The sequence below is a fragment of the Vipera berus genome (genome assembly GCF_964194415.1).
Source record: "Vipera berus genome assembly, chromosome: 1".
In the NCBI taxonomy this organism is placed as follows: Eukaryota; Metazoa; Chordata; class Lepidosauria; order Squamata; family Viperidae; genus Vipera; species Vipera berus.
The window spans coordinates 40351805-40412752 of record NC_138202.1 but is presented as its reverse complement, the minus strand read 5'-3'; the positions used below and the strand labels follow the sequence as shown (position 1 = coordinate 40412752).

Below are 60948 nucleotides of genomic sequence, written 5' to 3'. Positions count from 1 at the left end.
ATAGTAAAGGGAAAAAAGAATTACCCTATAAATAAGCATCTCTTGCAACACCAATCAAGACGACTAACTTCCGTCCCTTTCCAATGCGCATGCTCAGTCAATGCAGGAACCGTTATCATTAAACTTTAATTCATTCAACTTCAAACGCCCGAATCGCCTGGAGGACTACATTACCCACAAGGCATTGTAAAGCGGCGACAGTCAAGCGCCTTACCCCGAGTCCTCTTTCGTCACTTGACGCAGAGGGTGGGAACGCCGTTGCGTCAGCACGTCTACTGGCCTCTGCACCGCTGCCCCTCCTTCTCCTTCCCATCTCCAGAACGTTGCTGTGGTAGCGCCTCGGCGCCATGTTAGGAGGCCGGAGGGGAAGAGGAAGAATTAGAAGCGGCGGCAGCAACAACAGCAGCAACTAGCAGGCCTAGCGAGAGGTTCTTTACCCTCTCTGTGAGGGCCCCAGCCAGGCCCGTATCATGCTCACGGGGCCTATTTTTCAGGGGCGGAAAGAGTGACCGTTCCGGGGAAGAAGAGACGGCGTTTAACCATAGCCGGAGAGACGATGCCGTTGTAAGTTGAGGCCCGCCAAAGGAGGGAGAGGGGCTGTCTTGGGCAGACTCGTGAGGCCTCGCAGGAGCCTTGGGAGGCAACCTGAGTGAGCGCTTCCGGGCCGTGGCGAGTTCGCGGCCATTTGACCGGCCGGCCGGCTTTCTTCTCGTGTCCACATTTCAAGCCTCCCTTTTCTTTGCTCGCGAACTCACGCCGGCCTTTTCATTTCATCTTATTAGGCCGGACGGCATCTTCCTTCAGCCGAATCCATTTCCTCTTAACACAAGAGAGAGAGAGAGAATCGGGCCGGGAGTCTCATTTAATCTTGCCTTTTTTTTCCCCTTCTCCCTCTTGCGACTTAACCGCACAACTTTGCGAGTCGGGATGGCCGGCGTTTCTTAGTCGCCTCGGCCACAGAGCGGAGGCAGCGCCGTTGGAGACATTCGAGTGGCGGGTTGTTGCCCCTACTCACGTGGTGTCTGAAGCCGTTTCCTCTGTGGGGGACTGACTGGGAGGAGGGCGTCTGGGTACAAAGCTCTTGGGGTGGCTTCGGTCTTGGGGCGACCCGGACGTTCCGGGCACCCATGCTGCCTTCTTGGCTGGAATGGGCTGCTTGTTGTGACTCGGCGGGTGCTTGGCACCGTCTCCGCCGCTTATGAAAGTTGCTCGCGGATTGCAACCCATCCATTTTCCCCCCTAATGCAAGAAACATTCGGCAAGGGAGATTTTCATTTTATCTCTTAAGGAACGTTGGCTTACAGCAGGCGGTCTTCAAACTTGGCCCTTTTATGACTTGTGGACTTCAACTCCCAGAATTCCTCAGCCAGCTTTGCTGGCTGAGGAATTCTGGGAGTTGAAGTCCACAAGTCATAAAAGGGCCAAGTTTGAAGACCCCTGGCTTACAGCTTTCCATAATAACATAGATCCTTATTGAAGAATGGCAACTGATTCCTACCCCATCCTCTTTTCTCGCTTAACTTCTGTTTGTCATTGGCACAGTATGGCCTCAGAGACTACAGGCTTTCGGTAAATTTTGTAGTTTTGTTTTTCCCCCCATTGTGATGATTTGTAATATTTTGGTACGTTTAGGAATATTAAGATTTGAAAGCGCAACAACTTAAAACGACTGAAATTGATATGAGAATTTTATTGGGCTACTTTTTTAAAGTAGTTTCCAAGCAAGAATACTTTTGCTATCTTCTCTACTTGAAGTACATGCAGATGTATAATAAACTGTAATACTCATGTATGCTCGCAGAGCCTATGTTAAAATAGCATTAGGAAACAAATTGTTATGATTTTTTTAATGAGTATTTTGCAACAATTTAAATTGCAGTTGCAATGTAAATTCAGTACTTCAGACTGAATTTCAAAAAAGTGCATTGGAATGCCTTTGGTTGAGCACCCGCCATCTGTATGTATGCAGCTTCTTAAAACAGCTTTAAGTTGTTGCAGATAAGGTCTCCATGCATTCCAAAGCATCTTTTTGGGAGCAAATTCAGAAGACTGACTCTGAGTTAAGGAAAGTATCACAGTTATGACTAAAACTCTGTTAGGTTTACTGAAAAATAACTGAAATTAGCTGGTGTGTAAAGGTGGAAGAATTTGTCAATATCATTTCTCTTTATTACTGAGAATTCCAAAACCTTCTATTTTTCCAAGTATAAAAGAGGTTATAACAAATAATAATTTGTGTAATAAATATAGCGGAGCTTGTAATATAACATGTTCAACTATTCATTCACGGGCAATTAAAAAGGAAATGATTCTGAGCCATGGGTTATGGTTTACCATTTCTGTTTATTTTTATCATTGTCATCTTTGTATTGGCAGGCTGGATGATAATTCCTATATCTTTTTAATGTTTTGATAATTTTGTTTAGGCTAATGGGCCAGTCATGGTTCCATATGAAATTGGATAGCTGAAATCTTTCCCAGTGTCACTCAGGATAGCAGAGATGCTGCAGTTGGAGTAGCCCAATATCGGAGCTGCTTCTTTCCCATCTCTCTGCCTGGATGCCAGAAGAAGAAATTAATTGTAGTGAACTTCCATCTCTCTGGTTTGGGTTACGTGCAATACTCCCATTCATTCATATAGGATTTGTGGTTATTCTCTAGTAAATGGGAAATTTATCTCCTTAATAACTGGAGATATGGATGAATCTTTTGCTCAGGGCCTTTTTCTAATATATTTGCTTTCCATGTCACAGTTAAAGACAACACTTTACATTGGATCTGGGCATTTTGCAGTCTATGGGCTGTGTGTAGTCCCTGTCCATTTTACAGCATCAGTGTTGGGCAGGGTGGTGGCAGCTTTGGGGGTGGGGGGCAGCAGGGGCAGTCCTCCACAATAGTCTCAGTTTCTCATGTGGCTCCTTGGAAAAATTAATTGCCCAGCCCTGTTTTACATGAATCAAATTAGAAATTTTTAATAATTATAACTGCCATCTAATTCAGAAAACTAATCAGTATAAAAGTGGGATTTGATGATGGCTTAGTAGCTTGTAAATAGATGTGTCATTTTTATAACATAAAGAGTTGTGTTATTGTGATGACATCATAAGTATTGTAGACCAACTGAAAGGCAGAATTTGTATGATATCATTTTGGAAATCCTGAAGATGCCTTACTCTCTTTCTTCGGTAATAGATGGATTGTCACTAAAATTAATCATTAATGCAAGGTTGCGCTGTAGTTATTTTTAGTATGTGGTTTCTTAAATTCACATCTTCCTTTCCCCTTTGGATATGATATTACATGTATCATAGTGATAAGAGTGTTACCCAGTTTTTGGAAAAGAAGACAGCAAAAGATTGGAAGATTTCCCTTCTTTCTCTTCTCCAGAGAAATGTATTTCATTTCCTAAAATAATTGTTTAATTTTATTTATTTTAATAATTTCATTTTCAAAATTATTTGGGGCAAATATAGCCTTCAATGTAGAATGCACATTCCCCATGAATTGTGGCATTTTTAGAAATACCTATTTTAGGAAAAGAATGACAGCTATTATTATACATTTTTCTAAATATTAATGTTTATAACAGTAAGAATTATTGGAGAAAACTGTAGCAAGAAAAAAAGAAAAACTTAATTGGGGTTTTATTTTTCCTATTGAAGCATCTCTAAATTCAGGAGAATGGCTGTTTCTTAAACTGGAACCCTGCATTCAGTACTGAAAGTCTTCTTTCACTTACTGCAATTTTGTTATCCTACCTACTGTGGGAGAAAAAAAACTTGCCCCCAAATTTCAGCCTTGTCTTGCCTTGATATACAGATGCTGCAGAGAACTCCATAGTGCTTCATAACTTTTGGGTAGCGTTTTGACTTTATTTTTTTAAACTACAGATCTGTCTGTTCCAAAGTTGGGAATTCTGTTGTTGTTGTTAGCTGCGAAGTCAAGTCCGACCCATCGCGAACCTATGGACAACATTCCTCCAGGCCTTCCTGTCCTCTACCATCTTCTGGAGTCCATTTAAGCTCACGCCTACTGCTTCAGTGACTCCATCCAGCCACCTCGTTCTCTGTCGTCCCCTTCTTCTATTGCCCTCAATCTTTCCCAGCATTAGGCTCTTCTCCAGTGAGTCCTTCCTTCTCATTAGGTGGCCAAAGTATTTGAGTTTTAGCTTCAGGATCTGGCCTTCTAAAGAGCAGTCAGGGTTCATCTCTAGGACTGACCGGTTTGATCGCCTTGCAGTCCAAGGGACTCGCAGGAGTCTTCTCCAGCACCACAGTTCAAAGGCCTCAATTCTTTGGCGCTCAGCCTTTCTTATGGTCCAACTTTCACTGCCATACATTGCAACTGGGAAGACCATAGCCTTGACTATACACACTTTTGTTGACAGGATGATGTCTCTGCTTTTTAGTGTGTTGTCTAGATTTGCCATGGCTTTCCTCCCCAGGAACAAGCGTCTTTTAATTTCTTGGCTACAGTCCCCATCTGCAGTGATCTTGGAGCCCAGGAAAATAAAATCTGTCACTACCTCCATTTCTTCCCCATCTATTTGCCAGGAATTGAGAGGGCCGGATGCCATGATCTTGGTTTTCTTAATGTAAATTCTAGAATTCTAGAGTTCTTTATTATATCAAAAGCCATTGCCATACCAGGAAGTAACAAGCTGGCAGTTAAGGCCTTCTCTTTGTGAACTCTGGGTAATAGCCATAGCTACATAACATCCCCTTTATTTATTAGATTTATATTTTCCCTTAATTTTATACAGCTCCAGTCAGTGTATGCTTTTATTTTTTCCATCACAATAACCTTAAGTTGTGGGTTGGAATTAGAGAGATTACTCCGAGATCACCCATTTTTGCTTCCATGCTTAAGAGAGAACTCACAGTATCCAGAGTTTTGGTCCAGCATCTTAACTATATTGCAAACTGGCTCTTATGGGACTACAAAGAGTAGGGTAGCCTGTACAATAAAAAGGAAACTAGCAACAAAACATTTTAGTCTTCCACTGCCTATAGCTGTGGAAATGATAACCAATGTCCAGATTGCTTTGGTAGGTAATTAATAGTCCTTCTTTCCTGTTCCCTGTGCTCCCTCTGAAAGGAGGTAGGAGGCCCTGAAACAATTAAGCCAGTTGAGCCTTTTACATTTTGAAGAGGGAGGATCACCATTTTTCTCCAAAATAGTTTCTAAACAATGCCATATACAAGATAGATCCATTCTTCCACGGAGACAGGAAAAGCAAATTATTCCATCATTGACCACAGATCTGTAGTTCTTAGAAATGTTGATCCAAGGTTTCAGCTTAGCATGCATTAAGTTTCTTCCCTTAATTCTTCCCTTAGATCCTACCAAAAAGAAAAAGAAGCAGATCATAGGCATGTTTCCTTAAAAGAAGGCAGGAACACTAGTGTCATTAGTTGGGAAGTATTCAGACTCCTGTTCAAACTATAGCTCTAAAAAAGAACAAGGGCCAGCTAAAATTTAAAATTTTCACCCAAAATTTATAAACTGAAACAGAACACTGTTGATCCTGCATGGCAATACTGAGATCCATCATAGGACGCCTCCAGAAAGGAGATGAATTAGCATTCCCTCACTTGTAGAAGGCATACTTACATATCCCCATTCATCTGGCCTGAAAAAAATCCTGGGTTCAAAAAGAGCATGTTACTAGTATAAATATTCCTTTTGAACTAACTTTAGTCCCTATGAGTATTGATAAAGGTGGTCCTAGCCCATTGTGACTTGTTCAGATCCCAAGGCATATATATCTATATATATGAACAAACTGCTATTTCCTGTCTCTATCACAAAATAGAACTGTGCAGTTGATGGTCAGAACCCTCCAGGACTTGTACTTATTAGTCAGGAAGCAAAACATCCCAATGACCTTATTGTACAGACTGCAACATTTAGGTCCCAGCCTAAAGCAAAAAATGACCGTACAAAGGAAATCTAATTTATGGTAGTCCTTTAGTCACCTGGAGGATAATAATTGTATATAGATAGCACCTAGTTGACAAGGTTCAATCACAACCACTGCAGTGGATGCTATTACCCTTCTACAGCCCTACAGTAAGTTGTAGAGGTGTTTGCCAATCACATTAAAAAAAATATCTCCGATGGTGCTTCTTTACAGCAATGGCCCACAGCCTTTTGGGCAGTGGACTGGTTCCATGAAGAGAGATTTTTCTGCAAGCCAGAGGGGCACAATTTTGTGTGTTACCCGCATCTGGTGGATGTAGCTTCACTTGTTTGCATGGCCCGGTTTCTGACATGTCACAGACTGGTGCTGGTCCACAAAACCAGGGGATGGAGGTCTCTGTTCTACAGCATTATTGGAAAGTTAAACATTTATGGTCTTCTGCTAATCCAGCTTCAGTGTGGAGAGTCTTGCCTAAGTGGAGAATCTCAGAAAGTCTGGCTATCTAGTGAAGTAAAGTGTGAAGCACTGCTTTCTTAGAAATGAGAGCAGCTTGACTAGTGCTACAAAAATATAGTGTGTATTAAAAAACTAGAGTGCCATATTATTAGCATATATTAGGTTGACAAGGATTGTATATAAGGTTGAGAAAGAGGACATAGATTATATGCACTCCTTGAAGAAGCAGTTATATATGAGCTGAGCTAAATATGATCTCCTCTCCTTTCTGTTTGGGTATATCAGTGGAATTAACAACTGAGAGTAGAGTAGCCACAAAGGCCTAGATCAGTGGTGGCGAACCTATGGCACGTGTGCCAGAGGTGGCACTCAGAGCCCTCTTTGTGGACACACATGTCATGTCCCGGAGATGGCAACCGTCCCTCTTCAAACAGCTGCCCGAGGTCCCACGTGGCTGGATGCATCCCGGCACAGCTGGTTTCCCTCCCCCTCTGTCCCGTCCCTCCTGGCCTCGTATGCTCTTCTTTTCCTGGGCACGACCCACTGCATTGCCTCCTCAGCTGTCGGCTAGCTGTCCAGAGTGCGCAGATTGAGGAGCTGGCAAGCTGTGGCTGCTGACGGACACCGTCGGCCCCCATGCACTCGCTGGCCTCTGTGGGGGGGGGGGCTGATGGTGTCAGGCAGTAGCTGCCCTGGCCCCTACCTCACCTTGCCTTGCCTTGCCCTGCAGCAATTGGCATATCCACCCTGCCTCACCCTGCAGGACGAGCCTCTGGCCAACCACCCCACCTGGCAGAGACCCCCTGGATCTCCCCCAACCCTGCCTGGCCCCCACAGGCATCCCTCCCCACGAGCAATATCAAGATGACCACTCCCACTTTGGCCACACCCACCCAGTCTGCCATGACCACCACAGTCACGCCCACCCAGTGGGTCACGTCTCACCTGGCACCCGGCGATAAGTGGGTTTGGGGTTGCAGTTTGGGCACTCGGTCTCTAAAAGGTTCGCCATCACTGGCCTAGATTCAGGCAAATGAAGTCTGGATCAAAATCTGTATTACATGATTCAGAATGCAGAAATCACCCTAGTAGTAAAAAGACAAATGCAAGGTGAAATGCTTACCATATTTCCCTAGGAAAGGGGCAGGGGTAGATAATGTCCTCCCAACAGGGACCTAACCGTGTTTGCTGTGCCTCTTTCTGCTCTTGCTGATTCTCACTCTATTTTACCTAACGAAGGAACAGAACATAGAATTGGATGGCCCTCAAAATACTCAGGTCTGTCCATATAATTACTGTCCCAGTAGAATTTTATATTTGAGACCCTTGCTATTTAGAATTGTGTTTCTGAAGGTTAGGTTACTGAAAATTATCTCACAGATTCACTCTAGCAAATCAGACCTAGGAAGAAGAAAAAATGTTAACATCTACTTAAGCTCTGATAATACCCCAAGCTCTGACCTCGCTAGAGTTGGGACATTATAGCACCTTAAGAAAGAGTGTGGTTCTTAGTCCCAATCAGTAATTGCAGAGGCCCACTTTTTGGCTCAGTTTTGCATAATAAGAATTCAAGTTAGGAAGTCCCCTGTACCTATGGTACTGATGTTGCACTGGTTTCCCATCTGGTATTTAAACTACTCAAGGCATTAAGATACACTTTAAAGCTTTATGCACCATATCCTTCCTAATATCTGTCACTGGCCTTGGAGATTGGAACTTCTACTATGAGGAATGCATCACAGATATTTTAAATGGGTACCACTTTAATGCCAGAGATGAATTGTATAGTTCACCACAATCAAAAGTTTATTTTCTAGTCAAATGGAAGTTAGAGAAGGAATAGATAAGTTACATGTATGCTGGACCATAAAAAAAAACTAGATAGTTTATGTTCACAGACTATCTAGTATTCTTCTAATAAGTGTCCCAGAAACACATGGTCTCTTCAGCCATTAGGACAAGGTGGATCAAAGCTTCCACTTATACTAATCTATGGGGGATAGTTCTCATTATTGTAGTCACCTCGTTCACCTTCAGTATAAATATTCCATTGGGGGAACGTATGCAAAGTGGGCACGTAATCATCCATCACATCTTTATCAACATTATATCCCTTAGCTGAAGCATTTTGTATCAGGAGAGTACAAAACAAAGATGTATCTCTAAGAATTAAATATAAATATAACAATAACAATAATAATAATAATAAAGTTGGAAGGGACCTTGGACGTCATCTAGTCCAACCCCAGAAAACCCTATACCATTTCAGACAAATGGCTGTCCAGTCTCTTAAAAACCTCCAGCGTTGGAGCATTCACAGCTTCTGGAGGGAGGTTGTTCCACTGATTAATTGTTCTAACTGACAGGAAATTTCTCCTTAGTTCTGGGTTGCTTCTCTCTTTGGTTAGTTTCTATCTGTTGCTTCTTGTCCTGCCTTCAGGTGCTTTGTGGCAACCCCTGAGATATTGGAACACTGCTACCATGTCACCCCTCGTCCTTCTCTTCATTGAACTATAGGTAAAGGTTCCCGTGCACATGCGTGCTAGTCGTTTCCAGCTCTAGGGGCCAGTGCTCATCTCCGTTTCAAAGCCGAAGAGCCAGTGCTTGTCACTCTGTTACGCGGCATTCGGGATTCGACCCGCCAAACTGCCGACCTTCTGATCGACAAGCTTAGCGTCCTAACCCACTGAGCCACTGCATCCCTTCATTAAACTATAGACATACCGAATTTCAGCAACCGTTCCTTATATGTTTTAGCCTTCAGTCCCCTGATCATTTTTGTTGACTAGGGTACTCCCCAAAGAGCAATGTGCTATCAAGTCTTTTTCAACTCCTGCTGGCCACATTACTCCATGATGGTGTGTCTCTAATCAGTTCTTTCAGCTGTCCCAATGGTCATGGACACTGTTACAATACTCATTGCATTGTAATTGAATTCATCCATCTTGCAACTCGACGTTCTTCTCTCTTGCTTCACCTTTCTCAGCTTTCGAGCCTTCTCCTGAGAGCTAGGTCTTCACATAATAGAATAAATACGATAATTTCAGCCTCATCCTTTGTGCCTTGTATGAAAATTCTGGGTTGATTAGTTCAGTGAGCTATCAGTTTGTTTTTTTGACTGTTTTCATTTTTGCTCCAAAACCAAAATTCAAAGACATCAGGGTTGTTCCTTTTCTGCTTCTTTAAAGTCCAACTTTCACTTCCATAGAGTCATAGGGAATACAATGACTTGTATGATTCTGATTTTTTTTAGGGATAGACACAGCATTTGAATATTTTTCCCAAGGTCTTCGTAGCTACTGTACCAAGTGCTAGTCTGTGGCATATTTCTTGACTATTTGTTCTTTTACTGTTAATGGTTGCTCCTGAAAGGGCAAAAGCTATCACCACTTCAGTATCGTCATTGTCAATGCTAAGTCTGGTTGTTATACTTGTTATCATTAGTTTGCTTTTCTTTATGTTTAATTTTAGTCTCATTTTTTTACTGTGGTCTTTGACTTTTAGACTAAGGTTTTCAGATCCTTTGCATTTTTGGCTATCAGGAGTGTCATCAGCTTTGTTGTTGTTGTTGTTAGTTGCGAAGTCGTGTCCGACCCATCGCGATCCTATGGACAATGTTCCTCCAGGCCTTCCTCTCCTCTACCATTTTCTGGAGTCCATTTAAGCTCACGCCTACTGCTTCAGTGACTCCATCCAGCCACCTCATTCTCTGTCGTCCCCTTCTTCTATTGCCCTCAGGAAAATAAAATCTGTCACAACCTCCATTTCTTCCCCATCTATTTGCCAGGAATTGAGAGGGCCGGATGCCATGATCTTGGTTTTCTTAATGTTTAGTTTCAACCCAAGTTTTGCACTCTCCTTCTTCACTCGCAACAAGAGGCTCTTTATTTCCTCTTCACTTTCTGCCATTAGAGTGGTATCATCTGCATATCTTAGGTTGTTGATGTTTCTTCCGGCAATCTTAATTCCAACTTTTGATTCATCTAGCCCTGCCTTTCTCATGATGTGCTCTGCATATAAGTTAAATAGGCAAGGCGACAGTATACAGCCTTAGAACAGGTTATTGATGCTTCTTCCTCCAGTTTTAAAATCTTTTTCTTCCAATTCAGCTTACCTCAATATATATTCAGCAAAAAATGTTGAATAAATAAAGGGAGAATATGCAATCTTGTCGCCCTTCTTTGCAAACCTGGAGCCAGTGTTTTCCCCCATATTCTGTCCATACTGTAGTGTCTTGAGCTCTATGTAAGTTTCTCCTGAGGACAATGAAATGTTCAGAGATACCAATTTTTCTGAGCACTTGATGTGATTGATGCAATCAAACAATCAAAGGTGTTTCTATAATCCATGAAGCATCTACCAACTTTCTTATTATACTATCTACAATAATATGCTCTTAATTAATTAACCATCAGACCTATAAAAAAGAAGATAATGACTGGTTCTGCTTACAGATCAAGAGGGAAGAAAATACCCACTATTGGATGTCCTCTCTTTTTTATAGATGTAGAGTTAAAAGTTGTCAAAAGTTCAATTTAATTAAGTTTAGTTAGATTCCTTTCAACAGGTTAATAGTATTGTAAATCCAAGTATTTATTTGATTTTGAATGTGTATTCTCCATTATTTCTAAATATAAACAAATCATTTTTGTCTCAGATTTACATAACTAGTGGATAGCTGTTTAATTAGAAATTTATTCTAAATTTAACAGAAAGCTATTCTTTATAATGCACAAGTACTCTGAATTTCATTTAAAACATGAAATCTTACTTATGAAATGTGTTAGAGTGAGATGTACCACAGGTTGAACTTTTTCTTAATGTTTGTGCTTTTACATCAACAGCAACTTTTAGTTTGATATTCTAAAATAGTGTTTTTGGCATGAGCTGATTTGAGGGAGACTGACAAATAAAATAACATACAGGTAGTCTTGGTTACTACAGTACAAAATTTGGAACTGAGATTGCCATTGGTAACCAATGTTTTTGTAAAGAGTACTGTCACATAACTACATTGTTTAGCAATGATAAACCCAGCAGTCTGAGTTGCTGTTGTAACCTAAGACAGGGCTTTTCAACCAGTGGTACGGGTACCACCTGTAGTACATTGGTGCCTGGCAGGTGGTACACGGCCATCCTAGAAAAGTGGTAGTGGAGGAGGGGAATGAGCTGAACCGGTGGCAGGCACCGCACAAGCCTGAGCGAGAGATGGCTGGAGCTTCAGGGCTGTCAGGGCTCAGCGGAAGCGCCAGGCTCCAGCTGGAGTCGGCGTTGATCTTGGCGTTTCTGCTGAGCCCAGAAGAAGCGCCAATCAGCTGGAATGTTGCAGCATCTCCAGGGTCTTGTGATTTACATTCAGATGCTTGGCAACTGATTCATATTTATGACGGTCACAGTGTTCCAGGGTCATGACAAGTGACCCAAACCTGCTGCAACCACCCAGCAGACGGGGGGGGAATAAAAACCAAACACCTCCCCCCCACACACACACCACCCCCACTGCCAATCCTCAACAGAAATGCTCACAACAATGAAAACCTCGGACAGGAGGAAGAGTGCTGCTGGGTGGGCAGGCAGGTGTCTTGCTCGGCTGTGGCTTGGGGGGCATTTTTTTCCAGTGCCATTGTAACTTCAAACAGTCACTAAGCGAACTGTTGTAAGTCGAGAACTACCAATATAATAATAATAATAATAATAATAATAATAATAATAATAATAATAATAATAATAATAATAATAATAATAATAAGTAGTAGTAGTAGTAGTAGTAGTAGTAGTAGTAGGAAGGGACCTTGGAAGTCATCTAGTCCAACCCCCTGCTCAGGCAGGAAACCCTATACCATTGCAGGCAAATGGCTGGCCAGTCTCTTCTTAAAAACTTCCAGTGTTGGAGCATTCACCACTTCTGGAGGCAGGTTGTTCCACTGGTTAATTGTTCTGTCAGGAAGTTTTATTTATTAATTTTATTTTATTTTATTGAATTTGTATACCGTAGGACTCAGGGTGGTTTACAGGGCAGTTGGAACCATGAAATACAAAAATTAAAATCAAAATCAATTAAAACAATTAAATTCAAGCCCCAAAAGTAAATCTAAACCCCAATTAAATTAACAACCCAAACAGTCTGGACCAAACAGCTCAAAGAGCCAGGTTTTCAGGTCCCGGCGAAATGAGCGAAGGTCGGGGGCAGTCCTAAGTTCCGTGGGTAGTTGGTTCCATAGGGCAGGCGCACCCACAGAGAACGCCCTTCCCCTGGGAATAACCCGCCGGCATTCATTAACTGGTGGTACCCTGAGAAGGCCCTCCCTGTGGGGGCGCACAGGACGATGGGAAGATGATGCTGGCAGCAGGTGTTCCCTTAGATAGTCCGGACCCAAGCCATTTAGGGCTTTATAGGTCATTGCCAGCACCTTGAATCTCACCCGGAGGGCAACCGGAAGCCAATGCAGCTCGCGGAGAAGAGGTGTTACATGGGAGTATCGGGAAGCTCCCATCACAACTCGTGCGGCCGCATTCTGCACCAGTTGAAGCCTCCGAGTGGTCCTCAAGGGCAGCCCCATGTAGAGGGTATTGCAGTAGTCTAACCGGGAGGTCACAAGTGCATGAGTGACTGTGCGTAGGGCATCTCGGTCCAGATAGGGCCGCAACTGGCACACCAGGCGAATCTGGCCAAAAGCTCCCCTGGTCACGGCTCCTATATGATCTTCAAAACTGAGCCGTGAATTCAGGAGGACGCCCAAGTTGCGAGCCCTATCAACAGGGGATAACTAAGTTTCTCCTTAGTTCTAGGTTGCTTCTCTCCTTGATTAGTTTCCATCTGTTGCTTCTTGTCCTGCTTTCAGGTGCTTTGGAGAATAGCTTGAGTCCCTCTTCTTTGTGGCAGCCCCTGAGATATTGGAAGACTGCTATCATGTCACCCCTCACCCTTCTCTTTGTTAAACTATACATACCCAATTCCAGCAACCGTTCCCTATATGTTTTAGCCTCCAGTCCCCCAATCATCTTTGTTGCTCTTCTCTGTACCCTTTCTAGAGTCTCAACATCTTTTTTACATCGTGGTGACCAAAACTGGATGCAGTATTCCAGGTGTGGCCTTACCAAGGCATTGTAAAGTGGTATTAGTACTTCACGTGATCTTGATTCTATCCCTCTGTTAATGCAGCCTAGCACTGTGTTGGCTTTTTTGGCAGCTGCAGCTCACTGCTGGCTCATATTGAAGTGATTGTCTACTAGGACTCGGAGATCCCTCTCACAGTTAATACTATTACCTGTGCACTTCATCACTTTTTTTTCTTTTTTCCTTTTTTTGGTCAAGTTTTTGACATCTTGCTAGGTGACTGGTGGTACTCTTATGTTGCCATATCCTAAAAGTGGTATAATGGATGAAAAAGTTGAAAAGCCCTGACCTAAGATGTGTAGGTTGTTAAAAGTACCAGGGAAAGTACCAGTAAGGAGTGATTTAGGGAAGTGCTTGGGCAGGTTGCATTCAAGCATTGGAAAGCTGGGGAGTGGATTACAGGCAAACAAGTTGGGGGGGGGGATGACAGGAAGCCTTGGGGGACTTACCAGAGTGACGTGTGTCTTTCCCTGCCTGCTTTCCCATTTACTGCTTGTGGAAAGTTGGCAGGCAAGGTCACAAATGGCAATCGTGAGATTGCAGGATGCTGTAATTGTCATAAATGGGAACTAGTTGCCAAGCATCCATATCATGATCACATGATCCCGGAGGTGCTGCAAAGGCTAGAACTTTGAGGACTAGCCATATGTTCAGCACCATCACAATTTCAACCAGTCACTGAACAAGTGATCAGTAAGCAAGGATTACCTATGTAAAGCGGCTACAATTTTAAACTCCATGACACTCAGATCTCAGCTATATTAAATATCTCTATGGCAGGAATAATTTAGTAGGATACAACACAGTGTTTTATGCTTGACATATATTGGAAAGAATAAGTTGACTGGCAAATGAAACAAAATTTCTTAGCTAGTATATGCTTGTACTTTATTTTCCCTCCAAAACCATTTCATTAACAAGTATCAATTAGTAAGCACGTACAGTTTATGAGTATACCTGTAGGAGAGATTCTAACAGACAGATTCCAATGGCTTAAATTTCCAATATATGAATGATAAAATCCTAGATTTTAGATAGTGCCTTTCTGTTTCCCCAAAAATTTCTTGTGAGACTGTATGGAGTGTATGGAAGAGGAATCAGCCAAGGGATTGATTGATCTCATGGGTCACAGGTTGGAAACCATTGAAATAAAATACTCATCTCCAAATCTTTTTAAACTGGCTATGGACTTGTGTCAAAATATGGTACAGTATCCAGTGGACACAATCTGAATGGCGTGATGGTTAAGGTGATAAACTCACAGGATGTGATTGGCATGTTAATTAAATATACTTAAATATTCTGTGTAAACAGAAAGTCATATAAACTGTATCTTTCTGAAACTCCTCATTTAGCTGTTGTTTTAACTGCCTTAGAAATTAAGAATGTATGGATCATTCTGTATTTGGTCAATTTCAGTTTTGCATGCATTGTTTTGTACGGTTGGGTTTGGGTTTTTTTGTATATGTGCCATCCAGTCACTGTTGAGTCTTGGCATATGCTTGAACTAATCCTTTCCATTTCCTTGTCAAGATTTTTGGAAGTGGTGTGCCATTGTCTCCTTCCTTTTACTGAAAGTGAATGACTCACTGACGTCACCTAAGGCAGGACTAGAACGCATAGTCTCCTACTTCCTATCCTGGTGCCTTAACCACTAAACCAGAGGTCTTCAAACTCGGCCCTTTTATGACTCATGGACTTCAACTCCCAGAATTCCTCAGCCAGTGTGCCTGGCTGAGGAATTCTGGGAGTTGAAGTCCATGAGTCATAAAAGGGCCGAGTTTGAAGACCCCTGCACTAAACAGACTCTTGTGTATTGTGCTATTTTGCTAGAAAATGTCTGTAATATTTCATGAATTTTGTTTTTATTGCTTTGTTGTCTCTTGTTCTAATACATGGCTGTATGCAATTGCTAGGTTAAGAACTGCAATACAACACTCAGAGAATTCCAAAATTTGAAAAAAAAATCTGTTTGGAAATACTAAAATGCTGATCAACTATTGTGCAAATTCCACCATCTATATTGAGAACTAGGAAAAAAGAACTGTGGCCTAATGATTAGTTTCAGGCTTTTCACAAACCTTCGAAGGAAACATTAGAATGAAAGGAAAATATAAGTGGGTAGATAAGTTGTTAATCATACTGAAAATGTTTGATTCCCCAAAATGTTTTCAGTTCATTTTTCATTCTAAAGTCTCAACACACACACACACACACACACACGTTTTAGCTTCTAATCCTCTTATCATCTTTGTTGCATTTTTTCCTAAAGTCTCAACATCTTTATTTGTATCTTGGTGACCAAAACTGGATGCAGTATTCCGAGTGTGCTCTTAGCAAAGCATTATAAAGCAGTACTAACACTTCACATGACCTTGCTTCTATCCCTCTGATGATGCAGTCTAGGACAGTGCTGGCTTTTTTGGCAGCTGAAGCACACTGCTGGCTCATATTTAAGTGGTTGTCCCCTAGGACTTCTAGATCCCTCTCACAGTTATTGCCATTGAGCCAGATACCACCTACAGTATTCTATACTTGTGCATTTGACTTTTCTTGCCTAAGTGTAAAACTTTACTTTTCTTACTACTGAATTGCATTTTGTTGGATAGTGTTCAAGTCTTTCAAGGTCCTTCTGGATCTTGAATCTGTCTTCTAAAGCATTGGTTATTCCCACCAGCTTGTTGTCTGCAAATTTGATGAGATCCCCTTTTATCCCTTCATCTAAATTGTTTATAAAGATGTTGAAAATTTTTGGGGCTAAGTTTAAACCTTGAGATACCCCATTACATGCTTGCCTCCATGTAGACATACTTCCATTAAGGACTACATATTGAGTGTGATTTGTTGGTTTATTTTAGTTTTATGTTAATAATGTTTCTTAAGAACAAGCAAGGATTGATGATGAACATAAAGGATATACTAGGTGAAATAAGTTACTATAGGGGTGGTTTCATCTGTAATAGTATGTTTATTTTGTCATTAACTGTTTACAAATTTCTAGCTTTCTTCATTTTATTTGTTTCTCTTGAGCATAGTAATTACTTCTTGTTAAAATGTCATTTTAATTTTGCTTTGCTTGCTTGCAGTCCAGTTACAACCCAGGGATCACAACAAACGCAACAGCCGCAGAAACATTATGGCATTACCTCACCAATCAGTTTAGCTTCCCCTAAGGAGAATGACTGTATACTTGCTCAGAAGCTAATTGAAACCCTAAAACCCTTTGGTGTCTTTGAAGAGGAGGAAGAACTGCAACGCAGGTGAATAAAACTCTTTAGTTTTCTAGTGTGAAATTTTCTCAGAAAAAATGAAAATTCATAACTGAAACAACATAGAACAAAAATGTTCTTACAATTGTCTCAGGCACCAGTTGTTGAAAATTTAAATTTCTGAACGGCATCTCAGTATTGGTTTAAAAAGTTTAGTTTTATGAAATTTACATTCATTATTTGATTCTTATTCTTGCAGTATAGCTGTTTCTATCACATAGGCATTTTCTGGTCATGTTGGTCGCATATAGGAGGAGTACAATGAGAATTATATCTATTGCACAGTTTTCAGCACAAAATTAACATAAAATATATGCTAAATTGTGAGCAAAATGGGAGTATTTTGTGTATTACCTTTCAAATGTAATGATATTTAGTACTTAGAGACATTTTTTTATGTGTGGAAGTGCTAAAATAGCTAACAACGTAGCAGAAAATACATCAATAACAGATTAATTGTAATGATGATAGTAGCATTAGCAAATTATGTAGATGTAATAATTATATGTATGTTTCATCAACAGAATTCTAATTTTGGGAAAGCTAAATAACTTAGTAAAGGAATGGATACGAGAAATCAGTGAAATAAAGGTATGAATATTTTTATTCATTTAAAAATGACAAACCTTAAAAAGATCATCACATGTATTATCGTGTAAACTTGTAAGTCCTAAGTCCATCAGATAGAAAAAGATATTGAGAGGAATATTACATATTCATAGTTTTAGTATGAATAAAGCAGGGAATAGTAAAGAGTTTCAAGGGGAAACAAGCAGACTTTCAGACATTTGTCCCTGCAGGTTACTTAAAAACTTTTTTAGCTCTATACAAGTCTTATTATCTCCAGTAGACAGAGCTTATGGATTCCCTAAAATGAAAGTAACCAAGGGTGATTGAATGTTGTAATGATTTTATTTACAATTCTCAATTTGTTAACATTTCTCTTTTTTGTGATCTTACAGTGCACTATTTCAACAAGTGGATTTTCAGTATATAAGGAAAAAACTTTTTATAATTTCTAATTAGATACATTAATGTATATATAATGTTCATATTGAAGTATGCTCAGTATTTCAGTATAGTTCTGTTGAGATTATAATTGGTGGGATTTTATATATAGATGAATTTATTCTATATGTCTGAGCAATAAGCTACTGATTGGAGCTCAGAATACATGATAGCTAGTGTATTGTCTACATGATAGCTAGCTTCTTTTCTCTGTCTTTCAATATTGTGTTGGCTGCATGGTTTACAAAATTGAAAAAAACCTCATTTTTTCTTTCTTTAGAATCTTCCACAATCTGTAATAGAAAACGTTGGAGGAAAAATTTTTACATTTGGCTCATATCGATTAGGTGTGCACACAAAAGGTAATTTGTTATGGGTGGGATGGATGGATGGATGGACGGACAGAGAATGATGGGCCAGAAATTTTTTTATTTGGCCACTGTGTAATGTTAGCCCTATAATGTTAATAATTCCTATTTCAATTAAATAAACACTTTTCTGGTTAATTCAAATCTCTGTGATTATGTATTACACTGAAGTATACAGTAATTTTTAGTCTTTGGTATTTTTGCCATCAGAACAATGAAGAGTGTTGACCTATTGTAAAGATGATGTGTTCTTCAAAAATCAGCTTGGGAATTCTTCCATGTCTTGGTGGCAGTTATATACTTTGTAGTCTCTATTTGTATATTACCAAAACTTGGCTGTTTGGGGTCTGAAAATTAGCATGATTTGGGGGAATTTTTCATGTTTTGGAGATTTCTTGAGGATTTCTCTTAATCAAAGAGATCTCCTATTCCCATTTTTAAAATCTATGAAAAGATCCCCAAAAGTTGAGCCCTTCTTCCTTTGATGTCAGTGCAACAGTCTGTGATCAATCCTGAGCTTCGGAAAGCTCTGAAACAGCTTTTGATACTTCCAATTTTAACTAGCCCTAACTGTTTAAAATGCTGTGTATTCGGAGAATGAAAAATATATCTTTTATTTTAGTTAAATAAACATATTACCAAGCAGTGGGAATGTAGCTTTCTATTTGGGCCATGTGGTATGAATATTATGAAACATTTGCTTAAATGTTGAATTAAAAATAACCATTCTTCACTAGAAGAAATGAGATGCAAAATTATAGAGAATTTTAAATATGTTTTGAATTGATTACCTTAAATTTGGGGGAATTAGAAATGTAACTGACAATTAGATTATTCGGGATGATTGTAAATGGAAGACTTGAAAGTATGCATTCAACTTAACAAGAAAAACATGGTGAATATTGGCCAATATAATTGAATATATTACACTAGAGAATATTGCTATTGAAAGTAGATGTTATAGCCTTGACATTTTGGCAGTTTATGTGATATTTAACAGTTTATGATTGCTTGCTTTAGGTGCAGACATTGATGCATTATGTGTGGCGCCGAGGCATGTTGACAGGAGTGATTTTTTCACCTCATTTTATGAAAAACTGAAATTACAGGAAGAAGTCAAAGACTTACGGGTATGCAGATTCCCTTTTAATTCATAAACTTTAGTTTATGAATCCAAACCAAACAATCCCAAAAGTTGATTCTGTAGTGTATGGTAAAGAAATAACGCTAGTTTTGCAGTGTCCTCCAATAGTGCAGTTCTGTTTCTATTGTGAATGCTTATTGATATTTATGATAGAATTAAAAACAGGAATCAAAAACAATTGTATCCATCTTTTTAATGCTCGATTTAGGACTACAGTTGGGACAAAATTCCCATCACTTAAGTGATGCAGTCATAAAGCATGACAATTATCAGCAATTCTGATGTTCTCTGTTGCTTTTGTTAAGCTAATTCCACCAATTGTTAGCTAAGGACTACCCTAATCCAAGCCATTCTTGGCTTAGTCCCTCTCATCCCTGAGCCTTGATAAAGTAAGGAACTGCCTCCAACTCTCCCCCCCCCCAGCTGTCTGTCTTTCCTCTGTCTCTGCCCTTTTGGCGACCCTGAACCCTGCCTTGTGATTCAGCAAGCAGTCACAGAATTTCATGGTTCTGGAGTTGCTTGCCACATTCTGGCTCAATGGCTTGGTGCACTGAGGCTCTGGGACTTCAAGAAGCCTCCGAGCCATAGGACAGTGCAAAACCAAAGCTGTCCCTGATAGTTCAACTTTCACAATCCAGCCCAGCAGTATGGTGCAAATTTGCCATGTCCTAGGAGGTCCCAGCAGCATGGGGCTACATGCTACATCTTAAGAAACCCCAGTAGTATGGTACAGATCTGCCACAGCCCAGGAACCAGCAGCACAAAGTCACTGTATCCTGAAAAACCCCAGCTGCTGCAGCCCAGTCCTTTGCTACCCTGTGTTTCGAGAACCTTGCTGCCCTGCACTCCACTTCCTCAGCTGAACTTCTTGCTCCTACTGCTCACAATGCATGCCCACTCTGACTCTTGAGTCCATCTTCCCCAGGTCTCATGAGGAAACTACCGTATGTGATCTTGGGAAGAAAGCCTTGTGTGGCTGCCTCCTGAAGGACCAGGCTAGGCATAATTGGTCAGTAGACAGAATAGGAAGATAAAATCATCTAGTGTATCGGGGGCCACAGAGTCCAGGGGACCAAAAGGGCATAGATGAGAAAGGGGGAAGGAGGAGAGTTGAAGCACCACTGTAGTTGTAAGGGTGGACAGGCACCCAGGTACCCAAATTTTGAACATGTGATTATGGAGATACTGCAACAATCATAACTTCGGAGACTAGTTATAAGTTACTTCAGCAGTGTCATAACTTGAAATGGTCACTGAACAAAGGGTTGTAAGTATAGGACAATCTGAAGCTGTTTCTGCATAGAATGAATAGATCTCATTGCAAAATGCTTATTTTTCAGGCTGTTGAAGAAGCGTTTGTTCCTGTTATTAAATTGTGTTTTGATGGAATAGAGGTAAGATGAAATCCTTTTTTCTTATATGTTACACGCCTGCTCTTTAGAAAAAAATGAAGTCACACTTGGGTGCTCTGAAAGGAGTCCACAACTCTTCCTAGTTTAGAGGAATCATTGAATTAGAAGACAAGACCTAGATCTCAAGGAACTAGAACTTTCCACTGTTATGGATCTTGTAGTAGGGCCATTGATGGGAGAGGTATTACTAGTAAATAATCATCCCAATTCCTTTTTCTGTTTCCTAAGACTTAGCAAAGCCTTCAAGGCAAAATGCGGGACTTTAACCTTCAACGGTACATATTGTCACAAGAAGCTTTAGTTCTTTGTAAGACTTCTGTGTATGGAGATTCTATACAGCAGAATATGTTGTGGCTTCAGTTATAAGAATCTGTCCATCCATCCATCCAATTTATGTGGCTGGCCATTAGTCCAAGAAACTGGACAGTATAGAAACAAAAGCAGAGAATTATATTAAAACAACACCAAGTAAAACTGCATCAAGATTCATTAAAAACAAACTATTGGATATATACACTCATACCAGAGCTCCCAAACTAACATCTCACTTCCAAATGCCTAGATTTTATGGCTTTGGAAAAGGTCGGTAAAGTAGGCTGTGTTCCTATTTCAAGAGGGGAGCTGTTCCACAGGGTATGTGACAAGGCATGCCTTCTTGGACTTGCTAGATGACATTGTTTTTTCACTAGTACCCAGAGCATGCCAATTCTGCCAGAGCTGATGGGGTGAGCAGAGAGGCAGTCCTTTAAATAACCTGGTCCCATACTATGTAGTACTCTAAAAGCAACAAGCAGTACCAAGCCTACCAAAATGTTTAGATTGTCAGAGACACAAACCTTAATATGGGATAAACTCGTTTGATAGGAAATCTGTTTATTTACTGAAGTAGTAAGGGATGAAATCTTTAATTATTCAAGACTTTCTTCATGTATAGTTTTACTTGCAATCAACATGTGAATTAAACTGCAAAGCCTCTTGAACTTTACCTTGCAATTATGATATCCGAATGCACTATTCAGAGGACATGAGAGAAAAAAGCAGTGTCACAAGACTGATTTGAAACAGAAAAGGTAGTAAGTAAAGGATAGTGAAAGATAGAATGGAAAAATGCGAGCAGCTGCCTCTCAGAGGCCCAATCTAAGCATGCTTGGTCAGCAGTGGGAACAAGAAGGCAGCAAAGGTCAGCCAGAGAGTCAGGGGCTGCAAAGTGCAGGAACCCAAAAGGGCATATTAGGCAGGTGGAGGAGTTGCAGTAGCCATAAATGCAGGCAGGCTACTAAATGGCCAAATTTTGATCATGTTATCGTGGTAATGTTGCAACAGCCATAACTTCAGACACCAGTTGTAACTCTCTTTATTTAGTATTACTGTAACTTCAAACGGCCAGTAAACGAAAGGTTGTAAGTTGAGGACTTCCTGTATATTCAATAGGCCTGTTGTAAGGCTGATTGCCAAGACCCCAGATTGTAATCACATGATCATGAGGCACTGCAATGTCCATAACTTGTAGTAAATTTTGAGGGTCATTGAATGAATGGTCCTTAAGCGAGGATTACATGTATCATGTTTTATTGGGAAATAATGAAAGTGTCTACTGTTTAGATTTCTACCTCATTTAAGCTGCAGAATGCACTATGGAAATTACTGGTTATTCTGGTTGAGAGAACCTTGTAATAAAATTGTATTAAAATGCCTCTAAAAACTACAGCTTTGTAATATTTTCTCAGCAAATGGGATAATATGATTGAGAGCTTATTCTACCTTATTTATTTTTCTTTAGATTGATATCTTGTTTGCCAGGTTAGCACTGCAAACTATTCCTGAAGACCTAGACCTTCGAGATGATAGTCTACTTAAAAATTTAGACATTAGATGCATACGAAGTCTTAATGGTGAGTTTATTTTAATCAGATTTGTGTAATCAAAGCAAAAGGTAAACCTTAGTTTTTAAGCAAGTGTGTGTGACTTCATAAGGATTTCTGCTCTTAATTGCATAAATGTTTTTCACAATTCATTCTTCAGCCGGGTTGGACAGTAAATTACTTCTCATTCTCCTAAATATTGGAGTTACCTTAAATATAAAACAGTTGTGTAATCTGTTGTGAAAAGCCATGTAGCAGAAAAATTTAAGAAGTTGGGACCATTTGTTTCTTGTCCCCACCCAACTAATTTGTAGCAAATTGAAAAAGATTTTTTAGATGACATGGCTGATAAAGAGTCCTTTGAAGAGTAGCAGCTCTTTGCTGGTATTTTGGCTTATTATTTTAGCTTGCAAAATAATGCACATTTGTCTTGTCTGTTAAGAAGTAGTACATTTTGGAGAAATAACTTCTGGGAAATAAGTTTGCCGCAACTACTGTACCTCTCTGTATTATGACTGGTACTTTTATTTAGGCTTTATTTATCGTAATTTTTACCTGCCCAATAACAAAATTACTTGGGTTTGTGTTTAATGGTTTCCATCTGAACTTAAGAACTTCCAACTTGAAATTGAGTGTCAGTTTGTGTATTGTCAACATGTGTTAGATTACAAATATAAAACCTTACACCTAGATATTAGAGTTGAGCGTAATTTTTTACTAATTTTCAGGTATTTGAAAGAAAAATAAGATTATTATGTTATTTTTTTGCTTCTATGTTTCAGGTTGCAGAGTAACAGATGAAATTCTCCATCTAGTTCCAAACATTGACAATTTCAGGTTAACACTGAGAGCTATCAAACTGTGGGCCAAACGTAAGTGGAATCTTATGAAACTAGATTTTAAAAAAGGATACTGTACTATCGAATGAAAGAAACTAAACTTATCTGTCTCTTTTCCCTTCTAAACAACAGGGCACAACATCTATTCCAATATACTAGGTTTCCTTGGTGGAGTTTCCTGGGCTATGCTAGTAGCAAGAACTTGCCAGCTTTATCCAAATGCAATAGCATCAACTCTTGTACATAAATTTTTCTTGGTATTTTCTAAATGGTATGTCTCTTTAGATTACACTAAAATAAAAATTATTATAGACCCTGAATTTTAGTGTTGTTTCTATGGCATTTATTCAGATGGTGTCAGGTTAAGAGTTTCACTTAAAGGAGCATTTATTCTCCCAAGAGATTGCAAAACACTATAGCAGAGATGTACAGTTGCTAAACTTTATAGCTGCCAGTATAGAGCTTCTATTTACATTGAATAAGGCATTTAAACTAAACCAAACGTGGCCTTTGTGAGCCTAGGAGCTCCTGTCTTATAATGTCATCCATTTTATTTTAACTAATTATGGGGTACACAAACATATGTAGCCAAAATGGTTTGATGCAATAGTGTAGAGAACCTTAAAGATAGTTTAAGGGATAGTTAATCCACAATAACCATGCATGAAGTAATTTCATGCTACATATTTCATGGAATAATTGAGATGCTTAATGGTGCTCTGAATGCTTTTTAAGCTTTCCCCCTCAAAGATTTTTTGCAGGCGGGTGAAACTGAAGTAATTCCAGGTACCACTTGAAAACAATTTCATTATTTCTTCATAAAGAGAATGCTCTATGATAAAAAAACCATCACTGTCTTCATGGTCATTCTTAATGTTGGATTTAATTTTTATAATATTGTTTGAACTGGAATGACAGATAATACCTCTATTGGTTAGACAATTAAACATAAATCTTTGTGGTACTTTACACATATGCACTATTGCCTTATGCTGGGGACTTTATAAATATTGAGTAAGATGGATAGAATGGTGTGCATAAAATATGTGGCTTTTCAGATTTGCGTTGAAATTTGTTTCTTAGAAGAAACATCTTTTGACTGGGTAGAATAATAGAATTATTAAGGCTAGTTAACTCATTAAAACAACGATATATTGGATAATTTACATATTAAATTCATTTTGAAATGATCAAGGTACTCTTCTGTGAGGATACAACTAACAGTCAAAATGCTGGGTTCATTTGCCAAGGAATGTCAAATATTCGTACCATTCATATTCTTTACCGAGGGCAATTCTTATCCATTCGGGCATGAGAAACAGAATATAAATGTTAAAATAATGTTCTCCATAACTAATAGTACAACTATATACCTCCACAGGAGCCCTTTAAATATGAATATTAATTGGGGGAGGAGTGATTTATTTAAAATAGCTTTTGCTGACTCTGTGGCCTGATAATTTTTTTTAATTAAGAAAAGAACATTCCTTAATAAAAAAAATAAAAGTAGAGCAATTTCTTTTGAAAAAAAGCTTCAGCTAATACTGCATCTGTATAAAATAAAGGCTCACATTCAAACATGTTTGTTTGCTTTTTAATAAGTGCTTTTCTTACTCAGTGCTACAATCTCTCTAAACAGGGAATGGCCAAATCCAGTGCTATTGAAACAGCCAGAAGAATGCAATCTTAATTTGCCTGTATGGGATCCAAGGGTTAGTGTACTATTTTTTCCCCATATAAGTTCAAATTGTAAAGTAAAGCAAAGTGATGAAACCCCTGAGAACCTATTCATTACAATTCAAATATTAAGTAGTTTATCAGAACTTCCTGCAATTTGTAACATACAGATTATGGTTACTTTTTGTCCTGAATTACACTTCAAGTCTGCTATAAAGTTGGTAAAAATTCACCAGTGATAAGCCTTAAAATGTAACTGTACTTCAGGTTTAAAGTTATATCAGTTCATTCACCGTACAATTTGAGAATTAAGTGTTAATAATCCATAGCTTTACTAAAAATAATAGTTCTACGAGGGGCCAGTATTGTACACTTATGTCACACATGCCTGCTAATGGGCAGTTGCTTACAGTATCTTTTTTTCTGTGGATGGTTGTGAGCATGGTTTTCTACTCCTCAATTATTCCATTAGAAAACTCAGAGTGACTTTCATGGGACCCCCAGTGATTTTTTTTTACTCAGTCCTAACCAGCTCCACATCCCTTAGTTCAGCAGTGCTGTAGGCTGATGTACTCTTGGACAATTTATTGGGTTTCTCTATGGCTTACACAAGAGGTTAAAAAGAATAGAATATTTTCCTCCCTATTGTATGTGGCTATCTCATTTGAATTTGGGGCTTGCTGAAATCCCAGCTGGATTTAAGACCTATATCTACAGAGCACATGGAATCGGAGCTCGTTTGATTCACCAAAACAAGCAAAATGAGCGTATGTGAAGACTGTACAGTTTTTGTTTACAATAAATAGTTTACTTTAATAAAAGCCCTCTTTAAATGTTATGTTATGCTTACCATTCCTATTGCCTTGTTACCTTTTGGCACAATAACAGTGTGTACTCTAATAGATAAATAAAACAAATGTAAGGAAATAATAGGATTTAAAGTCTAAAAATGAAACTTTAAAAATATTGAAATGCATTTGCTATTCCTTCATCAAACAAACTGTTCTAAATAAAAGATACGTTAAAAACATATGATCCTGTGGGTGCTTAGTCTTTTTTTGTTTGTGTTTTTTAAAAAAATAAAATTGGCCTTTTTCTTAATTTATACTACAATAAAATTTGGACCACATATTACAAAGCAGATTCAAGTAGTAATGTGCCACCAGGTTTATCAATATTGTACTGCCTGGATTAATACCAGGTAATTTCAACATTCCTCGGTATTATTGAAGCACTTCAGTTTTATAATCATAAGAACATAGCAGGTTTTTTTTATTACTAAAGCAAAATACATTTTGTTGGCCATTTTTTACGTTTGAAATTGTTTAACCATTTAATATGATTCACAGTTGCTAGTTCTTACCAGAATAATCATTTTGAAGTTTTTTTTTCAATGGACAAATCCAAATTTTTTTACTTGAATGTGATTGAAGAAAACTGATTGGCTGTTGTTATGTATAGGTAAATCCCAGTGATAGGTACCATCTTATGCCTATAATTACACCAGCATATCCCCAGCAGAACTCTACCTACAATGTGTCTGTTTCTACACGTAACGTCATGGTTGAAGAATTTAAGCAAGGTAAGTAATTCTGACATCTATTCCTGAAAGTTTTAAATTCTGCCCTTCTTCACATATAATACTGTAAATGGATAACAGAGCCATGATGAACTTAATAGTAGTAAGTTATGAATTTATGGATTTCCCAAATACTAAAACTTAGGAAGAACATTTCCCAAATGGAAAGTAATTGAGTATGGTATTTTATCCAGTCCTTCCTTTCTAAAATATTCCGAGAGCTACCTACAGCTGGTATGTCTTCAGATATAGTAGTAATTATATACCACAACATATATCCTAAGAAGAGTAAACTTTCAACTCTGAACTGTAAAAGTTGATGAAGATTTAATATTAGCAAATTATGCTTTCAGTTAATTATTTTAGCCATAGTACAATTTGATTTCTAAATACCTGATTATATATAACTCCTACCTACCTTAATGACATGAAAACATAATTGCACCAAGTTTGATCCCTATGTTTTCTGATTTTCAAAAGCTTGAGTGACAAAGCAGTTTTTGTTGAAATCTTAAACAGCAAACTGAGTAGAGTATATGCTTGTTAGTACAGAGTTCTGATACTTTGTTAAGTTTAAATAATAAACTGAAAAGGGTCCTCATAATGAAGATATTTAATTGAGTAACTGTAATAATAGTGTTAGCTCTTGTAATTTGCAAATTGATGTTCAAACAGATACAATGTGTAAAAGGCTGAATATGTGTTTTTGTAATTCAGGTCTTGCTATCACAGATGAAATTTTGCTGAGTAAGGCAGAGTGGTCCAAACTTTTTGAAGCTCCAAACTTCTTTCAAAAATACAAGTATGTATTTTATGGTATGAAAGATGCTTTCTAAGTATATTCATCTCTAACATTCTTATGCTTAGTGCTATGATTTCAACTGGTAAATTGACTAGCATTGCTGTAATGGGCAAATGCTGAATTGATCACACACTGCTGATTAAAATAAATTTTATCTAGGAGAAATAGGAATTGATTGAGTTCTAATAATTAGCAAATCACCTCTATAGTTATCGAGGATTTTAGGGGCTTTGCAAATAAGTTATTAGAAATTGAAGTAGTATAATGGAGAATAGTTGGATTAGTTGAATAGTCAGGAGCCCTGATGGTGCAGTGGTTAGAATGCAGTATTGCAAGCTAACTCTGCCCACAGTCTGGAGTTTGATCCTGACTGCCTCAAGGTTGACTAAGGCTTTCATCCTTCCAAGGTCAATAAAATGAGGACCCAGATAGTTGGAGGCAATATGCTGACGCTAAATTGTTCAAAGAGTGCTGTAAAGCAAGGATTCCCAACGTATGGTCCGCAGCCCGGTAACGGGCCATGGCCTGTTGGCCACTGGGCCCCGGGAATAGCTGGCAAGCCCCCCCCCCCACTCGTAGCACTACCTTGCAGGCGCTAGCAGTCCCATTTGCACGTGTGCACATGCTAGCTGATGTCACGCACATGCCTATTTGCACATGTGCGCACGGGGTCACGTGTGCACATTTCCCTACTACTACCTTTTCTTCCAGGCCGCCAAGACGGAAAGGTTTTATTTAGACTTTATTTAGGTTGGGGAGCTCTGCTGTAAAGCACTATGGAGTGATATATAAATCTAGGTGTGATTGCTGTTTTTGTAGAAAAGATATAGCTTATTTTTTAAAAAAAATATTTTGAAATGTGTATCTTTTAATGTACCTTCTATTACAGTTACATATGCCCCCCCATTCCCAGCAGTAAACTATTTTTTTTTGTCTGTGCTTCGTACCTAGAGCTTAAATTAATGCAATCCCTCCCACAATTAAAAGACTGGCCAGAGATGCTTTTCAAAAGGCAACTGGACTTTCTTTTCTTTTTTTATTTTCCTTGAAGAAATTTTGCTTCTCATCCAAGAAGCTTCTTCGGTTCTGGTTGAGTGGTGGGGAATGAAAGGATTTATATCCCTTAGTCGTCATCTGGTCTTTAGCACTCTAAAGGTCCGTCATTACCTCTCTGAGAGTCGTACCTCAAAGACTCAAGAGAGTTGACTGCTAAGGAATATAAATCCTTCCATTCTTCATCATTCAGCCAGAACTGAAGAAACTTTTTGAATGAGAAGCAAAACATCTTCAAAGGAAAAAAAAGAAAGTTCAATTGCATTTTTAAAAGTACCTTAGGGATAAACATGACCTGAATGATTGAGAATCTCCATAGACTTTTAATGAATGAGATATAGATTAGACATAAGATGTAGAAAAGAAATTTTAAAAAAATCATAGAATTCTATAAAATTCCATATATTGCATAGTATTTTATATATTGTTTTGCTACTTAACAGATTTGACTGCTCTGTTGCCAATTCAGACACCTCCTGTAGGCACATCCAAGTAAAGAATGAATAGTAAAATGACTTACTTGAATAATCAAGCATGCTCTCTTTTCTGAAATCTCTGTGTAAAACTGGCTTTGAGTAAAACACATATGTTGTAGGTTCTCAAGAATGGTTTGATAAAGGTTGATTCCCCAGATCTAAAATGCTTATATAGTTACAACAGTACTATTCTTACTGAAACTGTACATTGTTTTAGTCTAGGTACTTTCTGCACATGGAATTTATTGTATAATGTGTCTCCTTAACAGTAACTATAACAGTAACTAGAGGATATTTCATTAAAAGATCCAATTCTATGTATTGATAGGTGCAAGTTTAATAAGTACAGATTGATTAATAGTGATGCAATAATGATCGAATATTTTGTTTTCTGTACTCTGCCACAAAAACCTCAGAACTTAATTATACTTCATAAAAAGGTAAAGGTAAAAGTTCCCCTGCACATGCGTGCTAGTCGTTTCCAGCTCTAGGGGCCGGTGCTCATCTCCGTTTCAAAGCCGAAGAGCCAGCGCTTGTCCGAGGACGTCTCTGTGGTCATGTGGCCAGCATGACTAGACGCCGAAGGCGCACGGAACGCTGTTACCTTCCCACCGTAGTGGTCCCTATTTTTCTACTTGCATTTTTACGTGCTTTTGAACTGCTAGGTTGGCAGAAGCTGGGACGAGTAAGAGGCGCTCACTCTGTTACGCGGCACTCGGGATTCGACACACCAAACTGCCGACCATCTGATCGACAAGCTCAGCGTCCTAACCCACTGAGCCACCGCGTCCCTTTTATACTTCATAACCAAGTACTTAATTAAAGCAAAATTCACCAGAAAATGGCATCTGTCCTTCAGATATAAATTATGCTAAGAAAATGCTGAAAAAAACCCACAAGCTTAGGATACAATTGATCGTTAAAAAGAGTTTTCATTTCATTTGAAATAGCTTGGATGCTATTTCAGTTTACTATTAATAAGCTTAAACAAATCAGACCATAACCTCAATTTTATAAGAATTGTAAAACAATTAAAATCAAACATCTATAACGTAGTATTATCTTGGACTAGCTTTACTATATACATTTTACTGTAAAAGAAATTGGAATAAATTCTAACATTTGGGAAAGTCCATTTTAACGTTATTTGCAGGCCATCGAGTAAATGATGCTTCTAGTTTTATTTTGCCTAGCGGTAATAATAAAGAGCAGAGTTAGGTAGCAGATTACAACATTCTACATTGTTCATTCCTTATATCACTCGATACAATTTTCTAAGTCTGTTCTGGAAGTCAGAAATACTCTGATTTGCATTTGTTGTTTATCTTTTTTGTACCTGTAATAATTCTAATCAAATTTCTATGTGCCGTACGACTTTGGCATATAGCCATGCTGGCCACATAACCATGGAAAAAGTCTGACAGCACTGGTTCCCTCAGTCAAGAAACAGATGAGCACCATGCCAGGCATCTCAAATTGCTGGCCCGTGGGCCGGATGCATCATGCTGAAACCGCGCCCACCCCATTGCCGGCAATGGGGGAAAAGTCACGATACGACGCGTGACGTCAAGTGATGTCGTGAGTTTGACATGCCTGCCCTAGAGTCACACACAACTGGCAGGGAAACTTTTACTTTTATATGTGTGTGCACTCACCCACTGTAGATATTCACATCAAGAAAATTGTTGACTTACAGTATGTTAAACAATCACATCTATCACAGAACTTCCAATAAACAGACCAAAAGATGCCCACAAAATAATTCGCTTCAGTAGGGGCAGATAATTGCTTTGAATTTTTCTTGGCACAATTACTGTTTTTTTTTCTTCCTGAAGCAACTCTGCACACTCAACAAAGCACATAGTAAGTTCTGGATTGAAGCCATTATATTTAGCAGAGTTTTTTTGTAGATGTTCAAATGGTTTGCTGAGCTCATAAATGTAAAATATTTCAGAATTACCTTGAGAACATATTCCATGCTATCAGTATACATATGGGAAGATGGTTCTGTTTTAGAAATCAATTTCAGAATAATGGACTTTTAGAATAGTATCTTTTTCAACTAAAGATAAATTTCTTAGTTCTAATATATTTTTAGTACATTACCTGAATCTCATTTTATATCAACTTATAGGACTTTTGCCAAGCGTACTGATTTTGTTAATATTGTTTTGACTGACAAAATAAACCACTATAAGGTCTGTGCAGATTTTTAAGCTTAAAATAGTTACAGCAGATACTGGTGTTAATATATGAAGATACAATAAATGTTGAAAAATAGGATAGAAAGCAAATTTTAAAAAGAAAATTATTATATTGTTTTTATTTTCAAAGGCATTATATTGTACTTCTAGCAAGTGCACCAACAGAAAAACAGCGATTAGAATGGTGAGTCACATTCTCCATATTGTCATCTTTTAGCATTTGAATGTGATCCTTCTCTGATTATGGGCAGATAATTTGTGGTCTAAGCAGAAAACTGCAAATGAATATGCTATACATAACATAGTAACCCACATCTGTGACTGTTACTTTTTCCTCCAATTGAGGAGTGAATGATCAATAAAGGAGAAACTCAGAAACAACTAAGTTCTTTATTGTTTGGCTAATAAGCACGTATTCTAAAAATGTGTTATGCAGAACTGAGTAAATCATTCTTTGGGATCATTTGATAATGATCTTTACTTCTGTTTTTCACTAATTGGAAAATACTTACAACTAAAGAAAAAACGAAAAAATCCATGTAAAACCAGAGCACTTGATACTTATTTTTGTGGAATCTTGATGCTCTCTGAACTTGTTTGTTAGCAGACATTTCATTACTTGAGTAGGTAATATCATTAGTACTAGTGAAGCTTGCCCTGCCAGTGTTGATGGAGGTGTGGTTTACTGCTTGGTATTTCCTTGATTGGGAGTAGGGTATTTTCTGCTTGATTGGAGTTTGTCTAGTGATTATCCCTGCTTATCTGGCTTTTGGCAGCTGAGAAAATGTGTTTTGATCTTTCTGTTTACTTCTTAGCTTTTTTACTGTCTCTTTGAATTGTGTATAAAGGTGGTTTATCTCTATCTTTATTGATGGATGATTTGTCTGCCTGCCCAGGCTTCACACAACTTACTCTAATCAACTCATTCTTGTCTCTGTTTGATAGGGCTCTAAATAAACTTTAGAAAACTAGCAGTACCACATAAACAATGCTGCAATTAGAGTTTGATAGCTTCTTAAGCAAATAATCAGTATGTTTGATTACCTGACTACATGTCACAATCATATTGAGGTAACTTTACAGAAAACAATCATTCCTCCATAGGTATGCATAATTTTTCTTCTTTGATTATTGTATTCATTTACTTCCTAAAATCTGAAAAGGCTATGACCAGCTTACAAATGATAGAAAAATAAAAAGATTTAACATAAAATTTGCTCCAGTGGTTAAGTCATCAGGCTAGAAATCAAGAGACTGTGAGTATAAGTCCTACCTTGATCGTGAAAGCCAGCTGGCTGACCTTGGGCCAGTTCCTCTCAGCCCAACTCACCTGCATTGTGGGGGAAGTAAGATGAGGAAAGTATGTGGGGTATCTTCACCTTATTTGTAAAAATAATGAAGGTTGGGATATAAATAAATGAAATGTAGAATTCCAAACAACCAACTTCCTATCTATTAGCACACTGAGAACAATAGCCCTAGCCCAAGTGATTACCATATTATTAGTCTCCAAAAGCTTCCTAAAATAGCTAGGTCCTGGAAATAACAGATTTTTCTCACGTAGAATTAAGTCCTTCGGGAGAAGGGCGGTATATAAATATTATTAAAATAAAAATAAATAAATAAATAAATAAAGAGATTCAGCAAGAGATTCCAATGGAGAAAAGAACTAGAATCTTTACCTTGCCTGTGGTTGAATAAATCTTTAATAACCAGTGATGGGGAGATTAGCCTGGAAAATTAGATGCCATAAATCTAAATCAGCATTTTCTAAAAATTATGAATTGTGAAATAAGTTGTTTATGAATAGCTCTTTTGTGCACTGGAATCTCTGGTGAAAAAGACTACTTTTGCTAAGCTTCCACAACTCTCGCAACCCATATATTTGTGGAAGGTTCTGCAGTCCTCCTAAGAAATAGAGGATGAAGGGGACCATGACATTGACAGAAATATTCTGTGAAATTTCATTCACAAGCAATTATGTTTTTTACTTATTCCAGTTGACTTATTACTTGTATTATTCAATATTACTTGTTCTCTTTTAGGGTTGGCTTAGTAGAGTCAAAAATCCGTATCTTGGTTGGAAGCTTGGAGAAGAATGAATTTATTACACTGGCTCATGTAAATCCTCAGTCATTCCCAGCACCCAAAGAAAATCCTGACAAGTAAGGCACTTAAATATTAATAAAACTACTGGAAGAAATGTTATTAAAAAGAAAAAAGGCAGTTTTTCCTATTAACTTTGTCAGCAGGTTTGACAGTTTAATTTAGGTCATGACTTGGAAGAAAATCCGTTTCTTGTTCTTCACAGGAAATGTAGAAAAACTGACAGAAAAAAGATTAAAATTGGGATAATATATGCAGATGCAGTTAAGATTTAAAGTACCTTTGCTGTACTACAAAAACTGAAGGTGGATCTGGAGGTGTGCCTGCAAAAAACATTCTAACAGTTGTCCTCTATTCCACAAACATTGTATGCTGATGTTTGCAAAATCATGTCTAAGATTTTGCCTTGCATTGTTATACATCTTGAGATATTCTGTGAGTCTTTGCACAAATGGACATTTACTTTTGAATTTACCCACAGAAGGCTTTTGTGCAGTCTTTTATGCACAGGACTGCGCCTCTGTGTGCAAACTCCTACTCAATGAATAAGATGTAAACAAAAGTAAACGACAATTACTACTAAACCTGCAATAGACCATGGAATAGGATCTCAAACTTAAATAGCTTACTTAAAGAAGAGACAAAGTAGTTGAAGCAGTTGTTTGGTACTATTTATAAGCCAAAATTTGTTGCATTTGACAGCCATTAAATGTTGAACAGGTAGAGTACAGTCCTAATTCAAAGATGCGCTTGGATGAAGTAGGAGGCCTGTGTTGGCAGAAATGCATTTCTGTTAAGCTATTTATTTTTAAGTGGAGTTGAAAAAGACTTGATAGATGGGCTAAGCACAGGAGAAAACAGGTTTGCCATACCCAAATCAGATTTGACTTGCCTTCCTCACATACAGTGGGACAAAAAAGTATTTAGTCAGCCACCAATTGTGCAAGTTCTCCCACCTAAAAAAATGAGAGAGGCCTGTAATTTTCATCCTAGGTATACCTCAACTATGAGAGACAAAATGGGGGGAAAGAATCCAGGAAATCACATTGTAGGATTTCTAACAAATTTATTTGCAAATTATGGTAGAAAATAAATATTTGGTCAATAGCAAAAGTTCATCTCAATACTTTGTTATATACCCTTTGTTGGCAATGACAGAGGTCAAACGTTTTCTGTAAGTCTTCACAAGGTTTGCACACACTGTTGCTGGTATTTTGGCCCATTCCTCCATGCAGATCTCCTCTAGAGCAGTGATGTTTTGGGGCTGTCGCTGGGCAACACGGACTTCCAACTCCCTCCAAAGGTTTTCTATGGGGTTGAGATCTGGAGACTGGCTAGGCCACTCCAGGACCTTGAAATGCTTCTTACAAAGCCACTCCTTCATTTCCCGGGCGGTGTGTTTGGGATCATTGTCGTGCTGAAAGACCCAGCCATGTTTCATCTTCAGTGCCCTTGCTGATGGAAGGAGGTTTTCACTCAAAATCTCACAATACATGGCCCCATTCATTCTTTCCTTTACACGGATCAGTCGTCCTGGTCCCTTTGCAGAAAAACAGCCCCAATGCATGATGTTTCCACCCCCGTGCTTCACAGTAGGTATGGTGTTCTTTGGATGCAACTCAGCATTCTTTCTCCTCCAAACACGACGAGTTGAGTTTTTACCAAAAAGTTCTACTTTGGTTTCATCTGACCATATGACATTCTCCCAATCCTGTTCTGGATCATCCCAATGCTCTCTAGCAAACTTCAGACGGGCCCAGACATGTACTGGCTTAAGCAGGGGGACATGTCTGGCACTGCAGGATTTGAGTCCCTGGCGGCGTAGTGTGTTACTGATGGTAGCCTTTGTTACTTTGGTCCCAGCTCTCTGCAGGTCATTCACTAGGTCCCCCTGTGTGGTTCTGGGATTTTTGCTCACCGTTCTTGTGATCATTTTGACCCCACGGGGTGAGATCTTGTGTGGAGCCCCAGAACGAGGGAGATTATCAGTGGTCTTGTATGTCTTCCATTTTCTAATAATTGCTCCCACAGTTGATTTCTTCACACCAAGCTGCTTGCCTATTGCAAATTCAGTCTTCCCAGCATGGTGCAGGTCTACAATTTTGTTTCTGGTGTCCTTCGACAGCTCTTTGGTCTTGGCCATAGTGGAGTTTGGAGTGTGACTGTTTGAGGTTGTGGACTGGTGTCTTTTATACTGATAACAAGTTCAACCAGGTGCCATTCATACAGGTAACGAGTGGAGGACAGAGGAGCCTCTTAAAGAAGAAGTTACAGGTCTGTGAGAGCCAGAAATCTTGCTTGTTTGTAGGTGACCAAATACTTATTTTACCGAGGAATGTACGAATTAATTCATTAGAAATCCTACAATGTGATTTCCTGGATTATTTCCCCCTATTTTGTCTCTCATAGTTGAGGTATACCTATGATGAAAATTACAGGCCTCTCTCATCTTTTTAAGTGGGAGAACTTGCACAATTGGTGGCTGACTAAATACTTTTTTGTCCCACTGTAATTAGGAGGGTTGAAATCAATATAAGCTAATGTTTATTCGATTTGATGGGAACTTAAAAATCCATACTTTTCTGTTGCTATCATGAAGTGGTTGAAATTAGGCTAGAGCACAACTTTACTTACCCTGTTTTGGCAACAAGCCTCTGACTGTTTTGGCCTCGTGGGACTGAGCAATAGTTTCTGAGAATTCCAAGATCTTTATATAATTCTAAAATCACTGAACTGTTGTAACTCTGTTGAATATTTTATAACATTTAACACAAATGTTTCCAGGTCTGATGTTGGAATAGTTATATTTTAGGATTATTTCTATTGTCCTTTGTGATTTATTATTATTATTCCCCCAGGGAAGAGTTTCGTACAATGTGGGTGATTGGATTAGTGTTTAAGAAAACAGAAAATTCTGAAAATCTGAGTGTTGATCTTACATTTGACATTCAGTCTTTTACTGATACTGGTAAGTTTGACTGACTGAAATTGTTTTGTTCCAACCTCTCCCCCAAGCTTTGTTAGTTTGGCAACTGCTCTTGCTTTGGATTATAGAAATATACTTTGGGGGTACTGGCAACCGTTAGCAAAGTATTGGCCTTCATATTTATAATTTTGCCTCTCCCCAAGTTTTAAATATAAATGGTATAGTCTTCTGACTAGTATCAGCAGTAATTGTAATAGTACACCTGATCATACTGTTATGTTTCTATAACAGCCTATACTTTTGTCTATAAAATACGGTAATATTCCATAAGGGTGATACGTGAATAAGAACAAAAGTTTATATAATCCAGCATTCTGGACTCATAGAGGGTGACCAGATGAATCCCAGAATCTCAAAAGTTAGCAACTGGCATTTAAGAATGCCATATTTGGCTTATGAGGTAGTAAAAAGCTTTATAATTCTATTTTTCATGAATTTTTCAGGTTCTCTATTAAATCTGTCTTAAAGGGTGGCTGTTTCTATATCTAATAGCAGTTTATACTTTGGTTTAATTATTTATAGTTTAAGGGTGTGCGTCCTTTTTTATTCTTTTCAATTTACCTTCATTAGATAAACTTCAGTTCTCTGTGCGTTCTATCTCACATATGATAATTCTGTCATATTCCTTTTTTTATTGGTGCCCAAGCACTATGGCCTTTCTTTATAAAGAGCTTACTCTAGTTTTCTGATCATTTTGCTTATCCATTTGTGGTGATTAAATATTTTGGAATACAACTACATTTAGTAACACTGAAAGGAGCATTTTAGAAATTTGTGTACAGGTTATTTACTTGGTTAACCAATTGTATTTGAACCTTTACCACTGTCTCAGCAATATTCCCTAAAAGGGGTAGTTTGAAGACCAAACAATAAGAACACATAAATAACATATTATGCAGGAAACTTACAGATTGCCCTGCATACTTCAATGCTGCCAGGACACTTATCAACTCTATAGTCTTCAGCAAGGCTCTAAACTACAATCACATTCATTCAGGCCTACTTGACAGACATTTGCAATTCAGATTATATCAGTCATTCAAAAGACTGAGCTGCATGAGATAAACGATCAGATCAATACAGGTAGTTCTCAGTTAACAATAGTAATTGGAATTGGAATTTCTGTTGCTAAGCAATGCAGTTGTAAAATTCAATGTCACATTTTTATTTTTTATTTTTATTTTAATTCCATTTATATCCCGCCCTTCTCCGAAGACTCAGGGCGGCTTACAAGCTTAGCAGTAGCCTTCATTCTATGTATATGCCTGCTTATTAGGGCTTTCACCCCCCCCCAAGCGGCATTATTACAAAGTCAGCTTAATTGCCCCCAACAATCTGGGTCCTCATTTTACCTACCTGGGAAGGATGGAAGGCTGAGTCAACCTTGAGCCTGGTGGGATGCGAACCTGCACTAATTGCAGGCAGCTGGTGTTACTTAAGGAGGCATTAGCCCACTGCTCCACCAAGGCTCTCACATGATCATGCTGCTTAGTGACAGTGGTTCTGGCAATCCCTTATGAATATTGTTAAACAAGGATCACACAGGTCATAAAGTGAGGATCTCATGTGGCTGTGACTTCTGACTTCCTGCCGGCTTCCATAATGACTTTACTTGTGGGAAGCTGACAGGGAAGGTTCTTACATCATACTACTTGTTCAGTGCCATTGCAAGTTTGAATGGTTGCTGAACAAATGGTAATTAAATAAGGATGTCTATAGAGCCAGATCGATTCCCAAGAAGTATCTATTAGAAGACAAACAGAACAATAGAAACAGAACAGTAGAGCATTACTAATTGTCACCTGCAGCTCAGAGCTCAAATACATGAACTCACATATATCAAAAGCAGGGGTCTTCAAACTTGGCCCTTTTATGACTTGTGGACTTCAACTCCCAGAATTCCTCAGCCAGGCAAGGGCCAAGTTTGAAGACCCCTGATCAAAAGGTTCCAGGCAAAATCAGAAGGTCTCAGACACAATAGGTTTTTAAACAATACAGCTGTTAAATGATTATATACTTGCAATCTGTCTCACATATAAACTATATCTATTTAATCAACCAGTCATCCCCTCCTCCATCCTCTTTCAAATAAATCCTATATCAGTCTAGCAACTCTGAACACCCAATATTGGAGTGCTATGTCTTTTACTAAAATTTGTTACTCAAGAGGTAGCACAGGATCTTGATTTCTGTTTTTTTTGGGGGGGGATGGGGGAATCAGAGAATCTCTTTAAGAAAACCATTTAAATGGCAAAGTGAATAATGTTTGGTGAGGTTGTTTGCCTGGTGAATTTAGGTCTGTATGTAATAACTACACAGCCCAACTTTTTCTTTCCTTCGTCCAATTGCCTTTTTCTCTCATCTTGCTTTAGATTCCCGATTCCCCTTCAACTTAGTCCCCCCAATGCAATTATCCATCTTGGCATATATCTGTCCCACTTTTCTGTTTTTCTGTTCTCTGCTAGGAGCAGGAAGAATGATAATATAAAGATAATTTTAATTTATGTAATCAATTATTTTCTAACTAGGTAACATTTATTTTAAAGCAATTAATTTTAGTTATTAATTCAAGTATTGTAATTTTTTTTGGAGTCCTGACCCTGTCATTTCTTTGGAGTGTGAGTCCTGATAGGTGTATATATACACTCATACATATAAGCATACCCACATCCATGTGTCATGTGCACATTTATTGACTGAAAGGAAAACAACCTTTAGGATTGAAATTGGTAGATTTTGCAAATTGGGCTCTGTGCACTAAGTAAGGTAGGGGTTTGCCTATACTTTTTATAATTCTTTTTATCTATTATTGAAGATCAATGCTGTCTTTCTTTTGGGTAGATATAATTTTCTCCTAAGTTATATAAGAAGAAATATTCTGTAACTTTTAGGACAATTGTTTCCTTTCATATATGACCAGAATTATTTAAATCAGCGAGTGCTGCAAAAAGGAGGGATGGTAAGTTTTTATAAGCTCATGTTCCTTCCATCCTTCCCATTATTTCTCTGAATGTTTTTTTGTTTAGTTTTTTAAGAGAAATAGAGATTCTATTTGAAGCATATACATGCTGGAAGGTAGAGAAAGAATAATGTTTGAATCATTTGTTCCTTCTTTATGTGAAAAGGTTCTACTAAATTCTGGTTCTTCCCACAGACAGAAGAGATCATTTTGTTTTGTAGATAGGCAAAATAGATTAAATTCCAGATTTTAGTTATAATATTAGGATTTATTTATTATTAAAGAGTCAAATTTATATTAGCCATCCATTTCACAATACGCAACACTGGGTGCCATATAATAATCGGAACAGCAAATATAAAAACAGGAAACATAAAAAATATAAAATCCAGATTAAAAAATAAATATTATAAAAATATACATAGGTTTCAGTTTTCCAAAACATAAAATGTCTTCATTTTATTCTAATTACATAGTTTATAGGCAAGCAATAAACAGCAAGATGTTTGAAATGGATATGAAAATTGCTGCAATGCATGTTAGGAGAAGACAACTTCATCAATTGCTACCTAATCATGTCTTTCAGAAAAAGAAAAAGGTAACATTTGAGTTAATTGATATTGTGATAAACACTCTCTTTGTTTCTGTATGTTCTAGTGCTGTGTTGTTTTTGTTATAATTAATTATTTTATGTAAGTACTGCTTTCCTCCCCCCAAAAAAGTATTCTTATGCATGCATAAGAAATTAATCCATTTACATTTATCCCATCTACTTTCTTCCTGGTTTATTTTTAACTTTTAGTTTGAGATGATATTTATTCAGATGTAATTATTGATATTTTAAATAGCTTGCATTGGTTAATAGGAGTAATGTTAAACATTTGTACTCAGGTATCACAATTTAATGTCTGTTAAAGTGCTACAGTCTTAAAACTATCAAATTTATGAAAAATACGTTATCACGATTTTGTTTTCTTAACGTGCTACCTTGGTTTTGCACCCTTTTTTTACTAAAGCAGGAGGCAGGCAGTGGAAAAGAGACAAAAAAAGGTACAGATAGTCCTCAAGTTATGATCATTCCATTCAGTGACCAAAGTTATGATGGTGCTGAATGAAGGGACTTATGATGGTCCTCGAACTTCTCTGGCCATTGCAGCATTTTCATAGTCCCATCAACAAAATCTGGGCACTTGGCAACCAGCTCACACTTAGGACTGGTTGCATTGTCAGTCAAGTGACCACCATTTGCAACCTTCTCAGCTAGTTCCCCACTAGCAAAACCATTGGGGAAGCTGGCAGGGAAAGTCACAAATGGTTTGGGTAGTTCTCTCTGCCCAACTGCCTTTCTTTGGTTGCACGCATCATGTCCCTCTCCCCTTTGCCCCCTCTTTTCCTGGCCTCTCTTTGCTTGCATGCACCCTCTTTCTCTAGCCTCTTGACTTCTTTTCTTGGCATCCCTGCACTTGCATGCACCCCATACTCTCTCCAACTTCCCTTTGCTCCCATGCATTTCATGCCTTGTTTTCCTGACCTCCCTGCATTTGCATGCATGCAGCCCATGTCCTCTTTCCCTGGCCTTCCTGTGCTCACATGACCCCGGTACCCTCTTTCCCTGGTTTTACACTTCACCACAGCACCATCCTCCCCACACATAGTCTACACTGGGTCTCATAGAATCGCACCCCACACTCCTTACTGGAGACTCCCTCCACTTCCTGCTTAATGACCTATGACCTGCACATCTGCAAATGGGACTGCCCTGATTGCCATCACCAAGTGTTGCAGTCCTGTGAAATTGTTCTTCACAACTACATCACTTAGCAATCCCAGTCCCAATTGCAGTTGTAATTTGAGGACTAGCTGTATATAAGGCCCACTGCTACACAGCAAAAATGGATTACCGTATGTTATTTCTATTTTCTAAAATTAGTACTCTGCTCTTCTGTAATTTCTGACTGGCTAACTACAAATAATACAGGAATGTAGCATTAGCAATGTTTAGATGTTAATTATAAAGAAACAAAGCTTGTAGAAGTTTCAGATTTTCTATATCACTTGTATACCTCATAACATAATTGTAAGAAAACAGTAAGTATTTATTTAGTATGCTTATTTTGAAAGCAATATATTTGCAGTGCATGAATGTAGTCTAGAACGTCCAGAAAGAGTGGGAATTTGTTAGGCAGATGTTTCACTTAACTATGATGTTTTCTTATCAGAATTTCCTTTTCCTGCTGGTGTCCCTGAACAAACTGTAAAATGTTAATACTTGAACAGGCCCATAAAATGATAGTGCTTAGTTTTTGTATTACAATATGTATTTTTTAGTTCTTCTGAATTGCTTCTGTGATACATTATCTTCTTGGTTGTAGCATTCAACAGAAGGAGTCAGGTTGACAGCGCTGAATGACAGCAGCCTAGACCTATCTATGGATAGTGATAACAGCACTTCTGTGCCTTCTCCTACCAGTGCTACGAAGACAAGTCCTTTGAACAGTTCTGGAAGCTCTCAGGGGTATTTGTCTCCAATGCTTACCTTAATATTCAGAGCATTATTAGTATCTATAATTCATACTGTAATATTTACACAGAGAATCTTTTAACTTTATATAATATATACTTTGTTTCAGATTTTAAAGCACTATAAATTTACAAGTTATGTTATTTCTTACTTCAAACTTGGATCTTTACAAAGGTTTTGTACTGTACCCTACCATACTACTATACATATCCTGATAAATGATATTATTTAATAGATGGGCAGGAATCTGTGTCAGACACTATGCCATGATGGGCTTCAAAGGTAATTTCCTGCACTTTGAATTGCATCAAGAAGCTCAGTAGTAACCAGGACAGCTTATGACGCTGTTGTGACACATGGGCATACCAAATCAAGCCTGTCACTGCCTATGTACCTCTCTAAGCCTTTGATCAGAATTCTTGATGGAGTTGGTGCATCATACTGTTAATTTAGACATGCAAACTAATAATCCGCCTAACTTAACTGTAGTTATCAGTCCTGTGTTCTACTTCATCTGGCCCATCTTTGCCTTTGAGGTAGTAAACCTCAAAGGTGTTAGGTGGAGGAGAGAGGGAAGAAATCTTGCTAGTAATGCCTTCCTATAATTCCTGTTCTCTTTTTAAAAATATTTTAGCAGAAGCAGTCCTGCTCCAGCTGTGACAGCAGCATCTGTGACCAACACACAAGCTTCTGAAGTCACTGTGCCACAAATAAATTCCAGTGAAAGCTCAGGGGGTAAGAAACCGTCATGAATCTTCAAATTTGTTCCTAGATTATTGAAATCCATTTGTCATGTTTAGATTTTCAGTATCAATTTATTTGAAGTGTAGGATTAACCTGTCATTTGCAACTTCATTGAAGTAACTGATAAAGCAGCAATAATTACTTAACAATTTTTTATTACTAATTTATTTGCTTGTTGCTTGATATTACTGACTTTAGCTATGCACAGACTTTGAGTGAATGTATGTAAGCTAAAACTTGAAAGAGGCAAGAGGGAGTACAAACCAGTCTTTTGCATGATTAATTCTAAGTAGGACTTGCATATAAGAGAACACTAGAAGTGGGACTTAAATGTATGGCCATATCCCTTTCTCACTTGTACTCAGTTCACATATGCTCATTTAGGCACATGTTGATATTTCTCCAACTCAGTTCAGTATATTTAGAATATACTTTGTAAATAACTCTGTTTTTTCAGCCTTAACATAGACTTGGTATCTTTTACATTTCTATACAGAATATGTGGACTATAATGTAGACCTGCTTTAGCATATAGTTATTATTTGGTCATCATTTTTTAGTTTTGTTCAGCATTGTAGTGCTAATATGTGTGTTCCAGAGTTTTTAAATTTAGAACAAAAAACAAAGCCACTCTTGGGTAATATTATAAATTTGATGCTTGCAATTCCCCTTTGCAGTTTTTGATAGTAAACCTTGCAGAATAAATTACGTCAAATAAGAAGAAATCATACATTTTGGTTAATTTACTACAATTAGTCATAAAATGTAACTGCCCTTGGTGAAGAATATGATTTGGTTGAAGAAAAGAATTCAAATGTTACTTTGCTTTTTGCCCATGAAGTCATAAATTAAAAATTGGATGACATTGTAAACAGTAAATTATATTTCGATAGGTACTTCAAGTGAAAGCATTCCTCAAACTGCCACACAGCCAGCCATCTCTCCACCACCAAAGCCTACCATCTCTAGAGTAGTATCTTCAACCCGTCTTGTCAACCAACCACAAAGACCTTCAGGAAACACTGCAACTAAAGTAACTAGCCCTGTAGCAGGTGTGAAGAGGACATCATCTCCCCATAAAGAAGAATCTCCTAAAAAAATAAAGACTGATGAGGTATTTCTATTTCTTTGTTGGGGCAGCAGAACATTGTCTTCATTTTGGTGCTCTCAGATCTTGATCAAGAAAAGACTGCCCATTCTTGAGAGGGAGAGAGAGATAATAAAAGAGTTAAAGAAATATTAAACAGAACATTAATAGCTTATTGCATGTTTACATGATAAATAAGACAGTTAGATCACCTAACATTCTTTCAAAAAGCATTTAAAGGTAGAAATTTTAAAAACACCATTAATAACTAGTCGTAATCTCTGTATTTCCATAATGAGAGATAGTATATATTTCGATGTTGTAGCAAATACACACACACACACACACACACACACACACACACACCTCCTTGTGCCATATCTGTTATCGGACGTTGGTGGTCATATTGGTGATCCTGTTTTTATCAGCAGCCGCATGAATAAATGCTGCTGAGTTTTGTCCAAACCAGTCCCTTAGATTTTGAAGCCATGATGTTCTTCTTCTGCCTGGATCTCATTTGCCTTCAATCTTTCCCTGGAGGATTAAATGGAGTATGCTGTATTTTTCTGGGTGTTGCACCACATGTCCGAAATATTCTAACTTTCGTTTTTTCATTGTTTTGATTATTTCCTTGGCTTTCCCAGGCAGCTTATCACCTCCTCATTTCTGATCTTGTCAACCCAGACCCAGCTTATACTTAACACACTACACTCACAAATATATATATATATGTCAAATGCTTGTTAACTATTTTTAGATTACCTTGCTAGGCCCCAAACATGGGGCAAATCTTTATTTCCTGTTTCGGCCTAACCGAAGGCCATCGACAGGCAGTAGTCACAACAGTGACAGCTCATATTTGTGTAAATTTTAGATTGCTAACAAAGAATTAAAGGGAGACTGATATGCATTTCAAACTTATTAGTTTTCATCAGTCAGCCATACCCTTCTGAGATTCGAACCTGGGCTGATTGCACATTAGGCAGTTGTTTTCACCTCTAAGAAAATATAATATTTTCTCAAAATATGTTTTCTCAAAATAACACAAAATATTGAAGATGATTAAGAAAACCCTGTTACATTAAAGCATAATGCAAACGCAAAATGCAGCATTGCAAGCTAACTGCCAACAGCTTGGAGTTTGATCTTAACCGGCTTGAGGTTGACTGAGCCTTTCAGTCTTCTAAGGTCGGTAACCTGAGGACCCAGATTGTTGGAGGCCATATGCTGACACTGTAAACTGCTCAGAGAGCGCTGTAAAGCACTATGGAGTGGTTTATAAGTCTAAGTGCTATTGCTATAAAATAGACCAGTGTGTTGTAGAGGAATGAGTCAGGACTCAATATAGCTATACCTGAAATAAATGTTATACAGATGATTTGCTATTTATGCAATTATTTGAGCAGGCAAAACCATGATAGCTGCAATTGAATGCTGATACAATTTCACAATGATGCATTTATGAACATTGATTATGCTAGTTTCCTTTTGTTCATATTTGTTAACACGTTTTATGGATCCTTATGCTCTTAACAGATCTATACATATAACATAATTGCAATTAAATTCTGGATAGACACTTTATTTTTGTATCTTGGGCAGGTATCCTATTTCCTTGTGGTTATTCTGCTTTATTACAGGATGAAATGAATGAAGATGCTAGTTGCATTGATATGAGTGATCATGATAAGATGGAAACTAAGGTACTTTTCTTATACTGTGTAGCAGTATATAGTGTATTAAACACCTACAGTTTTTAAAACTAAGGTTTCATTTTTCACTCCAGCTACAGTATTTCACCTTCACCAAGTCCAATCACATACCTTTGGGAATCAACAATGAGATCATAAAACTATTTCCTTCACTTGCTTCCTTCCCTTCAAAATGTATTAAGAGATATGATACCTCTTAGTAAGAGAGATTTGACAAAGATAAGGAAATCAGCCACCAAAGTTTAAATCAAATTGATTTATTTATTTATAAAATTTATTTGGCTGCCCGTCTTATCATAGGGTAACTTTGGGTGGCTTACAATTACATCTTAGTTAAAACAAAAATATTTATAACCTTAAAACCAAAGGCCCACGGTGAGAGTGGGGGTGCAGTGGGAGGTGGGATCTGTTATCAATCAACCACCTCCATTGTACTGATCCCCTGCTGGTGCCCCAAGCCAACTGTCACAGCCATGTTTTACAAAAAGGGTTGGGACCAAGCTCACATTGGGGGTCAAGATATTCCAGAGGGAAAGGGCAACAGCAAAGAAGGCCCTCCTCCTGGACCCCGCCAGCTGGAATACTTGGGCTGCTTCTCTCCTCTGCTGGCACAAGTGGTACGGGCCAATCCCAGTGGGGTGAGGCAGTGCCTCAAGTAGCCTAGACCCATGCCATGAATCCTCCGTGACCACTAGTTATAGGAGTTAGTGTTGCTTGGAAATGGACTTCAACTGCATCAGGAAATCTATGGTTTCCCTACCATTTGCTTTTAATTTCTGTATACTCTAAATAATTAATATTTGTTGATAGCTTAATTATTTTTTTAAAAAATAATAAACGTAATAGTGAGAAGTAGTGATAATCAGGGATGTGCCAGGTTCTTTGGCTCAGGGAATTTTCTGGTGTTTCCTGGAGTGTTTTATCATGGGAACACAGTTTTACATTCAGTTATAGATCATGCATCATGACAATTTCTTAGTAGCAGAATATAAAAATAGTCTTATATTCCAAAATGACATTAACAGCAACTCAAAACAATTATAATGGTTCAAAATTAAAATACATTTTAGTCTTAAAAGATCCAGGACAATAAAACGCTCTTTAAGCCGCAGCTGAAAAGACTACAGAATAGTCTTTTAGACAAGTCCTGGTAGGCAGCTGTTGGCTGTCACTTGGCAGAAGCACTGAAAAAGGATCCTACAAAAGGGAACTCAAATGATGTGGATCCAGTTCTTACTTTCTACAAAGGACTTTTTCAACTTGTGGATGGCCAGTAGAACAGTTTTAGTCCATCGGAGCAACCAAAAAAGACAAGTTCAATAACAGAAGCTTGGTAACCACCTTAGCCTCAATTACTTCCCCCCTTACTTTGCAACCAGAGTGTCCTTTTAAATGTGTTTGGGACAGCTACATATCCTCCAAGGGAAAGTAGGATTGGTGAAATACCCCCTCATGCTCAGTGACTTCAACAGAATCAACCTCAAGGAGTGACACAACTGGGGCAAATTGTATTCAACCCTATGAAATCATTTTTTCAGGGCTCTGAAGATAGATGTTAGAATGTGCAATGAAATACAGGTAGTCCTCGACTTAAAACAGTTCATTTAGTGACTGTTCAAAGCGACAACGGCACTGAAAAATGTGACTTATGACCGTTTTTCATAGTTACAACCTTTGCAGCATCCCCAGGATCATGTGATCATCTTTTGAGATCTTCTGACAAGAAAAGTCAATGGGGAAACCAAATTCATTTAACAACCAGTTTACTAACTTATCAACTGCAGTAATTCACGTAACAACTGTGGTAAAAAAGTCATAAAATGGAGCAGAACTCACTTAACAAAAAATGTTGTAATTTGAGGACTATCTAATTGTGTTTGAACTACTACAGATTCTTTTCTTTCAGATAAATTTAACAAACTTTGTTAATATTAAAATGTTAAGATTCCAAATAATTCATGATTGAATTACAGTGATCTAATAAGAAATGTTGGCATACTTTTCTTCTTTTCAGGAACTTTTTGATACAGAATCAGATATGGCCTCTCAGCAGGAAACTCTTCAGACCACAGTATCTCTACAAGCTCCTCAGGTACTAGCATGAATCTATTTCTGCATTTTGTAGAAATAAAAGCCTTCAACTTCAATTTGACTCCTGACAGCTGCCTCTTTGCATTTTCTTCAGAGCACAATAGAAGCGGTTGTGTTCTCTCTTAGATACTACTTTGCAGTCTAGCCAACCAACTTGAATTAAGGTCAACCCTGCTTGGTTGGTAAGGCAAGACACTGCCACCTCCTGAGGTATAAAGCTCTGATCTGCATTCTGACATGTGGATTGATACAAATTTCTTTGCCTTCTGTCCCATCATAGTGAATTTGATGTAGTAGATTCTACAGCTTTTGACATAATTGAAGATTAATTACATGTCTTGAAAATAGCAGATTAGAATGGGAGTTATTGAATAACCCAGACAACAGTTAATGAAGAAGCAGAGGAACATGAGTTTGTTGCTCTGTGTAAATTTTCAGAAATCCATGTTAAGTTTATTAGCATCATTCTGAAATAAATTGGCACTAACTAAAATTGAGGGGAAACTAAGATTTGAAACAATTTCAACAAATGGAAACTTTAACTTTTTAGTAACATATAATCAAAATTTTATCTAATTAGAAATATCTAATATTTCTTCCTTTTTTTCCTCTACCTAGAAAATGCCCAGTACCGATCTTTCAGATATCCCTGCTCTCCCTGCAAATCCTATTCCAGTTATCAAAAATTCAATAAAACTAAGATTGAATCGGTAAAACCAACCTCAGGGGTCCATAAACAGTATCTGCCAATTTAACCTGTTGTCTTCTAATACTGGAAAGGAGAACAGAAGGTGCAAGACGAGAATGTGAACACAGATGGATTTAGGTATATTTTGTGCACTTCTCTTGCTGGGCTATAATCACTTGATCTGGAAGTCCAGGTTCGTATTTGTGGAGCCAGGAGTACTATTAATGTGTTAGCAACAGTTACATTAAATTCTTTAAAGGATTACTGCCTATAAAAAGGAATGGGAATACTATTTCTAGCCATATTTGATGTACTGATTGGGTTTGTGTTGATGCATTGTTTGGAAGAAAAGAAATTCAGCTAAAACTGGCAAAAGAATTCCTTAAATGCACTTTTATGTACTTTTTTATTGGAATATGACTAATTTTAGTGCTTCAGCTTGATAGATTTTATTTTTATTAAAAAAAAAATTCTTCAAAATCTGTGACCTTCAAATTAGAAAATGGCTTGATATATTGTATACTGAATGTAAAAGTATGCATTGTATCTAGCTCAGTCACCATTAGGATGCAGCAAGCCCTTATAAAGAAAATGACAAATCTTGAGGTTCTAGGTTTGGGAAAATACATTTAAAATATTTGATGGGGCATGATTAAGAAATTGACTATTTTTTATTTTGGGAGTTATTTTATGGTGCATACAAATCAGCTATCAAAAAGCAAATAATTGATTCCTTCAGTTTAATCAAGCCTTCTCCTTATTACCTTCCCATTCCTATTATCGTATTTTTTGGAGAGGAAAAAGAAATGTTAGCATTTAACTCATGTTTTGTTTGTATGCACAAAATTGGACTATTGTTGTCAGTGAAATACTGGTAGCTTTTCTTTTAAGCTCTGTAGCCCTTAGCTACACAAGCTACTTTCCCCCAGAAATTAAATACAGTAAATAAAGTGTGCCTGTGAAGCATAGTCCTGTTTTGACGGCTTTTTCATCATTAAGTATAAAAGTTTTGTATACTCCAAAGGAGTCCTGTCTGCATTACAAATATTTCATATTTTAAGGCGGATCTTACCTACTCTAGGGTTTTAACAGTTTTATTTTTAGGTAGCTCATCTGAAAGTAGCTTTACATTCTGAATGTTTAATTTTTGTAGAATCACATTTCTAGCAGGCACTTAAATGATCTGATAAAGCTCTCCTTAACCAGTTGTTTTGCTTTGTTCTGTAGAGCTATAAAATTATTAGCAGCAAGTTTGTTTAAAAAATGGAAATCTCTCATGACTAAACAGAAAGTGTGGAATGCCAGTGATTATCAGATGGAGATAACAAACTACACGTAACCTTGATTTCAGCAAAATTAAGTGGGATGGTTAAACTGCCCTTCCCATTTTTTCTGATCAGCATGTTTAATAACTTCCTTCCCTGCATTGTGCTCAATCCTTCTACATGTGCATTTCCATCTTAAAGAAAAAATAATTGCTCTTTCCCTTTTCCCTATAATTTAATTTTCCAAAGTCAAGAGAATGTAGCTTACTCCCTACCTATCTCCTCAGCCACGCAGTAACCAAGATCTTTATTTTCTGCCATTTTGTCTATGATGTCTAGTACAAAAAAATTCTTATCCCTGCCCTCTTCTGCCTCCAGTGATCCAGCTTCCACCCTCTTAAATTTTCCCACACCCTCCTTGCTCCTTCTCTTTCTCCTGCTGCCCAAACAAGAAGGGTATCAGTTGAAGTGTACAAGCTATCTGTGCATTTTGTGTAGCTATGGAGTTTAGATCGAACTTGCCAGGCACAAAATTAGTCTTGTTTACACATCAGGACATCTTTTCCCCCCTTCATTTTATTAAACGTTTCATGTACCTGCACCAAGTTTTGCCAAGCTGGAAACTTGGAATCTTTCCTGTATAGTGACTTTTTAATTCTAGTTTTCATAACCTGGAGATCAGACTGTTGCTTTCGCATGATGTACGTAGGTGTCTCATGACTGGAGTTGCTTTGTTTTATAGTATCTGTACTCCTTGTATTTTTCAAGAGCTATTTTGTAAACAGATGATGTATTTCTCCATGGAAAACAATAAAAAAAAACAGCACAATCCCACAGTTGCTTTGTTTCTTTTGAATGTATAAATAGTGGTATTCCAAAATTACTAAATTAGTTTAAATGTCTTTTTCTAAATAAGAAAACCTAGATGTGAATACAACACTGCTGAAAGTAAAAGAAGCTGATTTAAAACCATCCACTAATAATATATATAGTTGGAATCTGTATTTAAAAAAAAGTGAAATATTACTTCCTGGCTTTTATTTTTGAAAGGACCAAAGAGGATATCCACTATTTAATGTTGCATATTATTGACCTAGGTATGGAAGTGTGGAATAATGAGAATTTAATTCACTTGGGGAAGAGTATGGAATTTAAGCTTGAAACTGTTAATAATTTGAGATGTGTTTGAATATTAGTAACTAGGGTTGGTCAAACCAACAGTCCAACTGTTAATAACATAGCTGTGTTTGTTATTGAACTGATCAGCATATCATGCTTACGAAAAAAACATGTAAGTTAATAGTTCAGCCAAGAGATGGCACTGTTTTTTCATTTTAGTGATTAAAACTTGCACAATAACAAAGACATACCAAAATCCATATACCACTTAATATTTTTGTAGCTTTGTAGTTAGAACAAAACCATTGAAAAGTCTCAATTTTATCTACTCACTTTTATTTCAGACTTGAAAAAGCAGTCTTGACTTAAATAGATGATGATTTACATATCTATTTGGAATGTAGTTACAGTTTAAATTAAACATAATAGTTTATAGCAAGTTATTAAGAGTTGCATTAGCTTCTGATCTTTAGTTAAAAAGTGGTATGTTTCAAATAAGATGCATTTTCAAGAAATTTTAGAATTTGCCCAGCTGCCACTGTTTGTATAGTATCAGAAGTCACTGTGAAACTTAGGTAAGCAGTATAAAAGTCAAAGGGAACTTAATGCAAGTAGAAACTCCTGAGTTTTCAAGAAGCTTTCATCTGGTGTTCTGAGTATATGTCCATCTTTAAATGACTAATGAAATCAGTTTTTAACTGAGAAAATACCATGCTTCATATATTTCTTGAGATGTCCATGTATTTTATTTTGTTTTATTACATTTCTACATATCTAGAAATTTGGAGATGTCTACACATCCTAGTTAAGAAAACTGAATCAGCTTGATGTGTTGTATTCATTTTTATTGCTAATTTAATAATATGAAAAACAAAGCAGACAAATTAAAAAGTACGGTATGTTCTACATGTACTACAACAGAACTTTATTAATAATTATTTTTGCTTGCTTTAATCTTCAAAGCATTAGTTCATTATTCAGCAGAATCAGTGTATACAAATTTTGTTGATGGGAGCAGATGCAATGTGGAGGGGTTAAATGAATATTTAAAATCTATAGGCATCAAACATCTGTCACTATTATCACCAAAAGAGTGCTAGGTTTGCTATCAAACTTCTGAGTCAGGGTGTTGTTATAAAAAAGATAACACGATGAACTATTGCTGGATATTCCATTTTGGTTGATACTTAGAACCTTAATGGCTTTCAAGCGATGTTTAGTATGCTATATTGTTGATACTAAATTCCACAATGTTTGGCGATCATATTTAGATGAGGGTTGAATCATGATAAGCAGTCTATATTCCTTTGTCTATCCATGTTCACAATATTTATAGTGCTAAAGAGAACTGATTTTAATTTGCTTTAAGCACATTAGGAATTCCCATCATTGTTTCAATAAAGTTAAAGCAAAATAGACTCTAAAGCAAAGTGCAAAGAAGCTGAATTCAGATAAAATTGTTTAGTAACCAATTGAAAAGCTGTGCATTAATTAATTATAGGGGCAAACATTAAATTGCCACTTTTAAATAAGTGTTTCTACCCAAAGAAGAGCTTTTTTTCACTAAAAGTGGGTGGATAATTTTCTAACACAACAGCAGTGTATAGGGGTGGTTTTTTTTTTTACTATGATTGCTCTGTGGGACAAATAGCATATGACCTCAAATTCCACCTTCCTACAAATTTAAGAGATGTGTATTTTGTGTAATGAATAACAGTGTTACTTTGTTTATGACAGGCACCAGATTGAATGTCCTACAGAAAATAGCCACATTTTATGTGCACATTTGTAATATAAATGTTTTTATATAATAGCAGTCATGTTTTTAAATGCAGACATTATATGTATGCATATAAAAGTGGCAGTTTGGAGTCATAATAGATACAAGTGAGTTACAGATACCTGAGTGTTACAAATGCTATAGCTGATAGTAGTGTTTGATTTTTAAAAAGCAAATATAAAGCATCTCTCCTAGAAATATTGTGTATAATATACTGGAAAACTAGTGTAATTCAAGCTCTCTCTCTCTCTCTCTCTCTCTCTCTCTCTCTCTCTCTCTCTCTCTCTCTCTCTCTCTCTCTCTCTCTCTCTCTCTCTCTCTCCCTCCCTCCCTCCCTCCCTCTCTCTCTCTCTCTCATTTTTTTTCTCTCTCTCTCCCCTCTCCCCCTTGAAGTACATTAGTTTTCCAGTATATATATGTGTGTGTGTGTATATATATATACACACACATATACACACACACAAAAACAACAACAACATATATTTATTTGTTTCAAGTCAGTATTGATTCTTTGTGACTGTCTACACAGGTCCATGCAATTCACTTGGCAAGAGTTTTCAGAAGTGATTAGCTGATGTGGGCTGAGAATATCTGGCCCAAGGTTACTCAGCTGGCTCTGCTTATGGCAGGACTAAAACATGGGGCCTCCCAGTTTCTAGTCCAGTGCCTTAACCACTATACTAAACAGATACTCTCAAGATATACTTCCCACTTGTATGTCTACAGCAAGGGTGTCAAACTCGCAACGTCACATGATATGTCGCGACGTATTGCGACTTTTTTCCCATTGCTGGCAATGGGGTGGGCGCGGTTTCGGCATGACACATCCAGCCTGCAGGCCGGCAGTTTGCCATTCCTAGTCTACGGAGATTCTCAATCATCTGGGTAAAAAGCAGCTTTGGTATTCCCACTTGTACATTTGATAGGTGGCTTAAAAACTTGAAACTGAAATTTTGTATACTTGAAACCATGGCGCATATGAGAGTGGACCTGTGGGGATTATATATTTTTCAGATTTCTATTTGGTAAATCAATAGGTTGGTGTTTTAGAATTTCTGTATTACCACTTTGTCTTATGTTGGAGGAAGATTTATTTTAGAAAAGTTTGGCCCTTTCATTTTATGTATTGTGCTCCAATGTTAAATTCCATCCCATGGGTGTCTAGTATAATATGCACTTCCTGGAATCTTCAATACAGGTAGTCCTTGACTTACAACAGTTCATTTAGTGACCGTTCAAAGTTATAATGGCACTGAAAAATGACTTATGACTGTTTTTCACACTTATGACCTTTGTAGCATCCCCACGATCATGTGACCAAGATTCAGATGCTCGGTAATTGACTCATACTTAGGGCCGTTGCTGTGCCCTAGGTCATGTGATCCTGTTTTGCAACCTTTCCACAAGCAAAATCAATGGGGAAGCCAGTTTCACTTAACTATGTTACTAACTTAGTAACTGCAGTAATTCACTTAATAACTGTAGCAAGAAAACTCATAAAATGGGGCAAAGCTCACTTAACAAATGTCTCACTTAACAGAAATTTTGGGCTCAATTGTCGCAAGTCGAGGACGACCTTTATCAGTTGCATCTGCCTTTAGTCCATGTTGGAATTGTTAGCAAAAAATTTGGTATTGAAATAGTCAAAAAGAGATGGTTGGGAAAGTGTGTCCCACCAGTGGCAGAGAAGAATACTGTCCCTAACAGAGAAGTGAATGCTTAGATATTATGTGAAGGTTATCAGTAATGTGGAGGCTTTCAGAGCTTCCATATTAACAATATCTTTTATTATTGCAGGTTGTTTTTGTTTTATACTGGTATTTCTCTTTAAGTAGGATTTGGATTAGGATTAGCTTCCTTGATCCAGGGGAAAGGAAATAGGAGTTTCATTATGACCTTTGTGGCCTATTCATAATAAATTTATTAAATACTCAAAGATTCCCTGGCCTAAACATTTGTGAACATTTTATACTGAAATACATGTCTGCTTAACATTTAGGAAAATAAATGCTTAGCATTTGAGAAAATAAAGTTTTGTCATTTTGTTTTATGCTGGTACTTATTTTTAATGTAAGATTTGGGTTATGATTAGCTTCCTTGTATCTAGAAATCAAAATTTTGTTCTAAAAATGTCAGATCCATTATCTTTTCACTAAAATATTGCTGTAATGTATAATTCTTTAATTTTAATGAGAAAATTATTTTGATTGACTTACATTGGGCAGAATACATTTCTAGGATGAGGAAGTGAAATAATTTTCAAAATTATTTCTCCCTTTAAGAATTTTAGCAAATACAAAAACTATTGTGAAAAATTAGGAACTGCTTAAATCATGATTAGAAATAATCTGTTTTTAATATTATTTCTAAATGCCCTAGACCAGATATTGTTTTTTTCTCATAGGATAGAAATACTGCTCTTCCATTGTCACTTAATAAAAGAGGGATTATTTTATCTTCAGAATACTTTGTAAGTATTTTAAGAAGCAATTAATCTCACCAAGTATTTTTAAAAGAAAGCATTTCAGAAGAACAAAATGCATAACTATACATTTTTTTAAAAAAGGCAAAAATAACAGCTATGCCAAAATAACCTTTAAAAGAACAAAAGCCAAAAAGGCCTGAAAATCATTCATTTCAGTTTGTGCATTTTATATTCCAAATCTTGAATAACAACACAGAAAGTTGCTCATCCCAATTCCTCGTTTGACTGGAGAGGAGAAAGGAGAGGCACCCCCAACACCAAGGATTTCCCAAAAAAATATCAAGATAGCTTAACGGAGTCAAGAGAGGAAGCAGTTGGTTGTGAGATTAAGATTCACACTCTTGTTTGGTCATGAAGATTTTTGGGTGAACTTTGGTTAGTCTTGCATTTCATCAGTGGAGGTGGAACAAATGATGAAAGCAACGTCGTGCCTATGAGGTACAGGCTGGAACCCTTTGTGTGTGTCTATTGTGACCTCATACATACAAATGGAGTGAGTTTACACTACAGCCATAGAATGCTGCCTCTATCATTTTGATGAAAGTCCTGGATCCTGATGATGTGCCTAAACTCAAAGGTACAGAAATCTACATAACACATGATAATAACAGCTCTGGGTTGCATGCGTGGGGTAGGCTAAAGGGGAGGATGTCTTAGAATGGAGGAGTCATAACTGGGCTTTGGTCCAACTGCTGCTACCCCACATTCCCTCCCCCCCCCCAGTCTGTTTACTAGGAAGTTGTATTGCTAACTGTCAGACAAATGGACAAGCTTGAGCCCTTTGCATAATTTTCTTTCCATTATTTTGTTTCGTTGGAAGGAACAAAATGATGATTATAATTAGTGAATATATATCCTGTCTTTGGAGACTTAAGGCAGCTTACGTGTGGATGTTCTTTAATGTTATCGTACCAGTTACAATAATGCGAAAGGTTTGGAGACACTAAAGATTTCTAAAATATGAATTCCTTTATATTTAAATTTTAATTTCCTTTTTGCTGCTTAATATGGCAGTATTAGAAATACCCTGACATAACACATTCAGCTTTTTGCTAAAGGTTATATGTAAAAAAATCACTTTATTGCTTTAAACCAGGGTGTCAAACTCAATTTCATTGAGGGCCGCATCAGCATTGCGGTTGCCCTCAAGGGGCTGGGTGGGTGTGGCCTGGGTGGGCGTGGCTAGAGTGTATGGCCTACTGGGTGGGTGTGGCCAGCTCTACATCGTTCGCATCAAGGGTGCCTATGGGGGGCCTGGGCAGGAGTGGGACAGATCTGGGGGTCTCTGGCAGAAGGAGGGTCTCTGGGCCAGGGCCAAGGCAGTGGGGGCCATTCCCTCACTGTTTCCAGGATGGCTTCGTGGGCCACATGAAACCACTTCGCGGGCCGGATCCAGCCCCCGGGCCTTGTGTTTGACATGTCTGCTTTAAACTCTGAAAGGTTTTGCTTGTTATTTGCGCTAGATGTTTGTCCACAGAGGACACAAGGTATGTAAAGCAAATTTTATTTACAACATAATGCTTAAGGCCTGATAGCTGTTATCTTGCTGCTTGGTAGCTCTGTTTTCAAATCATATAAATATAGGGAACTGGTTCTATGTACAGCTGAATATGTTCGAGTCCTTATTTAAAGAACTTTGGATATTTTTAATTGATGAATTAGAAACTGAAATAGAAGTGGCCCTGATAATAGAAGGTATTTGGTCCAATTAAACTTTCTGGCACTTAGCCAAAATGTCCATCCACTGCCTCCCCAAAACACCTTCATTGTCTTTGTTATATTTTGAACTTTATATAAGCACTTTCAATCATCTAATCGCAAAGCTTTTGGCAAACATTAATTAAGCTTCATAACAAACCTAGAAGCTAAATAAATATTGGGCCATAGGAGTTAGATTCATATTGGATGGATAAAGGAAGACAGAAAGGTTGCAATTTAACCAAGGTCACCCAGGGAGTCAGCAGCAGGGCTGAAAGGTGCATAGTGATGGACATGGAATCTCTAATTCTCTTGACTCCTTCCCTCCCTCACTGTCCCTAGTTTCTTGATGGTGCATATGAATGATTAGGATGAAGTCATGTGCAAAAATTTGAATAAGAGACAAATGCAGTAGAATATAACAGACACAAAAAAGTCACTTGATAATAATATCACTAATAGTCTGCAGGTGGGGTTAAATGGAAGGGTATGCAATTTGATACACTATTTTAATTATAAGCTTATTTGCAGATATATATTGGAACTAGGGAGTTGTGGCCACTAGGTATCAGAAAAGCTCGATTTTGTGGGAGATGGTAATCACAGAAGTATTTTGGGAAGCAATGCCAGGGGTTGAAATATACTTTTAATATATTTATTTGGCAAGTTTTTGGCATGCATAATTAAACTTAAAGGTTAATGGAAATCAACTGTCATATCAGAAGGTAGAGGTGTTATTAAGTAACATTTTTATTGTTAAAACCTTCAGGACCTTGGCTTCTTTTCTGCATGATTAATCAAAGTAAAACCAAATATGTGGTCTGCAACCAAATGTTTCAGTACGGAGTTGTCCAGCTTGCTGTTCCGTCATCCACCCATGGCCTCTTCCACAATACACCATGTCATTCTTTCCTCCTTATTGTTAATTTGATAGCTCCTGAATGTTATTATTATTTTACAGTACTAAGTGATCTTGTGGGTCTTCTTTCCATTCTTTCTTTTGAACTGCACAGATCTGGAGTTTTTTTCCCCCAGAAGCATGTTTTACCTAGTTGTATGCTTAATTTTTTAAAAGTACCAAAGACCATGACTACCATTTCTAATAGTTCTGGTCAGGAGCTGTCTCTAGACCCTGAGGACTAGGTATATTATCTCTATGATAAAAGCACCTTTGATTTCATCTCACCTGGTGATGACTACATGGGCGCAGTTCTGCAAGTTGCTTGACAGCAGTACCAGATTAGGTTGCCACCAGCATTTTTTGAGCAGGTTTCTTTATTCTCAGTCTAGGCTACAGCCTAGGAATTCTCTGATGATTGCCTACCCAAGTATTAACCTCTGCTTTTGAGCTCTGGCATAACCAACCAGGTGCTGAGATATATTAGGCTTAGTCCTTTTTCAGGGAGTGAATGAGCAGTAAACTTCTTTCCTAAACAAATACATTGTTTACGTAGGGGTTTAAGCTTCTCAGGGACTGAAATTCACTCCTCAAGAATTGCAATTAAACAAGCTGTTGATCTCTAAAACTGTGTAATATTTCAAAGGGCTGTGTGAGTGAAAACTAAGTTTAATGAAGACAAAGAAGGTGCTGCCATTCAGTGAAAAGTCATCAGGGATGAAGAACACAACCTGTATTAGACTTCTTTAATTCAACCACATCTGTAGGATTACAATTTACCCCCTACCATGTTTTTTTATTACAAAATGTTAGTATGGATTATGTGTGAACACAGACAAATAGTTATTACTTTGAGACCTGCCCCCCCCTTGTTATATATTTATAGTATTTTCTCCCTTTTTTATATGTTTTACAATTAAGCCAACAAGACTTGCAGTTGTGTATAACAATCTGTTTTGCAGTCAGTTCTGAACTGCATGTTATGGGTGTCCTTGCATATAATATTGTGAAGTTTATGCTTCCAAAATGCAAAAAAAATAATTGTGCGGAAAAGCCCACATATCTGTAGGAATTCTCAGAAAATCAGGTCAATGGCAATTTCCTATTGACTGCAAACACTATGGCAAACCTGGGTTTATTGTTTTGTAATGTGTGAAATGGCCCTAACATGCTAATTAAAATGTTCTCTCCAGTTTCTATTCAGAATCATAAGGGAATAACAAAGCACTCAATGCAGGCTGTTCTTCGACAATGCTGTTTTCCCACTTGCCTCTAATTACACTGTTAACTAAATACAGAAATTTGAATGGGAGGGGAAGGAGAGATTTTGATTAATGATAATGACATCATCAGGGCAACTGCAAAGAAACCTGGAAAACTTCTAGACTTCAGCAATGATCTTGGGCAGTCATCTAAATTTATTCTACCTGGGTTTGAAATCATACAGAAAAAGTTAAAAGGGATGAAAAATTTAAGTTGTGAAGTTAATTGGCTGTACTGATCTAATTGGACAGAACTATTGAATTCCTGATAGAGAACTTTCACATTTCCTTTAGCTGAAGATGGTAGGGATTGAATCTGGATGGAAAGCACACGTTCTATATGGCTCTATATGCAAAGCATATGTTCTTCCACTGAGCCATCTGATGACCTATTTAGGGGTCATTCGGTTCCATAGAGAAATAAGACACCTTCTAGTAGCAATCCTATAAGTCCTGAAAGTGCACTCAGGAAATCAAATCTTAAAAGTAGTTAATGCAACAAAAAAACAACCAAGCAGTTCATCATTAAGGAGAGCAAGTGGGATTTAATCAAAAATTAATCTAGTTCTTCTGTGACTTGGTAGCAGATCAATGTCAAGAGCTGTGGTGTTGATGAAGCTCTTTTCTCCAGAATTCATTCATTTTTCTAAGGAGAAGAAGAAACCTCACAGGCCTTCCCCATTCCAAGGGATGTACTGGCTCTATTGGGTGTCACAAAGGGAAAAACGCAGCTTTTGAGTGAGGTGAATTGGCTTATAGGTGATAATGCAAGAGTCTATGGAAGCTCCTCTGTTCATAAATGTTTTCAAAAACAGGTTTTTTTGACTGGCTAACTGGCTGGCATATCTTTTTCTCTATTCTCTCTGAATTTTGAACTGAGTAATCACATCCAGAGTTCTTTAACTGTGCAATTGTTTTACATGTTGCCTTTCTAGCAATTATCACATGAAATACAGGGAAGTCATAGAGAGTAGTGGTTTGGAAAAGAATCAGATGAGCTGGTAAATTCCATGGAAGTTGATCTCAAACATTTTCCAGGAAACTAAAACTTCATCAAATAAACAGATTTGTTTCTGGCAGAGTAATGACTTCTTTGTACAGTGATACAACAGCCCATCCCTTCTAGTTCATATCACTCTTCACTTTCCAAATGAATGTGAATTGTAGCTTCTGATTAGCCCAGCAACCGTGTGAATGTCAATCTAAGTTTTGCAAAGACTGGTTAATATTCTGTATGTGAGGAGTATTTTGTATTATGCAGATGAGACTCCTGTTCATCCAGCTGATCAGGACACTGTGTGAGTGTGTGAGTGTATCTAAGCTTCCCTGTAATTACGCTGCACACAATCAACTTTGACATCCTTCTCTCTTCAATGTGCTGCATCTCATTATCGCAGCCTTCCCATGGAATGTGTGAAACTTTTTGACCAGGCCATAGCAATTGAAGTAAACACTCTTTGGTCTTGAGTTGGCATGAAGCCAGGAAAGCTATGTGGTCAGAGCTGGAAAATGGCCACAAACGGCTGCTGAGTGTTTGGCACGATCAAGCCTTCAAAAGAAAGCAGGTGCCCTCCTGGCATTTTATAAAGAGAGTCATTTCTGAATGCAAGAGACTTGTATTTTGCATATTAGCATGAGTGCCAATATAAACCCAGCTGTGTGCAACATAAAGTGAAATATATATTTCAAAAACTAGGACACAGCTTTTCTATGGAATAATCGCAAAAATTTGCATATGGATAAGCAATTTCTCTTTTAAATGTTGGCTTTTCTTTGTTTGGAAGAATTTCCCTCCCTCCCTCATGTTTTCCATCATAAACATGGTAAATGTTTTAATGTTTATCCAAGGTGACAATAGAATTGCCTGGACATAGCTGAGTGTAATGTAGGCAGGTGCGCTGCAAGTTTAAGCACAAAATGCTGAAAGCGGCATCTCTGCAAGGCTGCTGTTTGTAGTATCCCACACCCATCCCACCCTAGGTTTGATCATGCAGTCTAAAGAAAAGCTTTGTCTTGAATGGAATGCAATTAATTTTAGGATTTACTTCGTTATATTTCCACTGGAACACTGAAAAAAGGACAGGGCAGAATTATTTATTTACCAAAATTGTATGCCACCCATCTTGTTAAGGCGACTCTAGGTGGCTTACAGAATAATATAAATAGGATCCCCTTACCTGCCAAAACTACACAGAAAAAAGGTGTGCTGATGCCCTTGTAGTGGACCACCCAGATCACTGAATCCCATGGTCTGTTCTCCTTAAAAGGAGAATAATGAGACAGACTTGTCTCTACCTGCTGTGCCTACATATATTTCACACAATTGGCTTTTGTTGTAGCATGCATTGCACATTCATT

General features: G+C 37.7%; 1 protein-coding gene across 1 annotated transcript; it reads left to right on the top strand.

The window, feature by feature from the left end:
• Positions 1-321: 321 nt before the first annotated feature.
• On the top strand, positions 322-50182 carry PAPOLA (poly(A) polymerase alpha). Its single transcript, XM_081340612.1, has 22 exons — positions 322-564; positions 16583-16756; positions 17290-17356; positions 18054-18135; positions 19162-19271; positions 20626-20679; positions 22478-22589; positions 23342-23431; positions 23531-23669; positions 25038-25110; positions 26537-26657; positions 27372-27456; positions 31320-31373; positions 33235-33354; positions 36154-36263; positions 39717-39838; positions 41613-41755; positions 42396-42496; positions 43399-43619; positions 45233-45295; positions 47319-47396; positions 48014-50182. The coding sequence occupies exons 1-22, from the start codon at positions 557-559 to the stop codon at positions 48107-48109; spliced, it is 2223 nt and encodes a 740-aa protein (XP_081196738.1). The 5' UTR covers positions 322-556; the 3' UTR covers positions 48110-50182.
• Positions 50183-60948: the final 10766 nt, after the last annotated feature.

Excerpts from the sequence above, each read along its gene's own strand:
- PAPOLA (XM_081340612.1), top strand. Across the intron at positions 25,111-26,536 it reads TGCCTGTATGGGATCCAAGG|GTAAATCCCAGTGATAGGTA; the intron begins GTTAGTGTACTA and ends TGTTATGTATAG. Across the intron at positions 31,374-33,234 it reads GAAAAACAGCGATTAGAATG|GGTTGGCTTAGTAGAGTCAA; the intron begins GTGAGTCACATT and ends GTTCTCTTTTAG.